Source organism: Sinohyriopsis cumingii, chromosome 12, assembly GCF_028554795.1.
Source record: "Sinohyriopsis cumingii isolate HCF-2022 chromosome 12, ASM2855479v2, whole genome shotgun sequence".
NCBI lineage: Eukaryota > Metazoa > Mollusca > Bivalvia > Unionida > Unionidae > Sinohyriopsis > Sinohyriopsis cumingii.
The window spans coordinates 54,225,414-54,282,806 of NC_142972.1; the positions used below are offsets into that span (position 1 = coordinate 54,225,414).

At 35.5% G+C, this 57,393-nt stretch overlaps 1 protein-coding gene across 1 annotated transcript; it reads left to right on the forward strand.

Moving 5' to 3' along the window:
- The first annotated feature begins 8,477 nt into the window (after positions 1-8,477).
- On the forward strand, positions 8,478-50,648 carry LOC149786470 (uncharacterized). Its single transcript, XM_089976923.1, has 12 exons — positions 8,478-8,620; positions 9,168-9,302; positions 26,901-27,109; positions 27,700-27,892; positions 28,555-28,689; positions 38,463-38,584; positions 40,358-40,525; positions 42,310-42,460; positions 44,296-44,447; positions 47,663-47,852; positions 49,774-49,996; positions 50,420-50,648. Exons 2-12 carry the CDS (start codon positions 9,173-9,175, stop codon positions 50,577-50,579), a joined length of 1,833 nt encoding a protein of 610 aa, XP_089833049.1. The 5' UTR covers positions 8,478-8,620; positions 9,168-9,172; the 3' UTR covers positions 50,580-50,648.
- Positions 50,649-57,393: the final 6,745 nt, after the last annotated feature.

Sequence of the window (57,393 nt, forward strand, 5' to 3'; positions counted from 1 at the left end):
ACACCGCAGATAGACCGGATTGATTGGTTCTTGCACAATCAGAAAACCAGGGGGGTCTTTTGGTGTGAACGTATACAGGATAAACCCTTGTTCCGGGGTAGTATTATCTGATGCGCTGTAGCTACCGTCGATGACGTCACATACAAGATTGACCGCGATAACATCTGTGATATTTACGATCCCGGGTGAGATGTGTCTGCCATCGGATGCTGTGCTGTTGTCGTGCTTGAGGATATCTGGTTGTGGTTTTATTCGTTCGTACGCGGCAAGAATATCTTCGAAAGATTCCACGACAAGATCAGAGACTGATTTTCTCAGCGTGGGCGCGTTATATCCAGGAAATTTAAAATCTGAAATATCATTCACGGGAATACCATATTTAATTGCAAAATCTGCTCTGGCTATCTGTCTATAATTATCATCGATGTGGTCTTTAAGATCCAGTAAAGCCTGAATTATTCTTAGATTTATAGTTTCCATGGCGGATGCGAGTTTGTTTAGTTTTTCTATGGTTGTGATAATATTATCACGCGGACTTGTTAAATCAGAAATATAATCTTGGAAATATACTCGCAGGAGTTGTAGCTGTTGTTTATGTACTAGATTGATCGGAATAAATAATTCAGATTCTATATCATCTAGACGGTAAACACGGAGCTCCTGCCCCCCACGTGGAGCTTCTATACTCCAAGTATCGGGCATTAAAGTACTTTTTCCTGCTAGTAATTGATCTGCAAGGAGTAAATAATAATTGTACTCGAGGTCGTGTAGTTCTTCCTTATCGGTCATAAAATCCGATTTTTTAGGTGGTGGTGGACCCGGTTCGACCTCGGGTCGTTTTTGTGGCCATCCTAATAATGTTCGGATTGAGCTGTTATAAATATCCACGGCGTATCCCGGTGTTGAGATTTCAATGACCGTAGACATCGTTGGTTCGTGCGCGGTCACAGATATTTTGGCTTCCTTACCGGTGATTCGTTTTATTTGGCGTTGTATCTCATTATTGATTTCTTCGATCTGATAACTCCCAGTGGGAAGTGTAATTGTATCCCATTCTGGAGTGTCATTGGGTTTGTTTTTGTACGAGAAAACAAACGAATTATTCGGCTGCTGACCGCCAAATGATGCCGACCTGATATTAGGCCAGCTGTGATACACACTGAGCTTTGCCAACGCGATTTCACTCACTGGAATTGGAGTTCGAAAATTAATACCAAATTGTGGTTTAGTCGAGGACATTGAGATCATTGTGGTCCTTACCGGTGTTGTGTTTGTGACTATTTGTTGAAGCAGTTCTATTGACATTATTTATTTGTTTAGTTTTCAAATAGTCATTGTACACATCTGACATTAGTTTGAATTCAGAATCTGATATCGACGCGGCGTCGCTACCTTGCACGTCTAACGATGATGATATCAACGATGATAATTTCTGATATGCGGTCGTGGCTGTATTTAATTTTGTCGTGTAATCGTGTAATTTTGTGGTAGCGCACGAGGATATTTTTTTTGCTATGATGCCGAAAACTCCTGCCGCGGTAGTGGTCGTACAAACAGAGATCGTGGCCGCGACTGCAATTACCGGAGTGACCGCTGATAGTATTACTCCCGCGGATGCAACAACGGCAGATACTGAATAAACCATAATGTCTAACACTGTTATGCGTCTGCGGTATTTTTTTACCTTTTGACTGGCTACTTCGATGACAGTTTTTAACTCAGATTGCCACTCACGGACTTGATTATACCGATATTGTTGAGCATCTGGTGACATTATTTAAAATAGCTGACGATTTTCAATTACGCGGTAACCAATTGAGGCGTTGCAGCGATGAATTCCAAACACCACCAGTAAGATGTTGCGGTTAATTTCTCGTCTTCGGCTTCAAGTATAAATATTTCTTCGGTTCCGCTGTTTAGTATTACGGTTACAACCCCGGAATACTTATCGATGGTATGTCTCCAAGGATATGTTGTGTAGATTTCAAATTTAGCGGCTGAAAACACAGACAACCTGTAAACACCGGTGGCTGTTGCTGTATATTTGATAGTGTTATTTTGTCGTGACCATGTTGCGAATCCCGATGATACCGTGAATACGATGTTGGTGATATGCCCGGGAGTAACTCCAACGGGGACCTTAATCAAACTGGTTTTGTTAACGATCTCAGGAATACCCGATACGATATCGTGCTGTGTTTGTTTGATCGTGTTAATGTCGGTCTTGATTTCAGCGAGTTTTACATCGACGGGAGGAGTCCCAAGGAACTTATCCACGGCTTCACTAGTTTTTTGAAAGTTTCTTTGGAGTCTTTTAAACCCGTTCATGTGAACATCATACTCTGACCGCAGCGTATTTAGTTTACCGTTGATGGCGCTATCGCTTGTGTCCACATATTGTTTGTTTGACGCATCCTGGTCGGATTCTTGGATTCGCTAACGCGGTTATTTTGTTGCCGCTCATGCTGAGTTCGCCGGTCATTACGTCGCCGGATTTTATTACTCTGTCGCTGACTAGGCCAGCAACGAGTTGGTACTGCGTGTCGACGTATTGTTTATTTGCGGCATCTTCGAGACCTTCCGGATTTTTTAGAATGGTTATTTTGTTGCCGCTCATGCTGAGTTCGCCGGTCATTACGTCGCCGGTTTTTTTCACACAGTTTTTAATTTCATCGTTGATGTCTTTGATGATTTTGTTCGATATACTTGAATCCCTGATGCTACCACGGTCAGTAAAAACGGGAAAGTTACCAGGGACAGCTATACGAACATTACGGATTAAATCATTCCACTTGATGTTGCTAGTTTTTAGTTTTCCTTGCTTGTCCTGAAAAACAGCAACTTCATCTGGGTCAACTCCGGCTAGATTCAAAAGATTATCGACTTCATCTCGGGTCGCATATTTTGAGAGATCAACATCTGTGCTTGGTTTACCTCTTCGTGTGAAAGGTCTTCCGTAAATATCTACCATTATTTGTTATTGCTGTTTTTCAAATGCTAGCATTTCTCGATGCGGTATATTCATACACTACTTTATGAGGAGGAGTTGCTGGATTTCTTGAGATTGCATCAAGAACATTTAAAACCTCCCTCCCACAAATGGGCGGATCAACTAATGTTTGTGTTGGTAACGTCGACTGCCACACTGGAACATTAAAAAATCTGCTGACATACCTGAGAAACTCAGTTGGCGGTGCTAGCCCGTACGAATCGAAATAAATAATTCCGCGTGGATCGATCGCGTAAGCAACCCAGTGAGTTCCAGGACCGTCTTTGTTGTCGAGATTGATAATGCCAGTTTCTGGATTATTCGGTTGTTGCGGTAATTGATCTCGCATAAATACCCCCCGGAAATGTTTTATGCGCAATTTTTTAACAGCATCGAGTAAATCAAAATTGGAAGCTGGAAGCTTCAACATCGGGGACACTTTGTGTTTTAGAAATTTTTTGGATACCATGATGCGGGAGTTCCCGGTAGTCTTAGACCTGATCCGGTGGCGGATTTGCCCTTTTTTTTGTACCCGTGTCCGGTTGCTTTCTTTAGTGCCATTCCAGCTGCGGTTCCAACTGCACCAAGTGCTGCCGCCTTTGCTACTGCTGGTGCTGCCGCGGCAATCAACGCCGGTAACGCTGCGAGGAACGGAAATATTCCACCGGTTTTAGTCATGTCGGAGATAGCTGCAGCAGAGAAATCAAGTCGGACACCGGTTTTTGCTGTTAGTGCCTTATTAAAATGTTTAATCTGAGTATTAGTCAACGACAGCTTGTTTGGACCACCAGTAATCTGATCTCGTTTTAACGTTATTGATGTCCCGCACGTGCTTGCGCGTTTCGATTGCAATTTCTTTGTCTGACCGGAAGTCAAGGTGACATTAACATGACTGTATGACATTATATTTCAGAAACTAATCTAATTGTTATATGTTTTTGAAAAACATCACATGTTTTCTACGGGAGCGTCAATAACTCTCATTCGTCCGCCAACACCTTCAAGCAGCATTGCTTTATCGGAGAGTATAACCGCGACAGCTCTAAAACCAGCAGGAAATGCAGGTGGACCAACAACTGCGGCAGGAAACTCACCGACGTTAGCCCGGAAGTGAATATCAACGACAGATTGTTTGGTTAGATCCATATGCTCGAGTGAGAAGTAATAAATGGGATACAACGTTGTGAAATCCAATTGTGATATTTGCAGACCAGTGTCGACATTCTGATCGCGACCCATAAATGTCATCAGACGATGATACGCACGCGCAACCTGATTTTGGGCATAATTTATTATTATGTCTTCGGATGGTTCCTGATGTCCGTTTATCCGCAGTGAAACCTCAGAGACAGCAAGTTTGTCAAATATCATATGAGAACGTGCCTGTGAATTTACTCTTGCGTTAGCCTGGAGCGCTACGAAAATATGTCGCGGTGCTGATACTCCCTGCTGTGATGCTATATGCCAAGTAAACTGCCCAGCACCAGCACCTTGAATGGAATCTGTTGTTGTTGTCAACCACGATATCAGTGATTTGCCACCTGTGTCCATAAAAGAAAGTAATCGTTGCTCTTCAACAAGCGATGGGGACATTACTGGCATCCACAGCGCAAGCTTGAATAATATTACTTTACCGGCAGCAGCACCGGCGGCATGCCAGATAGCGTCGTTGTCGTCACCCTTTCGTTGAAGTACAACCGTATGATTGACCCCATAAATAACCTTTCTGACATTTCTGCAGAACCCAAAGATGTGAGACAGCGGAATTGCGCATGAAAATCTTCTCTCGTTGTCTTTTAGCATTAATTTACGCGTAGCAAAACCAAGATTGTAATTAGAATTTGACGCCGAGACAGCTGTAACAACTCCTGGTTTGTCTTCAGTACCTGCCACCTTATTAGCATTTTCTGCAAAAGAGTTAGCTAACATTGAATATCTAGTAAAAGGTATTCCTTCCGGAAGATCATTATTATCTTTAGCGAACATCATAGTCGGACCAGCTGATCTAGTGTAATCATCTGAGTATCTCGCTAATCCCAAGATTGTTGTGGCAACGTCAACATTATCCTGAATCGTTTCAATTTCTTTTCCATCAATCATATATGAAGCACTTCTAAACAACGCCATAATGCCGTTATTAACAAAACCAACTTGAACGGCAGCTGCGTATGCTGTATTAGCGTCAACATCGGTTACAAGTTCACCCGTTACTTCAAGAAATGCTTCGGCGGGCAAAAAGTATCTGCTTGTGTCTTGAACTCGTAATTCAATTCGCCCACGCTGATTAGGTGTTTGTGCTTCATAAGAATAATACTGATAATCGCGCACAGATTCGTCTTTAAGTATTGGTGAATCCATATCGAACGCGGGATCAGATACACGCTTGAACATTTTATATAATTTATTGTCGTCTAAAACGAAGACGGCTTTGGGAAACTCCGCTTCCCGATATCAAACTCGTATTTATTTGCTCGGGTATTTGGTTTACAAGCTCTGCAAGTTTTTGTGTTGCGGCGGCATTTATTACTTTACTGACATCCGCGGGCATAAGCTCAGTTGACGGTAATTTTACTGGCGCCGGTTTAGCTTTTTTACGAACTAACTGTGCTAATCTATCCTTGACAGACGTGAATGCGGTACCCGCAAGATTACCAACTGTACCAAGTACTTTATCTTTTATAACATCAATAGCTTTCATCGACAACTGTTTCGCAATTGGCACTGCCTTAGGCGGTATTCTTCTAAACAAACCCTGAACAACATCACCAAGACCATCTCCGTATGTTGCTTTATAAACTGGTAATCGCGAGTTTACTACGCGAACCGACATCGCTCTTGGGTTGTGTATGATCATTTTATTTAATTATTGTTTCTCTAACTAAATTTGCTAGTCGCTGTAGTAACTGTCCACGAGTTCATCAACGAGTCCCCGGTATATACTTATGTCCACGAGACCACGCTGAAATAGTCGCTGACAGATACCTGCGGCCTCATTTATAATTTCTGGGGAGTTGTTTCCGGCGCGTTTTCCTCCGATGAGAACTTCTAGTCTGGACACATCGTTGACGACGCTATCAGGACAGATGTGGTTATTATATCCGCTGCCTGTTTTCTCTTTTTCTTGTTGTTCTAATTCCTGAATTTTTTTTTCTATTGCGTTAATTTCTCCTTTATTTCTATCATATGCAGCAATTGCGGCTTCGTGTTTATCCTTATTTTTCGGATTGCTTTGGTCCAGTTTCTCTGTTTTTTTTGCATTTCTTAAAAGATCGGACTTTTGCCTTAACAGGTTATCTCTTTCCGCGAGTAATTCTTCTAGTATTGGTTCGGGCGGCGGAATGGGCGACGAAACAGGAGTGGAAAAATCATCATCGTCATCGGGAGCGCTAGCGCCCATTTGTTCACGCGATAAAAATTCAGGCACTGGATCGGGCAGTGTCATTTGCGGGGTCTGTTTTAGAGCTTGTTTTTTCTTCGCCGGTATTTTTGCCTGCTTTTTCATTTCCTTTTCCTGTATTTTTGCCTGCCTTTCCCTTTCCTTTGCCTCCTTTCGTTGGTCTCTTAGTTCCTTATTAACCCCAATTACGCCAGTTTTTATAAAATTATAGGTATCATCAATGCTAGATATTCGAGAAATGCCTCGGTTTACTTTATAAACATAATCCCGCCACTCACCCTGAGTCATACCCGAGCCAGCTCCTGGTTTTAGAAATTCTTGCCGGTGAGGATAATTTAAGACAATCCAAGCAGAAAACTCCCTAAGCTCATCTATGTTAGTAAGCGGAATATTTTTTATTTCAGTAATACCATCTTCGGTAAATTTATTAATAAATGTTTCCTTAGCAACTGTCACTACGCCAGCGGCACCTGCATCAGCTGCGGCACCTGCATCATCTACCTGTTGCTGTTTAAGTTCTTCTATTGCTTGAAGTAACCCTCGTTTTGATTTGGTAGGGTCAGCAGGGTCAGGTTTTCCTACAATTGCAGTTTTAACTTCACCAGTAGCTGCTGTAATAGGCTTAAATAATTCCTCCGCAGATGTTGCAAACTCAACTCGCGCTTCTTGTCTTGCTTTTAATTTTTCTCTGACGGAATCACGAACCGGAAGAAATTTTTTGATCGCGGCTAGTCGTTGTCGTGCCAATCTAGTTGTGAGTGCTTCTCCGATATTTGCCATTATTTATTTATCAATGATTTAATTCCGTTAACATAAAAATGTTTTCGTGTTGCAGCGGGGGGGGGGGGGTGTCCGGAAATTCAAAAAAATTCTCGAGGAGAGTCTCTCCGAATTTCAGAGATATTTTTTTTTTTACTCTATGATCTGAATAGAAGGGTTTATTTCGTCGTCGAAACACTCTATCGAGAAATAGTTTACTGGAGAGGGTTATCCATAAATGTGTTTCGGTCTGTCCACCCCCTCTGCTGCTCCTTCAGCCGGCGGGAGCTCAACAGCCGCGAAAAATACCGGTGTGCAAAATGTACACCGACGTGTGCATTTAAAAGTGTCTTCCGATAATTGCAGCTTTTAATGAATAGGTGAAATCAGCCACTCACCCCAACATCAATATCATCACGGGTGAAGGGCTGATTTATCGGCCTAACCTCCATACTACTTTAGTGTAATGTGGATGACATTTCTATGGATATTGTACTTTTGGAAATTGTAAATGATCTAAGCACACTGCTAACTAAAATGACTGCTCCCTTGTGCTCCAAAAATCAGCCTGGATTTGCCTAAAGTACGCTATCTTTACCAGCTATTACTATAAGGAAAATTAATTTTGCCAGACTAGATAATACCAGCTTCTGAAAGTGCAATGAATGAATTACCAAATAACCATTGAGGAAAGCCGGGGAAATTATTTTCTTTAAAATGCTAACTCATGTAAAATATGAAACTGTACAGCGTCACCTTATAGTCTTTCCAGATGTGGTAAACGGCAGCCGTACGATGTTTTAAAGGATGGTTCAAATTGTTAATATAAGTTTTGTTATATACATTTTAGACTGGAACACAGAATCCATGAACAAAAAGTTACTTACTACAATTCTAAAACATTTTTTCTTCCAAACGGCCATGAATAGAATCTCATTTCTTTTCTTTAATAAACCATCCATTCTGGGTGGGTGGGTGGGTACGGATGCAATGATAATTTATAATTGGCAACTGTTAAGTACATCTACACTACACAAATTGGTGTAATTTTTTCAAGAAATTGAAATACAAATCTGTTTATTGATATCACTATAACTTCTGATAGTGTGTACTTCCAGAAGTTCTGGGCACGTCAGTGCTCATTTTTGATGGTCGATTTTCATCTTTTGACGCCATATTTACAGCTGCTGAATCTGGTTTTGTGTGTGATGTCATGAGCACGTGACGCACTTTTTGGAAGAAATTATGCGATTGGTTCCAACGATTTCGCACCTTCATAGTCTGTATGACACTGTTACCGGTAAGACAGATTCGTAGATAGCTTGAAAATGACCCAGTTTCTGGTCAGGTACTTATCTCGGTGACTAATCATACATGTAGCGTTCAAAGGCAGCGGTTATTATAGGATCCTTGAGAAACTGACTCTCTCTCGATAAATACTTGGAACAAGTGTGCCAGCTGATACGAACAGACAGGTAGAAGCAAACACCCCAAACACATTTCTGTCGGTATCTTCGCCTTTAGTATTATGTACGACGTGTCGAGGTATACTTTCGTTTTCATACCAAACAAATCTTACTCTCGGTGTCCACAAACATGCTATATACATGAGCGTCAGAACTATTTTCTAATTCGGAAGCTGCTTAAAAGGCGGTAGATGAAGATTTTGGCTGTTATGAGCACGTTTATGTGTGCGCGATAACGGTACAACCTCCGTTCTGTGATAGACCAGTTCAGTCGTATTGTCTGATATCCAAGGACCTCCCCCACCCACACAGACACAAATATATCGTTGTTTATGGTAAAGGGAATCAATGATTCATTCCATCCTCATCTTAAATATATTCAACAAAACCGAAGCATCAGAATGAAATAAAATCTGTAATACATAACAGTGCAAACTCTGAATGATTCCGTTGTTATTCAGATGCAACTATCCTTTTAATGAACTGATGTGGCTGCCATGCCATTTTCCAGCCTCCTATACCCTATTTTCATGTTGATATACTTTTTTTTTCTCAGTCGAGATGGAAAATGTGACAAAAGCCATACTTGTCTGCATCCTGGGCATTGCCACCATGTTGTTTACTAGAGATCGGGGACGTGTACCACCTCTGTCAACGAGAAATCTGAACCAATCGTATGACTACATTATTGGTAAGTGACGTAAGTATTACATTTTTTAGACTGCGATTCGGAAATGTGTAATTCAGTCATTAATGCACGTTCCCATTACGTATTCACACGCTGCTAATCGATTAGGCCAGTATCGAAAATGTTCTCGTAGGTTTCCACTGGCGAGAGTTGTTGTTATTGTTGTAGGGTTTAACGCCATTTTCCAGCATCATATAGGCTATACATGGCGGCCAGTATAAATGATGGAGGAAGATCCCGAGAAATACCGACCCACGAGAAGCTACTGGCAAGCTTTCTCACATACCCACAGTGCCCGAACACGAGACTCGAACCCACACAGACAGAGGTGAGATGGCAATGATCAGTGGCCACCCGGCCACTCAGGGCCCCTCCACTGGCGAGAGAGAGAGACAGAGTTAGGAAGTTCAAGGTAGTTTCAATGTTTTTTATATGCTCTCGGTCCTTCATTCACACACAAACACAGATATATATATATATATATATATATATATATATATATATATATATATATATATATATATATATATATATATAATTCGGGAAATTAGGTAATCTTCAAGTTTTAAATAATATTATTTTTGCTCTTGCTATTATTATTATTATTATTATTAAATGTTCATTTTCTAAATTATCGAGAGCTTTACTAAGGTGGGTGGTTCGTTTTGGGACTGTCGTTCAATAATGTTAAACAATATTACAATATTTCATGTAGGAACATTTTTTTCTTTTATGGTTAAGTACCTTTTTTGTCAGTGTAATTTAGGCGCTCCAGTTAACCATGACTTGGCACAAATATTTAAACAGACGAAAATCTTTGACACCAAAGGCAAATAACATTCGACATGCAAAACGTAAGACATGTCTGGTGAGTGTACTTTACAATTTGACGGTGCTCACTTTATTAACAGAATCAGATCACTGTAATACGCCACAATTTGGAAAAAAAATTAATTAAACTCATATCTATTTTAAGGTAACCAAACTGCTTTGTCTGAATGCTCAAATTTTCACACTCATTTAACACAACTAGCAAAACATAAATCTAAAACATTTAACATAACCTGTAAAAACTTTAACATTCCTCCAAACCATGACTGGAGATACATGAATGGAAAAAAATAACTACTTTTTTGGTAATTAACCTGAATAACAGCAAATTTACATCAGAGTTTTTGACAGCGTACACCTGCTGATGTGTTGTAAGCTTACAAACGTTATGTGAGATATGGAGAAGATAGTGTTCATTGCTGTTTAACATTGTCGGCTAATGAAATTTATTCAACGGTAACGAATGATGACAAAGGTAGGACGGACTTATTTCTTTCTTGCAGGACAGCTCATGCCTGACAGAAGCACGATTGAATCAAAGCATTAGGTTTAATGTGATATAATAAAAAAAATCTTTTGTCGTTACGATTTAAGGTTCTCATTGGCCAGACCCTTTTGAATTTTGAATTATTATTTTTTTTGAGGGTGTGAACACTATTTTTTAAAGCAATACTTTATTATACATATTTCTCAAGAAAAGAATATTGGATCACTCAAATCAGAGGCGGCGTTAGGAGTTAGTGGGGCCTAGGGCCGACTATGACCGCGGGGGGCTAGAGTATCGGTATCTCGATTGGTATGCTACTGCAAACACTGATTATGTCCACACTAGATCAACTTTCGCGATTTGCGTGCATTACGTGCGGCCTGTATCAGCGTTTCCAATTTACCGGAGAATATAGCTTGACAAACTCGTAAGGACGACCTTAGGCCTGAAGCGACGGGCCCCCTCAACAGCGGGGCCTAGGACAGTCGCCCCACTTGCCACCCCCAAACGCCGGTCCCGGCTCAAACTCAGATTTATTAACTATGAGACACATACTGGACAATTTTCAAATAAATGAGATATTTTTGCTAATGCTACAAGTATAATACACTTTAAATGAATGACAAAACGTTGTCTACTAGCATATCTTGATGTGAAAGTCATGCCGGTACCGTGAGAAATTTATCAGTGTGTGTAGGTATTGAGATATGATATTAAACCTGCATACTACGACAATATGGAAATTTGATATTTGTTTTGTAGAATAAAATAAAATTAAAATAAAAAGGAGAAAAATATTGTGTGCCATAAACATGTTCGAAACGACACCATTCGCGTTAGAAGCTCAACACAATCATTTGAAAATGTATAGTCTTCTTACATACGATTTTAATCATGAACCAAATACTTCACCTTTTTTCAAATGAATGAGATACGCTACAAATCAATTTCACTTTAAGTGAATAAATAAACATGGTCTGCGTGCATTTCTTGATGTGCAGACATAATGGTACAGTACAAAATGGAATTTTGAAAGGTGATTTGTATACAGTTTGTTACGAGTCTATGTACTCAAAACAAGTAACAGAAAAGGGTGAAAGACAACAAGCTTTGTAACATTTAACAAAATAATTTATTTCCCTAAAATACAAAGTGAAAATTTAGAAGAAAAAATAAACTTACGATATGCGAATTAAGTCTCAAAATAATCAAAGTATTGCAGACACAAGTCCTATTAATTTAAAGACCTGAATAAAATTCAGTAGAAGACCAGAATAAATCCAAAACTGAAGACGATGATATGTGTTTGTGGTAGTTTATAGAGGGTTAAAGTGACAACAGTCTTTTTTTGAATCACAGTAACAAAAGCGAAAAAAGAAACGTCGTTTCAAAGCTAGCCGGCGTAGAACAGGAAGAAGAATCCCAGTTATCTCCCTTATTCCCTTTCCGACTCAACAATTTAAAAATTCGACCGTTAATTTAGATAACCTAATTCAAATCCCTATTAAATTCGTCAACCTTTGTGTCAACTATCCAAGAGATACCTCTGCGTATTGCATTATTCAATGCCCAGTCAGTAGGACCACCGGAAAAGCGCATTCAGATAGTTAATTTTATCAACGACCAGAATATTGACGTCTTTTTCATTAAAAGAAACATGTCTAAAAACATCAGTCGATGAGCCCATGTGTACGGATCTAACACCCACTGGTTACTCCATCAAGTCGTTCCCCCGTAACCCTCGTGGAGGTGGAATTGCTGTCATCACAAAGAACTCCATGATCAAACGTCTTAACCACACCACAACATTTAATTTTGACCACAAATCGTTTGACCTAGTCCAAACCACACTCATACTGGAACAAAGGTCAGTCCATTTTTTTCTGCCTATACCGTCCTCCTCCTAGTAGATAAAACAAGCTGACCGAATCTCTCTTTTTTTAGAGCAGTTTCCGAATCTCCTGGAGTATGGAAATTCGATAGGTGGCAACCTGATTATTCTTGGAGATTTCAACTTTCACTTTGTCTGTCCCGGAAACCCAAACACATCAAAACTCCTAGATTCTTTCAATGTTTTCAACCTCAAACAGTCAGTTAACCAACCCACCCATAAATATGGTCACCTTTTAGACTGGGTTCTTCATAGACCTGATGATAACATTATACTGTCTTCCCTGGTATCCCATGAACTTGCATCAGATCACATCTGCATTATATGCCATCTTGACGTATCAGTCCCTTACTCTCCACCTTTATCTGGTACTAAGAGAAACCTCCGTATGTTAAATAGAACCAAACTAATGTATGACATCTAAGCAAACCTAACAACTTGCCTACCTTATACAGCAGAACAATTCGATAACTGCCTACGTTCATTGCTCGACAAACATGCCCCAGCTACCAAGTGCAGAGTATCAATTCAAAAGTGTTCGCCATGGTATAGCAGTGTCAGGGACCAGATTCGCACCGCTAAAAGAGACCCCGTAAAGCTGAGAGGCTTTGGCTTTCCACCAGACTCACTATTCATAAGCAAATCTATGAAGCCGCTAAGAAGAATGTCACAAAATTAGTCCATGCAGCGAAATCAGCCCACTGCACTACTAAGATCATGGGAAGTTCCAGCTGCAAAGAGCTCTTTGAGATTACTAACAAGCTAATGTCGAGGAACAAATCTACACCACTTCCAACTACCTTCTCTGCAGTTGACCTTCCGGACATGTTTGCAAATTTCTTCCGTGACAAAGTACAAACCATTAGAGATAAGCTTGACAAGACAATTTCAGTTGACTCGTCGTCACCATACAGTTATGTAAAGAATTTGAGCGGCAACCATTAGCAGCATTTGAACCTGTCTCTATGGATTTCGTACGTACAATCGTGATGAAGAGTGCATTAAAGTCATGTGAACTTGATCCAATTCCAACATCACTGCTGCTTGAGTGCTTAGATCCAATATTGCCTTCACTAACTGATGTTATTAATACTTCTCTCTCATCAGGGGAATTCCCGTCATTTTTCATGTTTCCTACCTTAAATATTCTCAGCATGTTTTTTTATGTTTTCTAATTTCATGCTTTTTGTTTTTGTAATCATATCATTATAAGTGTTTTTTATCTTATAGGTGTTGGCTAATGTTGTAAAGTGCTTAGAGCTTCTACAGATTAGGCGCTATACAAAGTCCTAATTATTATTATTATTATATCCTTCTAGGATGGAATTCACTATAAATTCCAGTTAATGTCTCTATCCAAGAATTTCATCGGAGCACTTTTGTCTTTCCAGACAAAATAATCACTTCTATTCAATAATGTGAAAAAATCAATTTTCCAGCTCAAAAATGAAATACTGGACACAATATATAATAAAACTTAAAGTTACAAGATTACATAGTTCTCTACTCGATGTAAGGTCACAATTAGCATTTTCTATAATAAAAAAACCTACTGGAAAAAAACCTTCTAGAATGATCCTGATGTTTACAAAATATAAATTATAGCATAGATTCACTTAAGAAATTCCAAAACCTACACCTAGACCATAAAAAACATATTTACCTCTATTAATAATAATACTGATTTTAATTCCATACACATAGAGAATAATTTCGCTATGTATTTGTTGTTTAAACAGAATAAAATTAAAAAAGTAAATTTGGGTCAAGCAGAAATGAACTCAATTTTAGAGAAGGTCCAGTCCAACATACAATGTTTCATTACAATAGCATGTAATGAAATAAATAAAAATTACAGTAAAACTAACTAACAAAGCAAATTAAATATACATAACAAGTCCTAAACATTGATGAAAATGAAAAACAAAATCGTGTTTTGACTGAAAACAACTAAACAGTGCATGTTGACGACGATTTCTATCGTGCAAATATGGTTTTTGATTTTTTTAAAATAAATCGGTTGTAGTCTCGTCTTTAACTGAGAAGTGGGCGTAGTTTTAAAAACAATGCTTTCTTCCGATTGGCTGTTGATGTATATAATGAATCTATCTTCACTGTTCTGTATTATTGCGCCTTATGAACGAATGAAATTCAAAATATGATTAAATAAAATAATTTTATCTATTTATACTGTTGAGATTAAATTATAAGGATTGACTGTTTATTTTTTTAAATTCAACGAATTATGAACCGGAAAACGCTGTGCGAACTTTGCATAATCTGCATCCTGTATTATATAGTTTGCACATCTTTGTTTTTAGTCCATACATCGTTGAATTAAAAAAAAAACAATAAAAAGGTAATCCTTAATGTATTTTTCATTGTTCATTGTTAAAAACACTAATTAAAACTTATTTGATAAATTAATTTTAGACAAAAAGGCTATGGCTAAAAGAAAATGTGTCAGCAATATATTTCACACTCACACGTCAGATTTTATTATGCTGTTGGTGATGATGGTGTGATTTTTATTGAGAAGTCATATGTCAAAGAAATGAGAAGCATATTTAGTTACAAAGCCAGCTTGAAAAGGCAACCAATTTTGAACTGAGACAAAATTCGGCTATAAATATCGATCAGGTATTGAATATGATTCCATCAGCTGATAAACAAACTGTAACTTTCCATGTAATGATAGGGAACGTAATGCAAGAAGAGAATGTGGGCAAGAAATTAAACTACAATTACATGTAAATAGATGAAGAGACTAATGCAACCTGTCAGGCATTATTCTGAAATAACGGAAGCCGTGAAACTGCTTGATTTCCTAATAAATGAAGTTACAACAACCAACACTAAACTTCGTTTAAAGAAACAAACGAGATAAGTTAAAATGGAGTATTTGTCGTGATTCGTTAAGAATAAAATTGACTACAGCAAAATATGGAAACATTTTCGTAACTTTAATTATAGTTAAGAATTTTTGTTTTGCCTTTATAATTGGAACAAGATAGTCAAATTAGTACATAGGCATTACATTACTGTAAATCAAGATACATTTTTCACAGCATTAACTTTAATACTTAGAAAAAAATCATACTTATCACAAGATGTTTAATTCCTTATAGATTTCGCACAGCAGAAAGTCCCATCTCATATATCATTCCATATTTCTTACACATGTGTTCATAAATGTAACTGACAGTTTAGAGTAATATTTGATCACCAAAGCAACGAGATTTGATGAAGTCTCACAAAAAAGAATCCAATTATCAACTGATAGACCTGATGATAATATTCTACGTTCCTCCCTGGTATCCCACTAACTTTCATCAGATCACCTCTGCATTATATGCCATCTTGACGTATCAGTCCCTAACTCTCCACCTTTATTTGCTACTGAGAGAAACCTCCGTATGATAAATAGAACCAAACTAATGCATGACATAAAAGCAAACCTAAGAACTTGCCTTCCTTATATAGCAGAACAACTCGATAACTGCCTGCGTTCAATGCTTGACAAAGATGCCCAGCCGCCAAGTGCAGAGTATCAATTCAAAAGTGTTCTCCATGGTATAGCAGTGTCAGGGACCAGCTTCGCACTGCTAAAAGAGACCGCCGTAAAGATGAGAGGCTTTGGCTTTCCACCAGACTCACTATTCATAAGGAAATCTATGAAGCCGCTAAGAAGAACGTCACAAACATAGTCCATGCGGCGAAATCAACCCACTATAGTACTAAGATCATGGAAAGTTCCAGCCGCAAAGAGCTCTTCGAGATTACTAACAAACTAATGTCAAGGAACAAATGTATACCACTTCCAACTACCTTCTCTCTAGTCGGCTTTTCGGGCCTATTTGGCAAATTTCTTCTGTGACAAAGTACAAACCATTAGAGATAAGCTTGGCAAGACAATTTCAATTGACTCGTCGTCACCATGCAGTTGGGATACAGAATTTGAGCGGCAACCATTAGCAGCATTTGAACCTGTCTCTATGGATTTCGCACGTACAATCGTGATGAAGAGTGCATTAAAGTCATGTGAACTTGATCCAATTCCAACATCACTGCTGCTTGAGTGCTTAGATCCAATATTGCCTTCACTAACTGATGTTATTAATACTTCTCTCTCATCAGGGGAATTCCCGTCATTTTTCAAAACTGGCATTGTAAAGCCTCATCTGAAGAAACCAACACCAGACCATAATGATTTAAAGAACTACCGCCCAGTTTCTAATCTCCCATTCATATAAAAAATCTTAGAAAAGGTTGTTCTATCCCAGCTTGTATCTCATTTGAATTCAAACAGTCTTTTTAGCCATGTACAATCTGTATATCGCCCTTGCCACAGTACTGAAACTACTCTTCTAAAAGTAGTTAATGACATTCTCTCTGCTTTGGATAGCGGAAAGATTATAGTCCTCACCCTCCTTGATTTGTCTTCAGCATGTGACACAATATACCATGGTATATTACTTTACCGTCTCCAGCATGTATTTGGCATTCATGATACAGCCTTACTGTGGTTCAAGTCATGCTTGGTCAACATGACACACATTGTGTCTGCAAATGGAATACGCTCCAGTCCAGTTAATATATGTTGTGGTGTTCCACAAGGGTCTGTTCTTGGACCTATTCTCTTCATTCTATACACTCAGCCGCTCTCAAGTGTCATAAATCATCATCCAGTGTCTCACCAATTGTATGCTGATGACACCCACATATACAAATCTAGCCACCCAACTGAAGTTGATGCTACCACCCAAGGTGTAGAGAGGTGCATTTCTGGTGTGAAATCATGGATGACATGTAACAAGCTGCAGATGAATGATGATAAAACTGAGGCCATTCTGATCACAGAACAAAGACTTTCTCAGTCACATCCTTTACATCAAACAATAAATATCAGTAATACCAACATTAAATTCACATAGTCAGTACGAAACCTAGATGTCACTCTGGACAGTACTCTCACGTTGCACCAACATGTCATGAACATATGCAAGGCTGCATATCTTGAGCTGAGATGCATCAGCTCCATTTGCAAATATCGTTCAGTTGATGCCATTAAAACATTTGCATGTTCATTAGAACTTTCAAGATTGGAATATTGTAACTCAGTTCTGTGTGGTTCATCTTAATATCTACTTCAGAAACTTCCAAAAAGTTCAAAACACAGCTGATCGGATCATACTTAGAGTACCACGAACAGAGCACACCTCCCAGCTACTCTATACCCTACACTGGCTATCCATTCGATCCAGAATCAAATACAAAGTTTTTTTTTTTTGCTGTGCTACGTTTCACTGACGGACTCCAGACCAACATATCTATCCGACCTCACACATGTGTATACACCAGCAGGATACTTACGCTCCTCTTCTGACAATCGTATACTCATTATTCCCACTACGGAAACGAAGTCGTATAGACAACGTTCTTTTGCATACCAGGGGCCAGCAACGTGGAATGAATTGCCCACTGAACTTAGACACAAAGACATAGTGATCCCATTCAAGAGTGCTCTTAAAACTCACTTATTTCGACTGCAAGAACAAACTTAAAGACCTATTAATGCTCCCTACCTTAAATACTTTCAGCATGTTTCTTTTGTTTTTTAATTTCATGGTGTTTTTTGTAATAATATCATTAAATATGTTTTTATGTTATAGGTGTCGTCTAATTTAAAGCGCTATGAGCTTCTAAAGATTAGGCACTATGCAAAGTCCTTATTATTATTATTATTATTATTAACTGAAGTAGCTGGTCTTTCAATTGCTAGATTGCAAGTATTGCTATAAAAATATTTCCCGCTAATCTGAAAGTAATTAAAGAGTTCCCAGTCTTTAAACAAGGTGATAGATCGTCATCAAACACTTATTGGTCTAAATCAGATTTACCAACCTTTTATAAAAGTTTCTAAAAACACATTGCCCTTCATGTTTGTTAGTTTTTAAAGAAATATAATTCTCCATTTAACTCACAGTCAGGTTTCAGAGAAACTCATAGGTTACTGTATTTTCCCTTATACTTTTGCTACTTGTCATGTTTGATTAATCTGTATCACTGTGGTGGAAGTGCTTTCTAATATTGTGAGAACTTGTAGCCCGACCACTTTTGCATAATTTAGAAAATAAAATATGTTTAAATGCTATAAGGAAAATTTAAATTTATTTTGTGCGAGATAGTTTGATATTATCGGTAAAGTCCATTACAAAAACAAACCAGTTTGCTTCTAAATTTCTAGTTATATAATCTTTGGTTTTCATTTGAGTGTTCAACGAGGTGGAAATATTGTTCTATTTTCGCACTCACCACATTGGGAATCAGAGAAATCATGCGGGTCTAAATAGTCGACTATATTCCCCATGAAGTCAATCCATTTGATCCTGAGTGATTTCGATTACACTCTAGTTAGATTATGTGGTTGTGCTATCGAACGCGATGGTAATATCCTTTCTTTAACAGGAGAGGATCGCTTTTCCCGTGACTTTCTTTATGCCGCTGACCGCAAAAGATATTTTTTATGCGTAACATTATTTCGAGGGTTTAGGCGGCTGACCTAATATAAGACTAGATTCCAAAGAGTCATTTAAAATAAATTCTGCCTTTTATTTACTACTATACTTTACTTTACTATAGTTCACAAACCGGTGAGGAGATGTTTGTAAAAATATGTTTGGGTAAGTTTTTGGTCCAATATTTAATTTGCTTTTCGCATTGTTCCATTATCACATGTCTTTCTTATTTTTCATTCATTGTTTCGATTTTTACGTTAGAACTGTGGTTCTGATTTGTTATGAATATCATTGCTATCATCGTGGTTTTCCTATTTTCGGCATTCATTCTTTCTGTATGATTTTTGTTATGTTTTTCGTTGACTTATTTTTCTACATACACCTGTGGTAATATCTATGTTTAATACTTGTATTTGAAATGATGGAGAAATAGTGATAATTTATTTTGGTTAATTTTGTTAGATGCTTAAGTGGAATAAAGGCCTTTCAATAAAATATAAATACAATAGTGAATACAGTTGAGTGGGTAGTGGGTGGGTGGTCAGAACCCTTTGTGTGAATAGCTAATAAAAGTTGCAGAATTTGAAGCAATGCTTTTCATTTTTTGGTGAAATGCTTTAGTCCAATAAATGTGTTGTTTGGTCACATGTTAATCACATGCAGTTATGGAAAGATGATAACTAGAGATTGTTTGTCTTTATCGTTGTTTAAAAATAACATTTTTAATCAAATAGTTGGTAAATACTGTTTTACAATGAATTGGTAAAATGAAGATCTTCAGTGGTATGCTTCGTTTAACGGTATAGTAAGGAAAGTAATCAAGCATCTTTTAAATGCTTGAGTGAAAACTAGTTTAGTGTTTCGTTCTAGGACTTCGATTTTGTGGCTGCCGCTGTTTATTATTATTATTATTATTATTATTACATAGACCAGTCTTAACCTTTGTAAGCATATAAAATGATACAGAACTGTCAGTAAATATTGTCCAGAACTAGTAGCGGAAACAAGTTCAGTAGTTTTGTCATTGTCTTTATCGAATGCGTTTTGTAAATGGTAGTGTATTTGTTTTTCTTTTTGACAGCAACTCTTAGTTACATCATACGACTTCCTTGTTGTAAAAATGTCAGATAAGTTGTTATTGTCATTGCCTAAGTGCTCTGTAGAGTTATATATTTAGACGTCATCATTCATGTTATATAAACGACTTAGGACGATCATTTCTCAACAACAGTGATGTAATATACTCTTGCTTCCTTTCCAACTGATCACTGAGAAAGCATCTATTGGGATTCATTGATATGCATTTTTGTTAGAACATAATGTATAGATTTAGAGACGACTAAGTCCGTAAATATGGTTCACCTAACAGTAATTTACAGCGTAGCTACGCAAATATGACGATTGTTCCAGAGTAATACTATGCACAAAATATTTTGCTTTATAAATTTATCTATCTTTGTGTTTTGTTTTGCTCTGACTTTTTGTACCTATAATTCTTTATACACTTACTACTTTTAAGAGAGTGAAGATCATGAAAGATGTTTATAAAACAAATATGGCGGCTTCTTGGAAGTCGCACATGGTTCAATGGTTGAATCTTAATTCTGTATTAAATAAATAAATCGTCTTAGATATGACCTCTTGAAACAGATCTTGGTGCTACTTCATATGGCAGCTGTTGTTGTATTTTTAACCAAGTATATCATACGAAAGCAAGTATGCTTCGCCACCTCACGATGGCTTGATAGGGACATTAAGGGGAATTAAATTTACTGATGAAAAATTGGAGAACTGTGAAGATCGATATTTTACGAAGAGTTTTACTTCGTAAACTCTAAGTTAATCCGTTTCTAAATTCCGAGAGAGAGAGAGAGAGAAGAAAGGAAGGAAGTTCAAGTCATTTGATGTAGTGTCACTCGATGATGATGAAGACGTGACTACATTCTTGGGGAATTGAAGGTACTCGGGATCGAGCTGCAAAAGACAGAGCCTGCTTGAGTTTCTGGCTAGCAAAACTTTATTGAAATACTCAACATGTAAACTTACATTTCAATATCAAACTACAACAAGCTCAATTTTCGAATATAAGAAATACATATAAAACTACGATATTCTTTCACTTACCAACATCATACTTGTATAATATCTGCCGTTTAGAATGTAATACAGATAATTAAATATCGAATAAATTCACGATAGCAAAAGAATCTAAAATTCAATATTTCAGACTAATACCGTAATTGAAATATATTTTACTGAATTTATTCTAAAAAGTCAACATATTAAACTCTATTATATAAAGAGTATTTTATTTCTAAATTAACTATTACTGAGTATGAAGTTGGTAGCGAACGTTGCTTTTACTAAAATCAATAATATATTTATAAGTAAATATAAGTTCTTCAAACAATTAAACTTTCCGATACATTATATTAAGGAATAGCAAGAAAATATTTAAATAATCTAATGTTTAAACATACTGATGTTAGGTTAACATCTTAACACTAAAATTTCTTATAACACTAAAAAGTCTTATACTATGAAAACTGTACATAGACGGTTATCTTACCTGCAAAAGACAGAGCCTGCTTGAGTTTCTGGCTAGCAAAACTGGTGTCGACCCGCGGCTGGGCTTAATATACCCGCTTTGTTAAGACAACGCCAAATATGGCGTGTTCTTTAGCTCTTGCGTTTGGCCAGAATCTCAAGGCGAGGCTTCATAGTCTCTTACAGATTATTGTCTAGGTCTATGTACATTATTACGTAAGTACTTCTGCAAGATCAGCACATTTGCCCTCCATAAGAATTTTTGGAATCTGTCTAGTTCGCTATTTTTATAACCTGATGAATGTACTATCTTTCTGCTGAGTCTGAGATACAAGTAATGTTTTGTATAAGACGGTTCGTACTTGATCATAATAGCGCAATCATTGTTGAATAGTAGGATACGAATAATTGGATTAAATCTCAATATATTTTAGTAGAAGATTACTTTCAGTATGATTTATCAATTTACTTCTAATACAATTTAATCAAAACTTACTCTTAACACAATTTAGAGGAATTTCCAATCTTGTTACTTGTACTGAAAAATTATGTCCTAATAATACCCTCCGGTTCATTTGAGCCGAGTCCTCGAGGCTCGAGAGAAAAAAAAATTACATTCATAAATAGAAGGTAAAAGATGACGGATCAGGACATTCAATAATAAAACGTCGTGAGATATATTGTAAATTCAAAAATACATGAGAAGAACACTGCAAATATAGAATAAAATACAAATATACAATGAGAAAAACAATGCAACTATTCATAAAATATCAAAAGGTACAATGAGAGAAGAACAAAAACACTGCAAAATATTCAGTAAAATACAAAATTGCAATGAGAAAACAAATCACTGCAAAATACTTAGTAAAATTGAAAAATACAATTAAAAAAATCACTGCAGAATAGTCGGTAAGGTACATCAAATGCAATGAGAAAGGTCACTGCAACATACTCAGCATAGTTTGAAGAAATACAATAAGAAAAATCACTGTAAAAATCACTGTACAATATTCATTAAAATTGAAAATACACTGAAACAAATCACTGCAAAATACTTAGTAAAATACAAAAATTACCATGAGAAAAATCATTGCAACGTACTTAGTAAAATACAAAGATACAGTGAGTAATTTAAAATACTCACTAAAAAAGCATCAAATAACAAAAATGCAATAAGGAGTATTTTGTTTTTCTTTCTTCAAAATATTTAATAAGATTCTCCATATAATGGATGGAACATTTGACAATATCTGTTAGAAATCACCTTTTATTTTCTTAATTTTTGTTCTTAAAATAAATGCAATAAGGAGTTCATGGCACGACATTAAATAAAATTTCAAATAACGCTGACCAATATTAGTAGAAATTCTACGCAAACTACTTCTACCACGAGGCTTATTAAATAATTATAACACTAATATCAGCATGCAGTTCTTGTTATCTTTAATCTTTCTTTTTTGTATGTTATTTTACTCTTTTTTTGTTATTTTTTTTTTTTTATAAAGAAGTTACTCTGTGCAACATCAGCATAACATATTTTTGGGTGACTACGGTTATTATTTTGCTTCAGCCAAGTGTGGTGAAAAGAATTCCCGTTCTCATGGATAGTACTAGTGAGCCGATATTGAGTGCATCTTCCTATTGCATAGATAATATCAACAATGCAATACCAGCAACAATGAAGTAAAAATGGTTGCGAAGAGAAATGTCACAAGAATTTGGTATTAACCAAGAATAAGGAAAGTAACAATTTTAATGTTGTGTTATGTCCTACCTTATAACCATAACGTCTATTCACTTGCAATCAAACCTTGACCTGCGTATGCATCAAATAGAAATCGTATCTAACATAGAGCAAAAGTGAAAATATCATTATACTCGTAACACTGGTTGGTGTGGTCTAGTACAACTTTGAAATGGGCGTGTATTACCGAAGTTACACGTGACGTAGCAAAGAGAATGTATCGCCGTTATCGTTTCAAACAAAGTAGACGCAGAAGTTGGCCGTATGTAGGCCAATAGCTGCTCATGTCTTATGAGAGCTATGCAACGCGGAAAACTCGGTTTCGAGTAATCGCTCCGACACATTGACTAATTTATCATTTTAGCATACATATATAATGAACAACACGACAACATCAATCGATGTTGCCTAACCAGGGAAGGTAGCACCTCTTCTGACTGGTTTGAAGGCATTAGAGCCGTTTCTATGGCGTTATCGCCGTGACACAATACCATAAGGTATATATTCATACGATTCGTATAAAAACATAAGAGAAAACTCTCAATAACATTATCGAACCCCATTGGGCTGACACAATAAACATCTGCATCAATATGTTTGAGACGGTTAGGCGGAAATTACAATTCTCCCTAAGATATGCGAATACGGTAAGACGTTGTTATATGTGTAGACTACGAAACGTGTATACAGTGGTTTCAGATTTCAGTACGAACAGGTTTGATGTAAAAGCTTAGTCTGGAATGCAAGTTAAAGTCGGTAGGTTCATTCACTCTCTGTAGTAGAAATCTTAGCTAGCGCGATGAATGTTACTGAAGTAGGTAAATAGAAGGTGTTATTGTTACTAAATAAGACATTAAATACAGCATAAATTAGATCATTTTGTTTGGAAATATTTTGAAATTAACGCACTAACCTTGTATTGTTTTGTAATTCAAGATACAAAATATGGTATAGCAAAAACATACCTGTGTGAGAATTACCACAGTCCAGAAATATTCTCCTTATGAAACGAATTCTATATTAAATGAATAGTAAACAATACACTTATTGTCTTTAATATAGAAAGAGTTCAAATTGTAAAAGTTCGAGTCACTATCACTGGAAAGGAAACTGTCGTTGCTACTGTCGTTGACTTGGGGCCTGGCGGAGATGTCGCTGTTGGACCCATGAAAATCTGTTTTTGGCATGGATAGATGTATTTCAGACTGGGTTGTAGGTAGCTCGAATTCGGGGCTGGACTATGTATAGTATGCATTCGACATGTCTGGAATTTCAGGTGTTACTGCAAGAAGAATTCTCACCGGCAATGTATACATTGTATACTTGTAATATGTTCGTTGCCTTTGTAATGTTTCTGGCGCTGATGTTTCAGAACAAACCCTTCTTGTGTGCGAAAAGTACGAAAATCACAGAAGAGTTGTCAAGTCGTTCCAGAGTTCATGTAGCGTAGCTGGGCGGAGTGACGTCTGATGGTCGCAAAGGTCTTGGCGCGATTCTCTCTCGTAAATCATCAATATGCGGAGTGACACTATCCATTTTTTTTACTTCATTTTATTCTCCTCCAGCTTTTACGAATTGTTTTGTTCTTTCTCCACCAGCTTTTACGAAGAATTTTATAATTCGTAAACTCTAAGTTAATCCGTTTCTAAATTCCGAGAGAGAGAGAGAGAGAAGAAAGGAAGGAAGTTCAAGTCATTTGATGTAGTGTCACTCGATGATGATGAAGACGTGACTACATTCTTGGGGAATTGAAGGTACTCGGGATCGAGCTGCAAAAGACAGAGCCTGCTTGAGTTTCTGGCTAGCAAAACTTTATTGAAATACTCAACATGTAAACTTACATTTCAATATCAAACTACAACAAGCTCAATTTTCGAATATAAGAAATACATATAAAACTACGATATTCTTTCACTTACCAACATCATACTTGTATAATATCTGCCGTTTAGAATGTAATACAGATAATTAAATATCGAATAAATTCACGATAGCAAAAGAATCTAAAATTCAATATTTCAGACTAATACCGTAATTGAAATATATTTTACTGAATTTATTCTAAAAAGTCAACATATTAAACTCTATTATATAAAGAGTATTTTATTTCTAAATTAACTATTACTGAGTATGAAGTTGGTAGCGAACGTTGCTTTTACTAAAATCAATAATATATTTATAAGTAAATATAAGTTCTTCAAACAATTAAACTTTCCGATACATTATATTAAGGAATAGCAAGAAAATATTTAAATAATCTAATGTTTAAACATACTGATGTTAGGTTAACATCTTAACACTAAAATTTCTTATAACACTAAAAAGTCTTATACTATGAAAACTGTACATAGACGGTTATCTTACCTGCAAAAGACAGAGCCTGCTTGAGTTTCTGGCTAGCAAAACTGGTGTCGACCCGCGGCTGGGCTTAATATGCCCGCTTTGTTAAGACAACGCCAAATATGGCGTGTTCTTTAGCTCTTGCGTTTGGCCAGAATCTCAAGGCGAGGCTTCATAGTCTCTTACAGATTATTGTCTAGGTCTATGTACATTATTACGTAAGTACTTCTGCAAGATCAGCACATTTGCCCTCCATAAGAATTTTTGGAATCTGTCTAGTTCGCTATTTTTATAACCTGATGAATGTACTATCTTTCTGCTGAGTCTGAGATACAAGTAATGTTTTGTATAAGACGGTTCGTACTTGATCATAATAGCGCAATCATTGTTGAATAGTAGGATACGAATAATTGGATTAAATCTCAATATATTTTAGTAGAAGATTACTTTCAGTATGATTTATCAATTTACTTCTAATACAATTTAATCAAAACTTACTCTTAACACAATTTAGAGGAATTTCCAATCTTGTTACTTGTACTGAAAAATTATGTCCTAATAGATAAAGTTTGTGTTAGACAAGCCTAAACAATACCTTAAATAAAAATGTATCTACGTTATAACTACAACTCGGCTACAACTCAACTGCCTATATGCACTTCATCCAAAGAGGGTCATTTCTGAAAGTAAGGCCAAGAAATGGAAAGAAGAGGCAACATCTGTCGAGGTTTGAAGTCTGTGCCAATAATCATTTGAAGCATGTCCTGTGTTTCCTATCACGAATTTAGCACTGTTGTATGCACCAAATAGCGGCAACGCTCTCAGTCTGTTTAAAAAACAAGTTATTTTAGTATACTCCATGCTGACTGACAAACTGAGTGTCTAAAAGTCTTTTCTTGAGGGACAAAAAAAAATCACCCTGTTTTAAAAATGCAATGTTAAATTACACAGCTTTTGCCTCATTTTAGACTTTTCATAAAACATAGATAGAATGAAGTCTGCCTAAAAAAAGGCGTATACAAATTTCGATATTTTTAGTTAAAGGACGTCGCAGAGTTTTATAACTAAACATAAAGGTTTATATATATATATATATATATATATATATATATATATATATATATATATATATATATATATATATATATATATATATATATATATATATAAAATTCAGAATATTTCATGAATTGAGTCAAAGTCAACGAATTTGTCAAATATTTTGTCTTCAAAATCACAGTTGGTGGCGGCACAGCCGGTTCTGTACTCGCAAACCGGCTGACAGAGGACCCGGAAGTGACGGTGTTGTTGTTAGAGGCCGGAAACGAGGAGACAAACAAACCCATGTACGACATTCCATGGAACGCACCCAGGTCTCAGATGACCGAGGCAGACTGGATTTACCGCACCGTGCCGCAAAAGACAAGCTGTTTGGCGATGAAGGATAGGGTAAACCTTATCCCCAACCAACCTAAATATCGCCGCTTGATATATATATATGTTTGTGTGTTTATAACCAATGATGTCAACTTGATACAATGCCTTTTCAGAATAATTATAATGATAGGATCCTCTGTCATATATAGCCGAAGTTACGAAATTTCGAGAGACACTTCTGTTCACCAACCACTTAGTACAATTTGGATGAATTCAGCTAAGAAACATGTGACAAAAAGTCAAAAGTATTTGAGTCTACCATGAACAAATGGTCACCGTTGCTATAAATACAAAGAACTTACAACACTTGAAACCAATTAAAGGACCAAATTTATTGAGAGCATCATGGTATTAAACCCTTTGAATTTTAGCTGACATAAGGAAGACATTAAACAATTTAATTTGTTTTGGGGGATAAATCTTGCATGTAGATCTCAGCAAAAACTGCGTAGCCAAATACTATTACATTTGTTATGGGACTGTTTTTCTTTTTGTTTCTTGTGTTATTTCTGTTTGCTAAACCACGCCAACTATATACTATCCTTGTGCGTCTCTTGTTTCTCTTATCTCACTTTTACAAACGTTCAATTATACCTCAACAGACAATGATATGGCCTCGTGGCAAAGGCCTGGGTGGTTCCACGCTAGTGAATGGTTTGGTTTACATACGAGGAAGCCGATATGACTTTGACGGATGGTCTGCAAATGGGTGTGAGGGTTGGAGCTATGAGGACGTTCTTCCTTACTTCATCAAACTGGAGGATTACCAAATTTTCGACAAGCACGTTGACCCAGGTGAAGACTTTTATATCTCCTACATTAAACATAAGACCTTAAAACAAAATAGAACTAACCAAAATCTTTTCATAATCTGGTCACCATTGACATCGATGTAAGATAATGTTCATATTGCAATTGTCGGTTGAATCCTCTAAACCTAACGAATAAAAGAACGAATTAAAAACAAAACAAAACAAATGAAAGAAATGATGAATGTCGAAATTGATGCAACACTGTATGATGAATGTGTAAATGTAAATCTGGTCTATCGCTGAAGCTTTATCAAAAGCACTATAAATGTGCCAATATTCCATGCAAAAAACAAAGTTCTGGATCATGGTATCCACATTTTCGCTCATGGCAGGTAAAGGTGAGCTTCTCCACTGTCTCTCAGTCTCATCTTCAATGTGATTAATCTAATATTCTTGCAAAAACAACAATAACTAAACTAGTACTTAGAAAAAGATATTTCAGAGGCCACATTCTACTCAAAGAGTTATGAGAAATAAATAGCAATAATATTACATTTCAAGAAATAAATAACAATTTGAGAAACACCCGCTTATTTTAGAATTTTAGAAAACGATAGATCGCTCATCAAACGTTTTTCAAGGATACTGTCTCCGGTCTTATAAGTATGCACAAGAAACGTGCCTGAACCACAGTTATTTTAACAGAGCAGCACGGAAAGGGTGGACCAATGGTTATAACAGACACGACGTTTTCCGAGATCGCAGACGCCTTTCTGGCCGGTGGAGAAGAGTTGGGTTATACAGTACAGGATTGTAATGGAAACCACGGTAACAATGAAGGTAACAAACTGTATATGCCAAAAGTTTGACTACAAACAAATGTGATTGCATATATAGATACAATATTTATTAACGTGTTAATAATTTCAACATTTCTGAACAGAATATAGACCAAAATATTTCGCTAGAAATGTAGTTAAACAGCAGCAGAGGAGGGGAACAGACCTTTTGCTGAAACGTAACTTTGAAAACTAAAACCCTCATACGAAAAAAATAAAAAATAAGGTCACTAACGCTAAATCAAAGCCTCTAACTTTACCGAGAGTCTCTCTCCTAGAGTCTCTCTTGGGGGTTAGTTTTTTATGTTACTTTATTTTTGTCATTAGTGTTTTTAAAAAAGTATATATGTCGTCGTTTACCCGCCTGATGTCTCATTGAGGTCGCGCCTCCTCTGCTGCTATAATTAAATCATTATTATGTCAATAATGGCACCTAGTGCTGAATCTTATACGGCTAGATTAGCTCGATAAAGATTAGAAGCAGTCAAAAAAATGTATTCCTGTTCGTGATTCTGTTAGATGAAAACTTCAAGAACGTCAAGAATTTCAGGTAGAATTTGCAGAAAGTTATCAGCAATTATTCAAACATGTTATTGAAACAACTAAACCCCTTCTTCCTCAACTTGAAAAATAGCTGAAAATACTGAAGAAACATCAACACTTGTACAATATCTTCCTGGTCGAATGCCTCAACCAGCAAAACCTATTACTAAAGAGAAAGAAAAAAAAACTGATGAAGAAATAGTCGAAGAATAAATTTACTGAAAATGCTTTAAAATTAATAGATAAAACTGATCCAAATGAATTTCCAGCTCTTGTTGTTACACACTATGAAATGAGAAAAGAAAAAAAATGTTGAGACCAACACATGGAAAATATATTTCCAGTCTACAACACTGGGCTGATGTGTTTTATAAAATTAAAGCTAAAAATGGTCGAATCGACACAAAAAGTGTATCGTACGTAGAATACATCAGGGCGGTAAACGATGTGTATGATGAATATGAAGAACAAAAACAGCAAAAAATGAAAGAACAAAAACGACGAAAGTAAGAACAAAAACAGCAGAAAAAAAACAAGAGAAAGAAATTCTTTCATGTGTTCAAAAATTAATTGATAAAGTTAGACCTGGAACCTATAAAAAAAATTATAGATATGGATGATGATCAATTAGCTGAATATACTGCCGACGATTCCAATTATTCGTCTGATATATTACCAGAACATCATGGACTTTATGAAGATGATTATCGTAAGATGATTTTTAGTATTCGTCATAATAAGGGTGGTATTGGTGCGGGTGATCCAGATTTTGTTAAGTTCTCTGCAAAAGTAGATTAACTAAAAGCAAGAAAGAAAGAAATTGATCCATCGACATTTCCACTTTCAAAATCACCTACTAAACCAACATCTCCTCAAAAACATAAACAAGAACTTCCAGAACTAGTTAATCTCAAGGATAAATTTACGACTCGAGGTATTGAATTCATCAAAAAATGATGGAGTGGACGTTGCCGCACACGGATACTATGAAAATTCAGAAGATGTGAAACCTAGAAATACTGATTATTGGAAAGATGAGAATGATTGGATTAAAGATGTATATTCTGTATATGAAGATAAACATTTCAAATTTGATGGTGACTTTCTTGAATGTAAACGAAATATAAGAAGAGTAAAAGAACAAGCTGAAAGAGAGGAATTTTATGATCCATGAGAATCAACCGGAAGTGGTTTTTCTACTCAAGGAAGCGGTCTTATTGCTTGTCCTAACAATATTCTTTCTGACGTAGATAGATTAGAAGCTCTGATTGGAGGTAGACGTGCTGGTAATAATTCTCCAGAAATCATTAATGACATATCTGATATTTGTCGAAGATTATTTACTGGCGGTATTATGGTTATCAATGTTTATCGTTCTCTCATTGATGAAATCACTGATGATTATCACAGCGACTAAAATAAACAACTAATTAATCATCAAGTAATTGAAAAAAAATGACTATACACACTGCTCAACGTGGGCCTGTAATTATCAGGGTAGTAAGCTCACGATTACTAATTTCCAAAGCGATTTACGGAGATGGATTTGGTGATGTTGCTCAAGGTCTAATCAAAAGGATAGCCCCAAAAGTAATACCAATTGCAAAACAATTAGAGATGAAGGCTATTGAGGCTGTTCGTGATAAAGGCAGTAATTAAATCACTTATCATATTATAAAAATGTCGTATAGTCACGTTAATGTCACTGTGACTTCCGGTCAGGTGAAAAAAATTACAATCAAAACTTGCAAGTAAATGCGGAACAAAAATATTAAAACAAGATCAGATTTCTAGTGGTGGTCTAAGCAAATTATCATTAACTAAGACTCAGCTCAAACATTTTAATAAGGCTTTAGAATCAAAAACCGGAATTCAGCTTCATCTTTCTCCGGATTCTATTAAAGACTTAATTAAAACAGGCGGTATATTTCCACTTCTTGCAGCTATACCAGCAATAATAGAAGCTGCACCCCAGCTATAGCAAAAGCAGCTGCACTCGGTGCTGTTGGAACCGCCGCTGGAATGGCATTAAAGAAAGCAACATGAAAAGGATCTAAAAAAAGGGAAGGGGTCTGAGATTACCAGGAACCCCTTATCGATACGGAAAAGGTCTGAGACTTCAAGGAACACTTCGTTAATTCTTCCAGTGTTAAATTTTGATTTACTCGATGCTGCTAAAAATTATATATAAAAAATTTCAGAGATGTTTTATGCGTGATCAGTTACCAAAAGAACCAAACAATTTTGAAACAGGCATTATTAATCTTGATGATAATTCAGGGTCTGGTACTCATTGGGTTGCATATGATTCACGTGGTTCTATTTATTTTCATTCATTCGGGCTTCCTCCGCCAATAGAATTTTTAAAATAAGCCAGAAACATTCTACATAGTTCGTAGAGTTCTCGGTGCTACTGAGGATAACATTCCAATATTTACCAATGACGGTAAAATCAGAGACTCAAGTATATCAATCGCAACTATTAGAAATTAAATTACAAAATGTGTTGCTAATCGTTTACGATCTACCGGTGATATACTGACATGTGAACTCAGCATGAACGGAAAAAAGATAGTTGATTTAAGAGATCCAACATTTAATGAAGATGCTGCAACAACAAAAAATATGTAGACACAGTAGTTGCTAAATTATCCACGCTACGAGCTGAGTATGATTCTCACGTAAGCGCGTTTACAAGGCTTCGTAGAAACTTTCAAAAACTTAACGAAATCACAGATGATTTCTTTGGCACCCAGTTGACTGTTAAATTTTACCAAGGAGATATATTTTATTTTATTAACGAAATAAGTAAAAACGATCCTGTATCAATATGGTTATTTCAGAGTTCAGATAATGGAAACTATGATCAGTTTGTACGACTTAATGGCGTTATTTATCGCACAGAATATCTCCAGGAAGAAATGAAAAATCTTGCGTTAAAATATACCGATGATGCTGAACGATTACCGAGCAATTGTTTTTCTGTTTCATCAGTTGCGGCTTATTTTGCTAGAGAGAAAAGTTCGTGGAAACCAACTCGGTTTGATTTTCTCAATGATATAATATCGAGTTGTGTCGAATATGGACACGGTGGATTATGGAATACTAAATACGATGATAAAGATGTTATTTCAGTTGATATCGTTGCATGTTATCCTGGAAGTGTTCTTGGTATAGAAGAGTGTTCTAAGTATTTTGAGCGATTTGGTCATCCCACACACGAAAAGACCAGAGTATCGATAAACGGACCATTGCCAGATTTTGACTTGACTGGATTCGTTTGTATCCAGTTATTTAAGTTTGCCGAAGGTCTTCATCCAATTTGTTATGTCTGGTTTGGCAAACATTTATTGAAAAAAAATTGGGTATCAACAGTATTATTGCGGTATATGCTCAATGTAAAAATGCTAATATTTCTAACAGTAAGTAAAGCAATTATATCATATCGTCCACAGAAAGAAGTTTGATTACCACAACAAAAGAAATATTCTGATGATGAAAATCCTGATATAACCGATTACGAAAACAAAATCGCAAAAGATCTCTGCAGAAAAATAATTGGTAAATTCACCCATGGAGGATCATACGATCATAAACGACATTGTACAAGATTGAATATAGATGATGCTGAACTAGACTGCATAATTGCTGATACAACGAAAAAACAAATACGTTGATAAGTCGAAGTAATGATAACTTATCGGACGGAACTAAACTAGGTACAATTGTGGGTTATATGGACGGTGAGTCACCACAGTTTACTCATCAAGATCTTCAATGCTCGCGTACGTTTCGATAAATCTATTATCGATGATAAACAGATTTCCTGATACCGCGGTTAGAGTCGCCACAGATTTGTTCTATATCAATTAAAAATATTCAGGATTGTTGGAAAAATTAAATATCGGCACTTATGCATCAATGGGCGAACAGAGAATAAAACAAGAAAATATACTCGATTATTCTGAATCTGCCGACGATGAAATCAAAGATATTTATCTTAAAAATAATCAAATATCAAAATTGTCATCTGCACCGTCAGTGTATGATCCTGTAGCTAGACATAAAACAGTTTATCTTAATGGATCAGAAGGTTCTGGTAAAACAACTCGTGTGATTGAACTATTTCGGAATTTTGATATGACCGTTTTAACCCCTACACACAGACTCGCCAGAGAAATGAAAAACGATGAGTAAAATCTTGTACTTATCACAGCTTTTTTTCGATGGAAAGGAGAAGCATGGACTCCTGATCGAATGGGCGAAAAATACTTTTTAAAGATTATCGTTTGGGATGAATTATATACTGTGTCGTTAGAAACATAAAAAACATTTCTTAATTGGTTATTAACAAAAAATACTGCTGTAATAATGTGCGGCGATCATGGTCAACCACCACCCTTTTGTTGGATTGTCTCCACATAAATGGCTGAGGAATTTTGTTGATTATTATGAAGAAATAACTGATGATCATAGAGCACTTGATCCAGAATTAAGAGAGTTTAAAATATTAATCAGTCTACAACCGAATAAAGTTCAGTGTGAATTAATGCGTGAAGTAATTTCAGAAACTCCTATTAACAATTTTTGGAATTTGTGAAGACCAAATGATTTGATAGTGGCAATTAAAAAGATAGTTCGTTATACACTTCAACGAAAATTATTTATGTTGCATAAAGAAAATTTAAAAAATCTACACGTACCATTATGTTGTCGACCGGTTGATACGCGACGACAGAATATCGACTTTGATATACCAGGATCGTCAGAAAAACAAAATTTTGTACTAAATGATATTGTTTTGGTTCCTGTCAATGTTGTTGAAGATGCGCAAAAAATGGACAAATCTCCGTGGACGTTAGGATACGCGATGACAATAAACTCATCTCAGGGGTTAACCATCTCTAATACTCGAGTTTGGATCGTCGATGATCGTATCGAATGGTCAAATTTAGTTTATCTCGCAGTGTCTAGAGTTAGAAAAATATCTTAGTTGCGGAGGGTTATCATAGACTTTACAAAAACTACTGGCTATATTATTGACAATGATATAGTAAGAAAACATTTAGTTAGCTATAAACAGTATGACCAAAAAAAGCGCGACTTTGATCTTGATGCTGAATTTAAAATGATGCTAAAACAACAACAGAATAATCATTGTGCGAGCTGTAATACAGTAATGTTGTGGAGCAATATTCTTAATGATAAAAGGGAATTTACTGTAGACAGAATTGATAGAAAGTTTGGTCATACGCGCGAAAATATGATGCTAACATGTCTTGTATGTAATCGTCGTCGAGGTGCTAGTTTACAAAAGTGAATGCTGTGGTAATTGTGTGTCTTCAGGAATGACTTGTAATTGTTCACGTACAAATCCACGTTGAGGAACAGTTGAATCTACTCAGTACATTGCATGTCTACCCGCTAGAAATTTTATGTCGTTGCACTCCAGATAGGATCAGTCGCTCTCTTTTTACCGCCTTCAAGTTCACCGGGTTCATATAAATATCTTACAGTAACATTACCTACTACTGGTTGTTTTGAAACTTCATGTCTTTGTATTGGTATATATTTTTTGTAATCGCATTAATGGGTTTCATGGCAGTTGTTCATTATTTAATGCAGCTATTACACTTGGTAATCTTGCAACCCATTCACGAGATCTTTTGTCTTTCTGAATTATTTCTTTCGCATACTGATATCCAAATACCGATTAATTACCGGTTCCGAATAACAATTTACCTTTCATCGCAGATCTTACCAACCAGTTAGTTAATGATTCTCTGATATTTTTATTTTTTATGGAATTTAACGAATAAATCAACTTCACATCTGCAATATATCGTTGTTGTAATGATTGTAAATCTTTCCTTTTATAAGCTACATCATAAGCGTGACATGCTTTATCAGTATCATTTATAGGATACTCTCCAGGTCTTGGTTGTTCATGGTTATCGAGTCGGATATGAAGTCTGGTTCCAGGACCGCAATAATTATATCCAGGAAGATGTTTTTCTCCTGGGTATTTAGTCCATGGTGTTCCTGGTAATTTTCCTAATGAAGTAGCAATATCACCACCGATTTTACTGGTAGAAATAAATTTATATTTACTTGTACTACATTTTATATATTTACCTGTAAGTGCACGCTTTTTAGTTTTTGTTATTACTGTTGTCAACATACTCGTAGGAGTATGTGCTCTGCATCAAACACAATACAGATTCATGGTATTTATTATATTTCTACAACATGGATGTCATTGATTTCTCAGCGAAGGCTCCGGTGGCCTAGTGGTTAGAGCGTCCGCCTCGGATGTGGGAGGTCGTGGGTTCGATCCCCGGCCGAGTCATACCAGAGACTTAAAAAATGGTACTAACAGCTGCCTCGCTTGGCGTTCAGCATTAAGAGGTTAGTGTTAGGACTGGTCGGCCTGGTGTCAGGATAATGTGACTGGGTGGGACATCATGCTACATGTCTGCGGGATGATGCCCCAGTGCTAGACATCACTATAAACTGCCACATTGCAGACATCGTAGCGATATGACTGAAAAATTGTTAAAGCTACGTTAAAAATCAAAATCACACATCACATCACAGATTTCTCAGCGAGAAGAAAACAAGAGCCGGTAAAACATATTTCAGCATTACCGAATTCCATCAAAATGATTATCATAGGTCTATCTGGGTCTAGTAAAACGTAATTATTACTTGTTTTGATAATGAGATGGCTCAAATGGGATAAGTTATATTTAGTTGCACCATCAGCTGTTGATCAGAGATGCTACGATGTACTTAAAGATTTTAATAAAAATGCAAAATTGTTAAATGAAGATGGTGACGACATTATTAATTTTATAACCGATACTGATGAAGCACCGTCTGTAGATGAACTAGACGGACTTATTAATAATCTCGTAGTATACGATGATGTGATGATGGATAAACAATCAAATCCAGCTAGAATATTTTCCAGAGGCAGACATAAAAATACAGATATAATTTATGTCACCCAGAGGTATACACAAATACGAAAAGTAATTAGAGATTACTGTAATATTTTAGTTGTGTCTAATGGGGTTGATACACATACTCTGAGAAATATTCATCAAACTTGGTGCAGCGGATATATGGATATAATCAGATTTAAAAATTTCTTCTCAAAAGCACAAACTACCCCACACGGATTTATAACAATAAATTTACATGATCCTCGATCGCGACATCGTATAGGCCTTTATTAAATATTTGGTTGATATAATAATGATTTAGTTATAGCAGCAGAGGAGGCGCGATCTCAGTCAGACGTCAGGCGGGTAAACAAAAGCATAAAATCTTTTTAAAAACACTAATGACAAAAATAAAGTAACAAAAAAACTAACCCCCAAGAGAGACTCTGGGAGAGAGACTCTCAGTAAAGTTAGAGGCTTTGATGTAGCGTTAGTGACCTTATTTTTTAAAAAAATTTTTGTATGAGGTTTTTAGTTTTCAAATTTACGTTTCAGCAAACAGTCTGTTCGCCTCCTCTGCTGCTTAAACCTTTCCAAAGTACTAAAGAGATTGCATACATTAGAGAAAGGATGCACGAAAATAAAGATGAGCGTGAAAATAACACAAAATATTTGCTTTGAGCTTCTTGTAATTTTACGTGTTTATGCTCTTACAAAACGAAACAAGAAAAAAGTGAAGACAACAAGCTTTATACAAATTTTTAAAAAAATATTTTTTCCCTAGAAAAAGAAGGTAAAATTGAAAAAAAGAACGTACGGTTCTACGAATCAAATCCAAATAATAATCCAAGAATAAATGAAATCCAAAAATTAAAGGCGATTACGTATGCTGTGGTCAACGTCATACTGATGTGTCAACAGTTCATTGCTGAATCACAGAAAATTATATTCCGGTAATTGAATTCCGTGTTAATTTCGATAGCTGTCCTTGTCCAAGAATTCAATTAGAGCATAAGTTATTTCCAGGGAAGAATAATCTCTTGCATTTCAAACAATCTGAGTAAAAATAAAATAATTAGCCACAAAAAACTGGTCACAACATAAACTTCTGGACGTCCCTAGTATTAAGGCAAGTAGGGACTATTCTTTCTCAAAACATCAATATTAAATCTAGCCGTGAAGCAAAACACATGCCCAGGTGTGGGTTAATCCACTGGAAAAACATAATTGTTATTTGCCACGTACTCCAAGTATGGCCTCGATTTCACTTCATGAATCTTACCCTGAGAAAGAATTATAAAAAAATGAAAAACAGTTGTAAGCTTAAACTCTCACTGATTTCTGAATCAAGGCCAGGAACTATGTCAGCATTAGATACAAAGTTTCTATTATTAGTTGTTTACGAAAAATAGTCAGGTCAAACAGAACTGAACTGAATTTTTAGACAATGTCAAATCCAGTAAATAACGTTACATTACAATAGAATTAAAAAAATTAAGACTAACAAACAAAGAATTAAATTAAATCAAATATAAATTAAATCAAATATACATAACAGTAATCACAGTTTAACGCAGGTTTTTATTTAAATTGTTATTAATATTTTAAAATTTGCATTAATATCAGAAAAAAGGCTTGAAAAATATACATTAATATTCTTTGGGATAAAACAATAATAACATTTCTTTATTGGTTTGTGTATATATTATGAAGCACCCACAATTCAATGCTTGAGTAATACTCAGTACTTTAGTTCTCCTAGTCAGTAATTGTCTCTGTGTCCATTTATATATTTGACTTTGTTTTTCTATGTTTATATAATTAACTGCAATAATAACGTTTCTACACGCTGCGTATATATTTTGTTTACCAAGCAATTTTCTGACGACATGTGGAATAATAATTAACGCGTTAGACTGTATGTATGTATGTATGTATGTATGTATGTATATACGCACGCATGCATGCACGTATGTACATATGTATGTGAGCAAGCATGCATGCATGCATGTATGTATGTACGCACGCACGCATGAACGTACATACGTACATATGTATGTGAGCAATCATGCATGCATGCATGCATACATGCATGTATGTATGTATGTATGTATGTATGCATGCATGCATGCATGTGTGTATCCATGAATGCATGCATGTATGTATGTACGTATGTATGTATGTATGTATGTATGTATGTATGTGAGCAAGCATGCAACCGTTCATGTATTTATGTTTATTAGACACTTCATGAAATTGACAATTTTTTCACTCGATGGACTAGTTTGGTGTAGGATGCACTCAATTGTCGGCAACGGAATGCGATGGACAACAGCCAGAGGATATCTGTATCCCATCAGAGATCGAACAAATCTTCATATTGCCATTAAATCACATGTGACAAAGGTATGTAACACATGGGACATGTTTTTATGTGGCTCTGGTTATAGGGCTCCTTTGCAACATTATGGTAATGACAAGCCTTCTTAGGGTGGCCGAAATGCTTGGCGGCATTATTATTATTATTATTATTAAAGAATCGATATACCATGTAACCGCTTTCCAGTAGCTAGGAAACATCTTCCTTTTTCGCTACATAAATAGATTATATTTGTTCTCTACGATTTAGAAAGACAGTTTATATATTTTGCATTGGGAATCAAGACGCATACTGTTGCAAGTTTAGGATAAAGATTCATTTTGATCAGGATGCCTTCACATTGCACTTGAACGACTCACACATCTGCCATTACAAAAAACGGGATCACATAGATATCAATTAATTTTCATAATGCTTTCTTTCATATTTGAGTTATTTTTCCAGAAGATGTACATCACTGGGCTACACTTTACTGTCTCTATTAATCCTTATTGCTAAACCGCATAAACTTTCTGAAATGACAAAGGTCTTGAATTGCACAACTCTTGGTTCTTATTCTTGTCTGAAACCACAAACAAAGGTCATGAACTGCCCTATGCTTGATTCTATTATTGTCCGAAACCATGCACGAAGTTCCTGAGCTGCCCTATTCATGATTGATATTCTTGTTCAAAATCGCAGAAAAAAGGATTTTAACTACCGTACTCTTGATTCTTTTTCTTGTCTGAGATCACAAAGGTCTTGAACGGCCCTACTTTTGATTCGTATTCTAGTTTGCAATCACACACAAAGGTCTTGAACGGCCCTACTTTTGATTCGTATTCTAGTTTGCAATCACACACGAAGGTCTTGAACTGCCCTACTTTTGATTCGTATTCTAGTTTGCAATCACACACGAAGGTCTTGAACGGCCCTACTTTTGATTCGTATTCTAGTTTGCAATCACACACGAAGGTCTTGAACGGCCCTACTTTTGATTCGTATTCTAGTTTGCAATCACACACGAAGGTCTTGAACGGCCCTACTTTTGATTCGTATTCTAGTTTGCAATCACACACGAAGGTCTTGAACGGCCCTACTTTTGATTCGTATTCTAGTTTGCAATCACACACGAAGGTCTTGAACGGCCCTACTTTTGATTCGTATTCTAGTTTGCAATCACACACAAAGGTCTTGAACGGCCCTACTTTTGATACGTATTCTAGTTTGCAATCACACACGAAGGTCTTGAACGGCCCTACTTTTGATTCGTATTCTAGTTTGCAATCACACACGAAGGTCTTGAACGGCCCTACTTTTGATTCGTATTCTAGTTTGCAATCACACACGAAGGTCTTGAACGGCCCTACTTTTGATTCGTATTCTAGTTTGCAATCACACACAAAGGTCTTGAACGGCGCTACTTTTGATTCGTATTCTAGTTTGCAATCACACACAAAGGTCTTGAACGGCCCTACTTTTGATTCGTATTCTAGTTTGCAATCACACACGAAGGTCTTGAACGGCCCTATCGATTCATAGTCTTGTCTGAAATCACTGGTTAAGATTTTGAACTGTCATCTTATTCTTGGCTAGGACAAAAATGCAACACTGCAGGAAATACATTATTCACTATAATACTAAAAAAACACCAGTGGCATGATTAGTTTTAATTTTATGATTGTTATCATTATTTGTGATAGGTTGTTAGTAATTTTAATTTGCCTACTTCTTGTCAGCGATCGAAAAATTCAAGCAAGATTGGCTACACATAAATGTATCTGTAACTATTTAATCATTATTTTCTTCCTTAATAATAGGTTCTTATTGAGGAAAGAACTGCCGTCGGTGTAGACTTTATCCGGGAAGGAAGAAAGGAAAGAGTAAAGGCATCACGGGAAGTCCTTCTCGCTGCAGGGTCGGTCGGATCGCCTCAGATCCTCTTGCTTTCTGGAATCGGCCCAAAGGAATATTTGGAGAAACTACATGTGAACTTAGTTTTTCTTTTAATGTACTACTTCATAAACAACCTGGTCGCGATATGTAACATTTATTCTATCCTTGATTTTAAAATAATGAAAACTTAAAGTTACATGTATATGCTTGATCAATGTAGTATTTCCATTACACTTTCAAAATTTCACTAGCTTTTCACATGTTAAAGTTCTTAACAAAACGGGATTTACTTTTCTAATCAATATATTCCACACAGACGCACACACAACCATTCATACTGCATAATGCATTAAAATGAAATTATCACCAGAAAAAAATCAATTAATTTCAAAGGAAACAAATATTAAATATCCAAATCTGCCTAAAGGGACGCTTTGTCGCGTTACGGTCTTCTTTCGCTTACTCTGGGCATTTCATAAATAAATTAGTTTTAGTTTCTGTACAGTTGCATTAGACTTCGCACGGATTTGAACCTAGATTTCTCTTCTTTAAATCTTTCTGATGAACCTATTTCTGCTAGTATTATTCTAGAACTCACGGTAGTAGGCCACTTTTTCTACCTTTCTGTAGCATGATCATGTATTGATTACTTCGTATATCAATATGGTATGACGAGTCTGTAAATATTACTGTTGGGCAATTTGCGCCTAGATTACCAGGAAATTATAACTATTAGATTCAAAGGACACTTATTAGCAAGCAAAATACAAACTATGTATTTGTGTGTGTGTAGTTGTCAAAGATATATACAATGTCCATGTTTTGAGATGCATGTGAACATTATTAAGGTTGCTTTGATACACAAAAATTCGGCAGGAAATCTACCACCCCCTTCATCATCAACACAATTACAATGACCATTACAATAACCAACAAAAATTATCATCATCATCAATACCAGCATCAATGCGATTTCAATTAAGGTTCGAGAACGAATAAAGAGTTAATCTGCAAACAAAATATAACAATATAATCTTGGAACTCGCTTAGGGAAAAATAATATCGTGCTGACATCTTGCTTTACTTCCAAACTTTGATAACATAGTCTGACGATTGTTCAGTAGGCAGTTTTAATTAATTTTATTCCACGTTTAATCTACAGAAGTACAGATTTATATTTCCGCAAATTTTCAGGTGTTGTTAATAAAATGTTTGTTCAATTTATTTTTAAAAATCTACAAAACATGTTGCCATGAATGACACTCACCTCAAATTCGTATTGGTCTTAAGAATGATTCAGAAGACATTTCTTGGAATTCAGGCCGTACATTTCTGTCTCTACTGCGTGAAGTAGTCTCTGCGTTTGCATTAGTTACTGTTTTACTCTTTAAATAATAAAACGATTAAATGAAAAACAAATTTCAGACGGTAAAATTCACAAAATGGTATACGAATGAGATTAGAAGTGACTGGAAACAATATGAGCTTTTAAAAGTGTTTCCTAAATTTGAATATATATATATATATATATATATATATATATATATATATATATATATATATATATATATATATATATATATATATATAAAATGTGGTGAGCGACAAATTGCCATCTTGAGTCTTTTCATTTAAAAATACATGAAATATCTCTTTTTAACATTAAGCTTCCCTCTTTATTCCTACACACACGGGTCAGAACTGTTTAGCAAGTGATTTTTATGCTAGCTCCTTTATTTGGATATCACATTTTTTCTTTGTAATAAAAAAATCTTAAAAGATGTCAGGGCAGATTTGAATATTTGCAGACTGAATGTTTTCTTTTGTGTTTCTACTATATGCTGTTTCGTGTTTTGTTTATTTTTCAAAACTCTAGATTCCTGTAGTAGCGGATTTACCTGTTGGAGAAAACCTTATTGACCATGTAATGTTCTTTGTCAAGGCTGATATTAGTAAGCCGGTCAGCTATACCCCTGATAAAGTCAACACCACTTTCAACCAGTTAATGTATCACTTCTTTGGGACTGGTGAGATTCATTTTTTTAGAAAGAGTATAAAGATTCAAGATTTTGATGATAATATTTGTTTTTCCATGACATCATGTTTTTTATATTATTTCCAGAAACTGTATTTTATCTTATGCTTCCCCTTCTGCCCCTATCCCCACGTAAATGTTGGGGAAGCACACAACAAGCTCCAGTCCATATGATCGTCTTCCTTGTCTTGTTTTCTGGTGTTTGCCAGCTCTAACTCGTCAATACGACCACCCAAGAGCTGCGCAACAAAACAGAAACGAAGTAGTGTAGGCTTTCTTGTAAATGATTCTTTTGTACATTTCTAAACGTTTCGTACATAAGGTTCACATCCTATTTTGCCCTAAATCCTATCTATATCCACAGCTTTCTTGTCAACAAATGTGTGTAACAACTAATACATATAGATAAGTAATATATTGTAATCATATTTAGCACAAGATTCAAGTTCAATTGAATAAACACATGAAAAGTAAATTGTGATGTATTTATAGTTCGTCTGTGATGAATGTTGCACAAGGCAAAGAAAAGAGCAACAATATCTGACTGCCGTTTGTTCCCGTATAAACATTAGTTCCAAATTCTTGTTAAAATTGAAACATCTACCACTTTTATGTCCGGACCTTCAATATCATTTCCCACAACTACATGGGTGATGTTCTGTTGTTAGTGTTTTGCTCAATAACGTTTTTATGTATGAGTTGTCATCATACATTGTAGAAAAGTTAACCATGGCGTATTAAATATCTATCTATACTTGAGTGGATCCATTATCAAATATCAAGCACCGGTGACAATTATTCAAACTTGTCTTTGAAATTACCTTGTTGCATATTTCCATGGAAATGTAGTCATCAGACTTTGCATGTGTCCATCAGTGTCCATGGAAGAGCCTTTGAAAGCTTTAACGTTGCGGTCGATGGGTTATTATTTTGGCACTTTGGAGACGATGTGAGAAAATTTAGGAAGCATTTACATACTCTGTTTACACAAACAGATTGATTGCAATTCATTTTTTCCTATATAGGTAGATCTCAAAATACAGTTGTACTGATATTATTCATGGACTTAATGCATCTGCTAAGCATCAGTTACTGCGTACAGGAATATAAGAATAGGAATTATCCAATAGGAATAAGACGGTGGCGTATGTGCCGCATATTGCATTTGAAAATACATTGTTAACTGATTCCACAGTCCCAGGATGACACTAATCCAACAATTGGTTCTAGACTAAAAATCATGCAGAAGAAATAGTACAACCTAAACACGATTTAAAATGACCTTGATTAGTTATCTTTGAATGGGGGTTGGGGTGCATTGACTTAATACAGTGTTTCTTGCAGGCAGATTCTACAGTCCAAATGTGATAACCATTCTCAAAGGCTTGAGGCTTATAACTACACAGAAACATCAATAACAGAGATTATTTCCATTGCCTCTATTGTAATGAGTGATACCTAGAGCAGGCGAGACATAAATCACAACTAGACATGTACATATAACATACTATATCATCTTCTAAAAGTGTTCTGTATTAATCTCTTGAGAAAATAATTAGGAAAATACACAGATGCAGGAGAAGGATGTAATGTTACCACATATGTTTAGTGCAATCGCTATTCAGATACAGCAAGAAGCTTTAACTATGGTGTAGAAACTGACAAAAAGAAACCGTGACCATTAAACGTACGTAAGAATGCCAAACCGTCCCATTTCAAATAATGCCACTAAACTTACAGTGATAGATAAATGTGACATAACAGCAGTATCGTAGTTGTGAAATATCGGACATATTATTAAGTCAATCCTTCTTGTTATTGTTTTAGGCTCGCTGACATCCAACGCGGCAGATGAGGCAAATGCCTTTTTGAAAACCAATCCAGATTCAGAAGACAAACGTCCTGATATCCAGTTTATTCTTGTCAGTACGTTAGCAGAGCATGGCGATGCTGTTGATCACTTCAACTATAGAGATGAAGTAAGTGTGTGTGTGTATGTTTGTATTTGTGTGTATTCTTATTATGCCTTCTTCTGTAACCTGTTTTGTAAATATCCAAATTTGCTGCCTAAAAGAAACAAAAGCTTGAAGAAAACTTGTTAAAATTATTTGCTTGTCATTTGTGTATAAGTTGGGGTTTATAAAAGTAAAACAAATGTATGCACAAGAACTGATTCATCGGACAATATCACCTAATTAAGTTCGTACGGTGTAATTTTCAGGACTAGTCATGTGATTGGCATATCACTGTCTTAGTTGGAATCAGGTATCTTGATAGAAGACAACCGCCACCTTACTCACCACACAGTTTTTTGGGGGGCAATGCAAGTGGACTGGCTCATTTTGTGTGTGGATGTGTTTACTGTCTATTTGTGTTTAGATTACATTCCAATACTGCTATGTACCTTAACTTTTCTACTATATACTTCTTAGTTTCCAATACTTCGTTACCGCTCCGATGGCCTAATGGTTAGAACGTCCACCTCGGAAGATGGGAGGTCATGGGTTCGAACCCTGGCCGAGTCATACCAAAGGCTTACAAATATGGTACTAACATGTACCTTGCTATGCTCAGCATTAAGAGGTTAGAGTTAGGACTGGTCGGCCGGGTGTCAGGATAATGTGACTGGGTGGGACATCATGCTACATGTCTGCGGCATGATGCCCTAGTGCTAGACATCACCATAAACTGCCACACTGCAGACATCGTAGCGATATGAATGAAAAATTGTTAAAGCTACGTTAAAAAATCCAAATAAACACACACACACACACGCTACTTCATTATCTAATAGTAACTGGAGTGTTCCATGATCATCGTTTTGCTTCTTACTAACACTCACTACTCTTGCAGTGCACAATCTTGACTCTTCAAAGCGGTTTTGTACTACCACTGCACTCCTTTTACACACATTCAAGATTGCCGGTCTACAAATTTACCTGGCCAGTATAACCTGTGCTTTTATAATCATGTTGTTCATTCCATTGAAAGCCCTCCGACATTCCCCGACTCGCAGTTTACATTTACTTCGCAAGACCTCAGAACGCTGCCTTGGCACAATTTCTCTTGCACGTAAATGTACCAAATGAACATTGCCTTCGCACTGTCACTTCCAAATTGTGATCCTACAAATTCCATCATACCACCCCCTGCGTGTTCTTCAAAAAGTCGTCTCTCATAATTATGTACAACGGCTCCACCAGTATATACATGAACATTCACTGCCCTTGAAGTGTCTTACTTCTTTAAGCCGTTACATTTACTACCCCAAGGTGTTGAAACAGCTCTTCAAGCACTCTCAGTGCCAAATGTTTTCCCCTCAAACTATAACTGAATGCTCAGTATTCTCACTGTGCCATACTTGCTCTCATCTAGCTGTTAAGATTACTACCCATGTGGTGTTACACTAACCTCTTCATACCTTCAAAGTATACTATTCTCGCAGTGCTACATTTGCCTCTGCAAGTCATAAAATTATATGTCCCTCTCGGTGTTACATTTACTGTCCATCACTGTTCCATAACTTCACTGCATAATGTATACAAATCTGTGGGCATGCTTATAGCGTGTACACACACTATGTACATCACTATAAAATAATGTTCCAGGAAGGTAACCGGTATTGTTCTACAGTTACTAAAGGCTTGGCATAATCATATATAAGATTATGGATCAATTGATGTTGTTGTTGTTGTTGTTGCTCTAGGTTTTAGCACAAGATAGGCTATACATGGCGGCCAGTATAACTGGCGGAGGAAGAACCCTGGAAAACCCAGGGAAGAACCACCGACCCACGAGAAGCTACCGGCAGGCTTTCCCACGTACCAACGTTAGCCGAGCCTTGGACTCGAACCCACGCAGACAGAGGTGAGATGGCAGTGATCCGTAACGGAGAGCGCTTTAGACCACTCGGCCACTCGGGGCCCCCGGATCAATTGTAATCTCCACATACTTAATAGTCACACAATATCTTTCCATCAGATTTAAAATGAGGCTGAATTACTTGATATTGTGCATAATCGTTCTTTAACAATTTCCCTACATTAATCAATTAAAGCTATAGATACTGGAATTTTGAATCGCCATCAGATAATAATAATAAAAATAATATCCTTTATTTAACCAAAGTGACATATTTAGCTAATAGCTAGTTTATATTATGACCCTGCTGTAAAAACAAGTATATAACAAATATAGATGTAATTCATCAAATTAGTTAACTTATACAAGTATATAACAAATATAGATGTAATTCGTCAAATTTGTTACCTTATACAAGTATATAACAAATAATAGATCTAATTCGTCAAATTAGTTCCCTTATACAAGTATATAACAAATATAGATGTAATTCATCAAATTAGTTCCCTTATACAAGTATATAACAAATATAGATGTAATTCATCAAATTAGTTACCTTATACAAGTATATAACAAATATAGATGTAATTCATCAAATTAGTTCCCTTATACAAGTATATAACAAATATAGATGTAATTCATCAAATTAGTTCCCTTATACAAGTATATAACAAATATAGATGTAATTCATCAAATTAGTTACCTTATACAAGTATATAACAAATATAGATGTAATTCATCAAATTAGTTACCTTATACAAGTATATAACAAATATAGATGTAATTCATCAAATTAGTTCCCTTATACAAGTATATAACAAATATAGATGTAATTCGTCAAATTTGTTACCTTATACAAGTATATAACAAATAATAGATCTAATTCGTCAAATTAGTTCCCTTATGCAAGGTTCATATATTGATATAAAAATGTATCACAGTTACCACTTACAAATATTACGCAGTCATAAAATTAGAATTGCTTATTAAGCTATCTAGATATGACAGGAAATTGCTATCATATCATTATTTAAGTCTGGATATTCTTTAAGACATGCACATATCATTCACACACACACACACACACACACACACACACACACACACACACATTCTTGTAATGAAGAATAATGTTATGGCAAATGCTTACATTCTTCACGACCATAATACCACCATCAACCTTCCTAAAACTGATAAAGTCACTAAGATAAGTATTTTAACCAATTAATAACACTTTACAGTATAAATACCACTTGGGAGTCTTGCTTAATTAGTTTCCCTGCACTTGAATTGTTCGCAAGATAAAGTAACTTCTGGCGAGGTTTCTTTATAGATCAACAAAGAATTGTTCGGAGGAATACTGTCTAGCAAGGGTACTCCTGAGGGTTTTTCTGTGGCAATAGCTCTCCTACATCCCAAAAGCCGAGGAACTATGAGACTCAGGAGCTCGGATCCATTTGATTATCCTGAGATTGATCCTAATTACCTGGCACACAAAGATGATGTTCAGAGCATTTTACAAGGTTAGGCAACATATGCACGAAATTAGAGAATGAGTCCAATTGCACAGGTTTGTTTCAAAAATTCACCATAACCATGACCCGGTTATTTTTGTAACGACTCTTTTCCAACTCGTTTGCCCATTTTTAGCCTGTTCTCATTCAACTGTGTTGACGATACCTTTTATTTCAGAATTAATTCTCATTATTTTTCACAAACTCCATTCATTATTATCCATTGTTCTTGTTTTTCTTAAAGTTCCTCCCACTTCTTCGTCATTATCTTCGTGCTATCAATCAAAAACAGAAAAATAGAAAAGGATATCAAATAAATAAAGAACATGGAAAAGGAAAAAACATAAAGTTAACACGAAATAACACGAAATGATAATAGACCTGAAAAAAGAACAAGGAAACGTGTTGGGGAAGAGCTGTCTTTGTTTATTGATACTGAATATTTCATTTACGAATTGAAAATTATTGGCGAACCAACTGTACAACATTAAAAAAAAACGGCAAAACCTGCGCAAAGTCAAACATCTGAGACTTTGCAGCGTAAACCATCTAAAACTTAGTACAAGTAGTACATTCTCCAAATTTTTCCGGCTTTGTGCCTTTTAACTGACTGACACAACATATGTATTAAATACTATGTACTACTTACTATACACTTGTGTACATAGTTTTAATATAGTTATTAAATTTAGTTATTGCTCATAACACGAATCATTTTAAGACAGGTCCGTTTCCTAATACATATAAACTGTTATGGCATTTGTCTCTGTTGGAACTTACCAATCGCTATTTAATTGTGAAAGGAAAATTGCCAGATTAATAAATTTAAATCGATTAAAAAATCTAGCCATAGACTCTTGCAATTCCTTTTCATTCATGTAGCCTTTTCACGACATCTACATCGTTAATTATCTTGCAAATAAATGGCCTATAATGTATTGAAAGATTTTTCCAATGAACAAATTGAGTTTTAATACAGCTATAATTATTCTACTGAGACAGTTGCAACCTTAGACATAATTATGTAGATGATGTATACCTCTGTATGCATGGGGAACAGCTATTATTTTCCATAAGAGATCCAAATTATTGAATCTCAAGTCTGGCTGGTCTAGTAATTTTAATAGTAATGAGTAAAATAATACCTTCGCGTCTAACTGGTCTTGTAATTTTAACAATACGCTCGAGCCTAACTGATAATTTTTATTTTCAAAAATATCCTCATGGCTAATTGGTCTCGCAATTTTAGTTTACACAATAATACCCTTGAGTCCTACAGCTTTAGTTATCTTTTTATTTTATTTGTACTTATATCCTTCTTTGAGATTGTCATAATGACAAAATGTGTTTTCCGGTGAATTTTATTTTCAACTTTTAATGTTCTCGCATACACATGACTATATATATATATATATATATATATATATATATATATATATATATATATATATATATATATATATATATATATATATATATATATATATATGTGTGTGTGTGTGTGTGTGTGTGTGTGTGGTTGGGCGAGGTATACTTTTGATTTTATTTAATTCTCTATCTGTATATGAGAGGGTGATACACAAAAGTAAGATTAGCAATGGAATTAGAATTTCTTCGTGTATTCATTCATCTATTTATTATTAAGCATTAGTCAAAACTACGACAAAAATATGTGTAGTCATAGTACAATGTCTATATTGTCCAGAAGCTCCAAAATGTATTCAATGAACTCCATCCCTTCTGATCGAATATTCACTCGCTTCATATTGCTGTTTGCTTGTTAGTGGACTTCATTACAAGATGCATTTTCTGAACAGCCCTATATACAATTCTCTACAAATCACTTTCTCTGATTTTAAAAAATTTAATGTAATTCAAAACGTATAGTTGGATAATGCTAATAAAATGTTATATTTTTGCTTTCTTCCAGGAATAAAACATTTCCGAAAATTATTGATGACAAAGCCCATGTTGGCCCTGAATGCTACATTTCGAAACAAGCCTTTCTCCGGTTGTACCAGTTTTGGTTTTGATACAGATCAATATTGGGAGTGCATAATTCGTCATTTTACTGTCACGATTTACCATCCAACAACCACATGCAAAATGGGAGCAGTGAATGACCCTTCAACCGTTGTCGATCCTTCACTGAGGTATGCTTATTTTGTATCTTTCTTAAAATCGAATAAACTAAGTCTTTGCCATTAACTTAACATTAACGTTATTTTTGTTTTTATATAGCAGCATGTACATTCACGAACTAGCTAGCGTTGAAAACATCGGAAGGAAAATTTGTACCAGGTGAGAAAGAAGAGTTAAGCGGCCTCTCTTTTTGGTTTGCTATTGTCTGATGTTTGTCTGTTGTTTGCTTTGTTTTTTTATGTTTCTATGTCAAATTAAACATTCAGGATTTAAATTTTATTCTTTTAAAAGAGTTTAAGACTAAATTAATAATTATGTTGTTTAAGTGTTATCCAAATACTGAAGAAAGAAATCGCAACATAATAAATGTATTTTGAAACAAAGATGGAGTAAATCTTAAAGTTTCTGACAGTTGCATGTATTTGTAATTACAGGGTTAAAGGCATTTCCAGTTTAAGAGTAATTGACGCCTCCATTATGCCGGATGCCATATCTGGGAACACAATGTCTGCGTCTATTATGATAGGTGAAAAGGGAGCAGATCTTGTAAGAAATATTGATTCCGTGAACCGACTTAGGAAGAAAAGGAAATGAGAAGAAGCTCTTCAGATGAATGTAATATGGTTGAAATAATTCAATTCAATAAAGACCGGTCAATACTGAGTTATCTTTATTTAGTTTAAAGATGTTGGTACACATAAGTTTGTTTTTGGATGCTGCTGCTTGTTGTGTGTATTCAAACTGCAAAACATAGTACAATATTCTGAATCAATAAGTATGATGATTCCTTCAATTAACTAGAAAATGTGAACCAAATAATAGCTTAGAAATACAAGAAGAAATTTACATATAATAGATCGCATGTTATTTTCTGTCATATCTCATGTTACTTTCTCTCATATCTGCAAAACATTTTGCTCAAATGATATTATAAAACAATATAAATATGAAGTTGATAATATATTCGATGTTTTCTTCATAACGGGAATAACTTTATCTAGCAATGAACATATATGAAAAACGATCATATTCTGCGGATTATAAAACTTTCACATTTAGTAATAGATTGCATGTGGGAAGGCGTAAGGGGAATGGAAAAAATGTACTCCCGTCCTTTTTGAAAACTGGCAATATGGGCTGAATGAGGAACTTAATATTGAAAACGTCCTCTGGATCAAAATTACAGTACTCTAGGTGGAGAGGGATATTAATTAGTACGGTTGGGTCAGTAGGGCTGCGGGATGGAGATCAAACATTTTGGACCACAATGAGAAATATAACATTGCCATTATGTATCCATACCCAGCCTTACTGTCCATCTTGACTGACCAAAATCCACACTTACTGACCAATAACAATTCTTACTATCCATCCCGCATGCTTGATGATCAACACTCACCCCTGCTAACCAATATATTATATAACCATTACCCACACCTACTGACTTAAAGTCGTACTATCACCCATTTATACTGACAAGCACAGTACACCTACTGACCAAAACCTCACCTACTTAGTCTTACTGACCATCAACCAAACATACTTACCATGAACAACACCTAATGTTCAGCATCCACACATACTGTTGAGCAGTTTTACTGACAAACACCCCTCACATACTGACCTACACACCGTGTTACTGACCAATATTTAGACATACTGAACAACAACAACACTTGCTAACCATCACCCACAACTACACCCAAATGGGTAACGGTAAGACGTAAAGGGGACACAACATGAGGACTATCACCTGACTTCAGACAGATATTCACTATTGCCATTCATCACTGGACTTTTACAAAACAAACAGAGAAAAAGTAGATATGGAATAGATAATATTCGTTTGCACATATCGATTGTAACCATACAATCATTCCACACCATCACAAATTCATCAAGGGGAGGAGAAATTGGGGAATGATACCATCCTTCAAACATACAACAATACAGGCGCGTACATGATAGGGTTGAAAGAGGAAAGGTTGCCCTCAAAACACTACACAGCCATATCAACACACGTATACCATCACATAGCACAACGATATAAAGGTGAGCAGTGTCATCAACAATAGGAACAGAAAGGCTTGAGAGTTATAGATAGGGTATACTTCACTCGAAGATGAAACTCCTCCATCTTGTTTTGAGGTAGAAAACTTCCAAACAGTTTTTATGGATTTTGCATGGCCTCTCCATCTGTAGAGTGCATGCTACTCTATATGAGCAAAACTTGTAACTGACAATCACATGGAGTTTGGCACCAATCCTCGTATCAAGGGAAGATCACTGTATCTAGCTGACACTTAGGTGGGCAGATAACCTTTAGCTTTGTAGTTATAAAGTTTTAGCCAGGAGAGCTGGATTTACAAGGCAGCAGTAGTTCTAAGGTATTATCATTCGGCAACACATTTGAAGAAGACGGGAATATTTTGCCAAATCCAAAAATTGTAGTGCCAGTTTAAAACAACAAACAAAATAATTGCTACTTTATATCAAGATACAAAAGAGATGTCTTCATTTAGGTATGACCTTGGCAGTAATTTATTGTTTTACCGTCAATCTGTAATGTTACTATATAAAGATTTTCTCAGAGCAATCATTTATTGTGCATAGTTGAAAACTACTATTTTAAATTTAAAAGTTGGCCATATTTGAAATTATGGGATACATAGTATTGTATTTTGTATTTGCCAGAGGATATCAGTTTATTCTACACCAAAAAGATTATGCTTTTTTAAATTTACAATAGGCCCAGACCTGTCATATAAGTTCTACTCGAATGTAAGTCATCTGAGGCTTTACCTCTCATGAATATAAAAAATCTTATTGTTTTTAGTTTAAAGACAAAGAATTTCATTTGCCAAGTCAGAGTACCCATATTTGCCAATATTATGTACCAGGTATTTCTGGAAAATAAATCACTTGAAAGTTCCATATTGTTAATGTCATTATCTGCTACCTTAGTGTATATGATATGACAAGATTAGTTTGTTTACACTGACTACATGTAATATGCTATGCAGTTGAAAGTACTGATTGGAATTCTTGCCAATCATAACTATTTACTAATTGGGTATTTCTAATGCCAAAGTTAGAACTGCAACATTATGTGCAGATGCTATATAGCAGCATTGCTTGCTGTTGCATCATTTTTAAAGGAGGTACCAGTTAAAGATGTTGGACTATCTTCAAAGGAGGTTCCAGTTAAAGCTATTGCATTATCTTGAAAGGAGGTATAGTTAAAGATACTGGACTATCTTGAAAGGGGGTTACAATTAAAGCTATTGCATTATCAGGAAAGGAGGTACAGTTAAAGATACTGTAATATCTTGAAAGGAGATACCAGTTATACAAACTATATCTTCAAATGTGGTACCAATTAATGCTATCAGAATATCGTTAAAGGAGGTACCAGTTAAAGATATTGCATTATCTTGAAAGGAGGTACCAGTTACAGCTATCAGATCATCTTGAATGGAGATACCAATTAAAATGATTTGCATTATTTTGAATGAAAGTACCAGTTACAGCTTTTGGATTATCTTGAAAGGAGATACCAGTTAAAGATATTGCATGATCTAGAAAGGAGGTTGTTGTTGTAGTTGTAGGGTTTAACGCCATTTTTCAGCACATGATAGGCTATACATGGCAGCCAGTATTAATGGTGGAGGAAGAACCCGGGAAATCCCTGGAAAGAACCACCGACCCTCAAGAAGCTACTGGCAAGCTTTCTCACATACCCACATTGGCTGAAACCGAGACTCGAACCCAGGCAGACAGAGGTGAGATGGCAGTGATCCATAATGGAGAGCGCTTTAGACCAATCGGCCACACGGGGCCCCAAAAAGGAGGTAAAGGTATTGGATTTTCTTGAACAGATACCAGTTAAAGCTATTACATTATTTTGAATGGATACACCTGTTAAAACTACATTATACTCTTAGTACATCAGCATAAATGATTAAACCTGAATGATGTACAGATAAAAAAAAAACAGAATAAAAGTTTATGGAGGGGTTTAAACATGGTTTTCTTGCATACGTTGACATGCTACCATTGCATCAAGCATTTGACAATATGGAAGAAATTCTTTATTGATAATGTTATTGATGTCTATTACAAACGTGCTTGAGTGAAAAAGCAAAAATGTTTATCAAAATTATTTTTCATGCAAAATCCACTACTTCACCGACTTCCACAACATAAAAAAGTGTATTCTTTACGACTGTACAAAAAGTGTACTCTATGATTTTATAAAAAAAAGTGTATTCTCTTTGATTTAAAAAAAGTGTATTCTCTTTGATTTCATAAAATGTGTATTCTCTGTGATTTTATAAAATGATAATCTACAAGGATATGAAATTATGAAATCTTACATTCTTGCACAAAATAACTTCTGAACTATAGGCAGCGATTTTGTAAAAGAAAAATCAATATTTTGTCCAATATATAGACAAATAACCGATTCCAGACATGACTAGATCTTTATGGCTCATATTTGGACTTTAAAGTCATGATTTTTTCTCTCCAAGAATATACAAAAAATTTCCTCACAATAAATAACCACTGAAATCTTTCTCCCCATGTCTATGTCTTCCTTTAAGAATTCACAATGCAGGTTTCAATGTAATACATAGTTTGATGCATAATATAAGAGAGGATGACTCTGGACTGTTGCCTTTCAGTGACAAATCTTCCCAGCTATTGTTCCAACAAATATAACTCCTATTCTTAAATGAACATTTCCTGCTAAATTAATGATTTACCAAATAAACAAAAGTAAATCTTTCACAAATTTGCACAAGTCTTTCTGATATCAACCTATTTATGGTTGGTAAATGCAAAATATTCCCACAGCAGACAAAAAAGGTGAACTGATAAGGTAAATAACTTAGAAAATATTCAAAATGGCCATGTTGGTATAAAAACCTAATTAGGTCCTATACGTATACTTACAAAGACAAATAAATTCTGTGGTTATTGCTTAATTATGCTTATTCCAAGGAATTCGTCCCAAAAGTCTACTTCCAAGAAGATATTTCACAAAATTGTAAAGCTTATGATGGCCTGAAAACCCAATAAAATTATCTACATTTGAATTTCAAATATTCTTGTCAAAATTTCATTTTTTGTTAACTATAAATGGTTTTTGATTAATCATCTGTATACAGGTCAAAGTTAAAAAATGTGTAAGAAAAATGCAAAATCTAATCAGGTCATATACTTCTGATAAAACTGAGTAACAATTCAAAACTTGAGTTGTTATGACCTGAAAATCTAATCAGGTTATCTTCATGTGTATACAAACAAACCTACTAAATTTAATGTGATTATATTCAGGGTTTTTTTTCTTAAAATTATGTGAATAACTTCTTTTTGGTAAAATAAAAATGAAGTACCATGAAAGGCTTTTTTCCATCCCATGTCTAACAGATCTCTATACAGGAACTAGAACAGCTATGGTTGATTTTGTGGAAAAACCATCATTTCTTTATTATATTACCTTGTCCATAATCTATTAGCTGATGTATATTATTCTAAGTGCACATCATTCACAAAATGTGATTATTAGGAACTGACTCATAAATAAAGGTTTTTCTGCAAAATATAGCTTTCTTTTAACCACAATAAAGTTGAGCTCTTGCTAACAAATTGATAGACCTTAATTGTAAACACTTCACAAATTTTGGTCATAGTCATCTAGGATTTATTCAATTAGGTTACTGCTCCCCTCCTCAACCCACCCAATAAAGTTCAAAAGGGGAGCCAATCAAAAAAAGAAAGGCCTCACAATGTGATATAATTGTTGTTGTTGTTGTAGGGTTTAATGCCATTTTTCAGCACACGATAGGCTACACATGGCGGCCAGTATTAATGGTGGAGGAAGAACCTGGGAAAACCACGGAAAGAACCACTGACCAACAAGAAGCTACTGGCAATATGACATAAAAACTACAATGAAAGCAGAACTATAATGTTATAATGTATACCTTTTTTATACTGGACTTAAAGTAAGAAAATGAAAGTCAATATTATCTTCATTTACATCCTATTTTAAGGTTGCTTTTGTTTTAAATTTGCCAGTAAAAATATGTAACCTGACTGCATTTCGACGATACAATCACTCGTTCCTATGTCCATCCTAAACAAACAGCAATGAATGACTGAACTTTGTTGTCATATGATGTAGAAGCTCAAACAATACATCCTGTAAAGACTCGTTCTTTGAAAGTATAACCAGGAATTGTATGTCAACTTACATCTGAATATCATGTATGATACACAGCGTTATAATTATTAATGTTTATGTCAATCATTCAAATTCATCAATGGAACGAACAGCATAGATTAAAGTCTGTTAGCACATTATTATACGATGGTAGTCTGCCAATGTAAAACACTGACCATGACATGTAAGGGGGTATGGGGGTGGGGTGTCCACATCTCACTGCCATAACAATCAGTGTTTTGAAGCTCTGTTTCAATTGTGTCGAAAAGGAAAACTAGAGACCAAATTTTCAAGAATATCTCACACAGCACACTGATGGTAGCCCATAATGATTCTGTTGCATAGCTTTGGGTCTAACTGCATTATTCATACTATATTTACTATAATGAATCATGAATAAAAAAAATCCATGCAGTCTAGTGATTTTGTTTTCCACAATCGGATGATCACTATTTCTGTTCTTTGAAGAGCAATGGTCAAAAGGAATGCTAAATTGGGATGAACTAGGTGCCCTGAGCAGTTTTTAAATGAAAAGAATATGTCAAATCACATTCAGACATATTCATTTCATTAAAGAAACTTACCTAGTAGTTCAACCAAATTTGTGATTTTCTCAGATACCATCGCTCTTCAACCAACTGAAACAGGGTCCATAACAGCAACACTGTAGAGGAGCGAAGAGAATAATTTCTAAATTTCTTGGAAATAAACTGTGCACCATTCATGAAAATTTTTCCAAACGATTTTTTTTTAATTACACACCACACATGATTTAAACACATGAAGATTTCCAATTGGAGTACCGTATTTCATGTATTTTTTCGTACCCTTCAATTTTTCGTACACACTGCAGTTATCAAAATAATAATTATTTAAATCTATCATAAGTTTTCATACATATGATATCACTTTGCAGTTTTTGGAAAAAAATTACATTAAATTATTGGGCATAAAATTTCTACTAAGAAGGTTTACATTTGCAAAAAAGATCAAAAATAGTGTATTGCCATTTTGTTTTTACAAAAATTAATAATTAATTGTTGGTGAGAAAAGACAATGATTGATGCATAAGCATGGGAGCCCGCAACATAAGTCAAGGGGTTCATGTGACGCCCCTGACAAGTTTAATCATGCAAATGAAGCTGAAAATATGTTACGAGATTCTGTTCAAAATGTTTA

Bases quoted from the DNA above. Each gene is read 5' to 3' on its own strand.
- LOC149786470 (XM_089976923.1), top strand. From the start codon at position 9,173: ATGGAAAATGTGACAAAAGCCATACTTGTCTGCATCCTGGGCATTGCC. The intron at 44,448-47,662 runs GTAAGTGTGTGT...GTTTCTTTATAG, and splicing joins ACTTCAACTATAGAGATGAA to ATCAACAAAGAATTGTTCGG. The intron at 49,997-50,419 runs GTATGCTTATTT...TTGTAATTACAG, and splicing joins GTTGTCGATCCTTCACTGAG to GGTTAAAGGCATTTCCAGTT.